This window comes from Procambarus clarkii, chromosome 90, assembly GCF_040958095.1.
Source record: "Procambarus clarkii isolate CNS0578487 chromosome 90, FALCON_Pclarkii_2.0, whole genome shotgun sequence".
NCBI classification, from domain to species: Eukaryota; Metazoa; Arthropoda; class Malacostraca; order Decapoda; family Cambaridae; genus Procambarus; species Procambarus clarkii.
In genome coordinates this window covers 18,881,993-18,954,081 of record NC_091239.1, presented here as the reverse complement: position 1 = coordinate 18,954,081, position 72,089 = coordinate 18,881,993, and the positions used below count along the sequence as shown (strand labels likewise).

At 44.0% G+C, this 72,089-nt stretch overlaps 2 protein-coding genes across 2 annotated transcripts; both read left to right on the top strand.

Annotated features, from left to right (window-relative positions):
* The first annotated feature begins 22,724 nt into the window (after positions 1–22,724).
* Positions 22,725–44,151, top strand: LOC123746462 (protein enabled homolog). The gene is made up of 3 exons (XM_069318568.1): positions 22,725–22,839; positions 42,843–43,225; positions 43,324–44,151. Exons 1-3 carry the CDS (start codon positions 22,725–22,727, stop codon positions 44,149–44,151), a joined length of 1,326 nt encoding a protein of 441 aa, XP_069174669.1.
* Positions 44,152–44,226: 75 nt separating this feature from the next.
* On the top strand, positions 44,227–51,499 carry LOC138359289 (collagen alpha-1(I) chain-like). The gene is made up of 2 exons (XM_069318425.1): positions 44,227–44,256; positions 45,711–51,499. The coding sequence occupies exon 2, from the start codon at positions 46,016–46,018 to the stop codon at positions 50,783–50,785; it is 4,770 nt and encodes a 1,589-aa protein (XP_069174526.1). The 5' UTR covers positions 44,227–44,256; positions 45,711–46,015; the 3' UTR covers positions 50,786–51,499.
* Positions 51,500–72,089: the final 20,590 nt, after the last annotated feature.

Sequence of the window (72,089 nt, the reverse complement as noted above, 5' to 3'; positions counted from 1 at the left end):
GGTTCTTTAATCGGGTTCATCCAGTGGTTGTCAAGATCCAGCATTGGCTGTTTCTTGTTCATGGTAAATTTAAGTCGGTTGAGTTTTATTGGGTTCCCAGCCATATTGGTGTGTCTTTAAATGAGTGTGCGGATGCTGCCGCCAGGGATGCTGCCCGCTCTTGTCCCATCTCTTGTAAAGGTATTCCTTATTCCGACTTTTACCCGGTTATCCATTCCTCCATCCTTACCCGTTGGCAGGCTTGTTGGTTGTCTGTTTTCTGGTAACAAACTACGTTCTCTTAAAAGTTGTGTGTCCTCGTGGCCTGTTGGTTTTCTGGGGCTAGACTCATATATTCAATTATTTGCTTATTGTATTTAATAAATCGAAGGACCACCCACTTTTGAGAAAAGAGGGAAAACGAATAAAAGTGATCATTAGAATGACACTAGAGAACCAGTGTCTATGGATAATAATTAAAAGAAGAATCACTTGAAAATAATGAATAGACTGTATTATTAATTAAAGTCAAAGTCTCAAATATCAACATTGGGGGGGGTATTTCTAGAAGTTCAAATATATCTAGGAACCAGTGTGGTTCGTCACTAGTTCATTGTTGAGTTAGTAACATAGTAAATCTAAACTACAATAGATTCAAAAATATGATAACTCAAATTGTAAATATTAAAGATGATGAATTACTGAGCAACAGTCAGAGCAAAACACATTAATTACCAAATCATCATTTCTGGCAATAATTTATTCAATGTAAAGATCCTATATGAATTATATAGAAATCAGTAATAATATTAGATAAGTTTGTACGAAATAGAGGTCTTAGCTCTAAGACGATTTCTATAACGCCCTTTCGTCATTCGTCCTCGTGGTCACAGGATCCCAATAAAGAATGAACCCGAGGTGAATATCATGAATGATGAGAAACAACTTGTTGACTCATAGCGCGCAGGACTCGTAATTCTGTGGCGCGGGTTCGATTCCCGCACGAGGCAGAAACAAATGGGCAAAGTTTCTTTCACCCTGAATGCCCCTGTTACCTAGCAGTAAATAGGTACCTGGGTGTGAGTCAGCTGTCACGGGCTGCTTCTTGGGGGTGGAGGCCAGCTCGAAGACCGGGCCACGGGGACACTAAAGCCCCGAAATCATCTCAAGATAACCTCCTCGTATATACGCTGAAATCAGAGAAATTTAAGTAGCATTTGATTAGGCTACGATTTATATCAAATATTCATGAAAACGGAGAAATTGTTGAAATTCAACTAACGTTGTGTATTAGGTATCCTTGCTGTATAACGACAGACTACTCACATATATACAATCTAGGATGATGCATCAAACGAGAATGGTATACTTAACATGAGCGTATCAAATACTGAGGTCTGCTGAAACCGCGTCAGCCAGTCCCAGGCGTCCACTGCTGTGTAGGTGTAATTACGGGTCGTGGCTTCAATTGTTGACGCGTTATTAACTGGCTAGGCACTATAGAACACGTGAATAAGTAATAGTTAACTGTTAACCGGGTATCAAGGTAATTCTTGTCGATTAAAACTCCCCAGTTACTACCACATGTCTCGCCACTCTTCACGCCAGGGATGCCTCGTGTCCAATGGCGTCTCCGCCTTCCCTCAACTCGTCTCTCGCATTCACCACAGAAATTATTAATCACAAATAATTCTTTTCCGTGCAATTATGGATGTAATACGTTAATGAGAACTGGGTTGCAATTATAGGGACTTAAATATTATCATATTCTCGTTTAATGGTCTTAAACGAGAAATGGAGATGATTTTTATTCTTCATAGCATTCGCACATAACAGATAAAACTGCTACTTGATAACAATTTCAGTTAATAACTCTCGGCTTTAGATTATCGGGAGTCATATTATCCGTAGGTAATTATTACACGGAATACTGATAATTTTAGAGAACCACATTCAATTCTCTAACACATTGGTAATAAACGTGTCTAACTAGACATTATCTGACGCAATGTTGCTACTCGATTTCATGAGAATTCTAGCACTAATATGCAGATGAAATGGTTTAATTTATGTTTACACTACCATTAGTGAAATTAATAACTACTGTAGTTAGTATATAATGATGATGATTTATTACAATACAATAGTAGTTTATTAGTGCTGGAAATTTCCAACATGGCCGTCCTCCTACCACCGTAACCGGCGATGAGAAACGGCTCTGGCGAGGTTGCGTATTGACCATACTCGCTTAACTCATGATCACTTGATGGAGCGCCGCCCTGCTCCTTATTGTCCTAATTGCATTGTCCCTTTTACGGTCATGCATATCCTTCTTGAGGTTATCTTGAGATGATTTCGGGGCTTTTAGTGTCCCCGCGGCCCGGTCCTCGACCAGGCCTCCACCCCCAGGAAGCAGCCCGTGACAACTGACTAACACCCAGGTACCTATTTTACTGCTAGGTAACAGGGGCATAGCATGAAAGAAACTCTGCCCATTGTTTCTCGCCGGCGCCTGGAATTGAACCCAGGACCACAGGGTCACAAGTCCAGTCCGCTCGGCCGACCGGCTCCCGACCGGATCCTTGTTGAATGTCCTGACTTCCGGGACGAGCGTGTGTGTCATGTTTTCCGACCGTCCCCCCGCGGTCACTTGTCTCTCAATAGTATTCTTGGTGACTAGGATACTGTCGGAAAATCCGACACCATTTACTAATATCAATTCAACAGGCAGATAATATTGCTGCTGCGTTGTATACACAAGTTAACCCCATAGAAAATGTAGCTTGTAGTGGAATTTTCTGTCTACAGAAAACGGGATATCATTGCCACATACTATTATAAATTCGCCAACTATTATGTTGGGAATTATTCTTAAATACATTAGTCTTTGGACTTTTTATATCATAAAAACATCTCATTTGAATTAACTTAATTATCAGTATCAAAGTAAATGTGACCCTTCTATGAGTTACTGACATCTGGACAGTAAGCCAGTAGCGTCAGTGAGGAGGAAGAGGTCAGCCATTGTTTGTTAGACCAGAGTCGTTGGAGCGAGTACAGCTCCTATAAATTCTCTTGGACGAAGTGTTATGGAGACCAAAGTTCTGCCATCATCAACACGCTGTCAACAATCACAAGGGAATTAAGTGTTTTCCAAAACCTGTTTATCTAATCATTTTTGGCCATTAATGTTAGGTAGATATTGGGTGAACCGGTGAGAACACAAATGATCGACTCAATAAAGCTAATTAAGCCTTGGTCATTATTATTTAATATACAGTGTTTTCTCTGATATAGCTGTCATATATTAGGATTCTGACTTTACAGCTAGCGCCCTTTGACAGGAACAAGAAGAGGAAGCAAGACTTGATACATCAGTTACTGGGTGATGGAAGCAAGCCTCAAACGAGGATAATTTGGTGTCTACATCCTAGTTATACCTGGTGGACTAAGCCTGCTGTACAATAAGATAAGGAACCTCCTCAATGTATACTAATATATGTAGTTAATACTGTAGTTTGATTGGCTGTATATATATAAATTTAATATAAACCCCCCCCCCTAATGTGTAAGGATCGATTTGTGAGATTATTGCAGAAATACAGTCCACTTAACATCATACCAATTGCTATCGAAATATATAAATTAGCATAAATATAAATTCTATATAAATTCATATAAATTAAATATATATAAATCTCACAGGTCGGTTCCCACAGATACTTTTGATATTGTTCACCTTATGCGTTTCTGTTCTCGTACTGGCATCCTTGGTGATATTTAGCGCCCTCTGATTATCCTGCACATTTGATGGTGCTACATAGCCTTCCCGGTTTGGTGCCGCCTTCTTGATAATTACTTATTTAGAGGTTTGCCACTAGGCTAGTCCCAGAACTAAGAAGCATGAGTTACGAGGAAAGGTTGAGGGAACTGCACCTCACATTGCTGGAAAACAGAAGAGCTTGGGGAGACATGATCCCCACATACAAGATTCTCAGGGGGAATTGACAGGGGTAAACAAGGATGGATTATTTAACACAGGTGGTACATGCACAAGGGAAAACAGGTGGAAGCCGAGTACCCAAATGAGCCACAGAGACATTAGAAATAACTTCTTCAGTGTCAGAGTAGTTAGTAAATGGAATGCACTAGGAAGTGATGTGGTGGAGGCTGACTTCATACACAGATTCAAATGTAGATATGATGGAGCCTAGTAGGCTCAGGAATCTGTACACCTGTTGATTGACGATTGAAAGGCGGGACCAAAGAGCCAGAGCTCATCCCCCGCAAGCACAACTAGGCGAGTACACAAATAATATACTTAGCACTAAATAACCAATTCCAGTATCTGACTAGACGTACATACCTACCCTCCTTGAGCAGCAGCATCTGCTCAGGTATCTTTGAAGGTGTTTCTCAAGTTCTCTTTTTTGAACACCAAAAAGAGGTCAGCTAGTTATGCCCTTTATGTATGGCGAGTGTTTAATAGTCTTTGGCCATTTATGGTGATAAAATTGTCTCTTACCATAGCATGCACCTCTTCTTTTCAATAGGGTTATTTTGCAATTAATGCCTTTTCTCTTACTCTCATAAGGAGATATTTGCATCACAGATTTGAAAAAAAGTCCCTCAAATATTTTCTAAGTCTAAAATTACACTTAATGGAAATATACACAACATATCATTAACATTCAATTTTTTTTTTTAGAAAACATTGAATGAGCAAATCTCTAATATAGTATTTATGTTGTAGATTTTACTTTTAACCCTTTAACTGTGCAACACATAAATAGCTGTGGTGAGTAACTGTCCCAGAATTGCGCACAATAGCTATTGATGTGTTGGAGTACTGCGCAAGATTTAAAAGTCCCGCGGCTACACGGGGTTCACATCAGCTTCCTCAGAGCTCTTGTAAACAGACGCCTTTTAAAAACAATCATGGGAAACACTTCCGGATGTGAGAGTCTCGGTACTGAGTGAGCAACCAAGGCTGGCACAAGCACCATGAGCTAAAAACACGGCTGTTCAGCTTGTGAGCACAGCATCCATGTGAACTATAATCCCAGTGAATAAAGAACACTGTTTTTCCCAAAAACGGTGAGTTTTCTGAGGGAAGAGAACGTATGTCTGGAAGCTGACTTTAACCGCCCCAAGCTGCGTGCGCAACGAGCCGAGGTTATATAAGCCCGGACGCAGACTGTGTGGCCCCTCTTCCCCGACAAGCCAGCAGCTGCTCCCTTACAAAACGTCTTCGGGCCTCATGCCTCTCCCTTTAAGTTTATCTTGGACTCGTATTATGATTAGTTCCTTCAGCAATTTATTGCTAGTTATGCATTGCTTAAGTGCATGTCATTTTACTTAACGTTTTATCTTTATACTTGTTTTCTTGACTTTGTCATTAAGTTATTAAGTACTGACAGCTAGACAGTACCAGTTTCGTTTACCAGTACCAGTAAACGTTTCCAGTCGTTTTGTCTGCCCGGTGTAGCCTGAAAGAATCTGCAGCCTCCCGGCTGCTGGTTGATCCAGACATGTGTAGCCTCCCAGGCCGCTGGTCTGCTCGGTGTAGCCCGGAAGATACGGCTGCTTCCCAGGCCGCTGGTTTATCCAGACGTTTTTGTTTGCCAAATGTAGCCAGGAAAGTTGTCATAGCCACTGCCGGCTTAGCTGACTGCGTTCAGGGGCTGCTCTCCAGCCAACGTTCTTCGTGTGATGAGTTAAGCCGGCGATGTTATTCAGGTATTATATTTATATTGGTCATATAAATATGCGGCCTTCCAGGCCGCTGGTTTATCCAGACGTGTTGTCTGCCTGGTGTAGCCCGGAAGTCACAGCGGCCCCCAGGCCGCTGGTTTATCCAGACGTGTTGTCTGCCCAATGTAGCCAGGAAGGTTGTCATAGCCGCTGCCGTCTTCGCTGTCTGCGTTCGGGGGTTAATGTCCAGCCGACGTTCTTCCCGTGATGAGTTAAGCTGGCGATGTTATTCAGGTATCTGATTTATATTGGTCATATAAATATGCGGCCTTACAGGCCGCTGGTTTATCCAGACATGTTGTCTGCCCGGTGTAGCCCGGAAGTCACAGTGGCCCCCAGGCCGCTGGTTTATCCAGACATTTTGTCTGCCCGGTGTAGCCCGGAAGGTTTTCACAGCCACCGACGTCTTAGCTGCCTTCGTTCAGGGGTTGATGTCCGGCCGATGTTCTTCCTGTGACGCGTCGCTGTGTTCTAGCGGCCGATGCTCGGTTGGGTCTGTTGCAGCTGGTCCAGCCGTCTGCCCAAGTGTCCGAGCCGCCACTCTTCCTACGTTGTTGTTCAATTTTGGTGTCCAGCTGCTGCAGCTGTTGGTGTTCCGGCTGCTGACATTCCCGGCAGTCGGTGTTCTAGCTGCTGTGGGTACAGCTGTTGCTGTCCCAGCTTGCTGCTGTTCAGGTGGAACATGGTCCAGCTGCTGGCGTTCCAGCGGTTGTTGGACCAGCTCCCATGCTACTGCTGAAGTTGTTCCTGATGTTCCAGTTGAAGCGGTCCCAACTGATAATGCCCATCCTACTGCGTTCCAGCTCCCAAGGGTCCAGCTGCCGACGCGCCAGCCCCCGAAGTTCCAGCAGAAGCGTTCCAGCCGACGTTGTGCCTATTAGCACTCCTTTCAGTTCATTGTATTTGACTGTAATTTATTTCAGCTTCATGCATTAATCCCGTTTTCTCTAAAGAGTTACATTTCAGCATTATTTTGAGCATGATCTGTTTTGCAGTCGCACTTCCCTAGCTTACTGCTGCAGTTTCCCCCTTGGCCCGTTGCCGCTAATTTTGTATCTTCGGCAGCGGCCGAAGATACTCTCCATTCTCTTGTTGGCTCCCAGGTTCTATATGGTCCCTAATTGTCTTGCAGTTGGACTTCTACTTATAACCGAAGTTTCCCTGGTGGCCAGTTGCCACTATTTATTTATCTTTGGCAGATGTTGATGCACCAGTTGCCAATATCCAGCTGCTGATGTTCAGAGGCAGGATTTTACAGTTTACATTTGGCAACTGTTGTTTGTTAAGCCCTTATTTTGCCCTTGTTGACCACTAGTGTTAGTGTTGTACATGCTACGTTATTGTTGGTTTGTTAAGATTAGGGTTTCCCTGCTTACTTCCTCCTCCCCAGTGTGGGACATTTACTTATTTATCTATTTATACAGTTCCTACTGTATCATACTACTACTTATTTAAGTTCTTTATTATTAGGTCCGGGTTTTAGTCGCCTTACTTCTACCCTCCCTCTGCTTTACTTGTTATCGTTTTCTCTGGCATTTTTCGCCATGCCCTCGGTCGGCCCGTACTAAGCCCATTAGCTGGGCCAGTCCGTTACGCCCTTAGCCGGGACCCCTGTGGAGCCCTTAGCTGGGCGGGCCCGCCCTGTTAGCCGGCTAATGGTCCTGCGACCTAGTACTTTGGAAGGAGTATTTTGTGCTTTTCCCTATCCTTCTAGTGCTTATGTCTCTCTTTTACATTTTCTTAGTGAAAACTTCGTTATATTTGTAAGGTACTATTTATTGCTTGTGAATGTATGTGGGTGTGTGTGCATATGTATATGTATGTGTATATATGTATATATATATATATATGTGTATGTGAATATTCATTAGTTGCTATACTAATTTATAGTACCGTCATTCAATTTTTATTTCCATCTCGTCCGTAATAATTTATTATGAGTCTGGGAGTTGGTTTACTATTTTTGTCCTTATTTCTGTTATTTTCCTATATTAATTACATTAATTATTTTACATTTACGGATCCCTAGCCTTCCTGGTGTCCATTTCACTTTGCCTCAGATCCCCAGATCTTGAAGTTCTTGGGGTACTGCTGCTCGCAGAATGCTCATTGACACTCAGACTAAACTCATTTACGCCTCTTAAGGCAGTTTCTTAGGCTAACTATTCAGTCTTAACATGCTTTCGGAGGCCAACATACAATGGAGATCACTGTAACGGACTCGGTTACCATCCTTATAATTCGTGTCACTCTGGACGCAAGCATGTTGCAGTTACGCCTTAAGACCTGTTTCTTATATTTGATTTATGGTTTTATTTATATATTGATTTAATATTATATACATAATGGTCATATAAATATTGATTATGTTGGGCTGTTCTATTGTTTTATATTATTCTATTGGATTATTTTGAAATGAATTATTACTTGCTAGATCCCTCCCCCTGGATTAACTTCTGCCCTTGACCCAGATACGGTAACTGGTTTCCCCAACCTTTTTTACTTGTCTGGGTTTTTTCCCGCTAAAGTTCTGCTCGGTTTGGTAGTTACCTTACTTCGTACAGACTAGTTTCCTGGAAGATCTTTTTCTCTTCCTTTCCTCTCTAGTCATTCCTATCCCCTGTGCCAGTGTTCCTTTTCAGAGTTTTCTGCAGGGTATCACCCTGGCTTTATCCATTAATGACAATTGCCCAGTTCGCTTCCGGAAATGTCCCCCTCCTCTTAGAAACTAATTCCAGCAGTACCTTTAAGGGGTAGGTTCCTTGCCCGTCACGTTCATACTGCATGCCCGTTTCTGCCCACCCTTACTGCTTTAATACTTCCAGATCCGACTACGAAGGCGCACAAGGTACACCATTGATGAACAAGGAAAAGGGATGGAGCCCGAGGGCAGACTACTGCACCCATGAGGTCGACACACATTCCTAGTTACAGCGGCCAGCCGCCGCGTTTGCCCTTCGGGGTTGGGGGTTCCGCGCCGCTGGCCCTCGCGGGATTGGGGGTGCTCCGCCGGAACCCCCAAAGTGATAAGCCTGCAGATAGCTAAGAAATATTCCCATGAATTGTAATTAGTGTAATTAAATTAATGCAACTTTCATTTACTACCTATGGATGTAGTAATTAATTGTAATTGATTTCTACTTCAATGATTTCTATTTCAATGAAATTGGAAACATTGAAATGGAATTATAACATATTTAGTCTAGTGTGAGTTGTTCTTACATGCAACAGATAGCGCTGTTTTTCAAAAATGTATGTTTTTACTGTCATAGTTGTGTAGCATCTATACTTATACTCACGAAATGAACGGTATGGTAAACAACGCAGCTGAATTCCAATGCAATATCACACAAAATAATTAAATCAAAATGAAAATAAATCGAAATATATGAAAATTTAATTTGTCAATGCAATCGGAAAAATTGAGATGGAATCGTTACATATTTATTATAGTGTGTATCGCTCTTTCGTGCAACAGATGGCGCTGTTTCTTAAAAAAATAAGAATGTTTTTACCTTTTACAAGTGTGGCATCTATACTTATGAAATGAACGGTATGGTAAACAACAGCTCAATTCCAACACAATGTCACACAAAATAATTCAATCAAAATTAAAATAAATCTTAATCTATGAAAATTCAATTTATTAATGCTATTGGAAACATTGAAGTGGAAATCATAACATATTTAGTATTACGCGTGTGTGTTGCTGTTACGTTCAACAGATGGCGCTGTTTTTTCTTTAAATTATGTTTTTACCTGTCACAGGTAGGGCATTTATATAGTAGGCATATAAAAACATGCGCACATTCGAATGGAACGTTGTATCTGAATTTCAAAGCAATCAGTGAAGAACTTTGGGAGATAACAGTGTGTGTTGCTCTTATGTCCAACAGATGGCGCTGTTTATCAAAAAAAACATGTTTCTTCTCGTCACAAGTGAGGCATGTATATAGTAAGCATATAAAAACATGTGCCTATTCAAATGCAACGTTGTGTCAAAATTTCAAAGCAATCTGTAAGGAGGTTTCGAATTTTTCTCTCATATGAAAAACACATGAAAAACACAGTTTTTCAATAGAAGCATGTTTTTTTCCGTCACAGATGTGACATAAATATAATATGTATATAAAAACCCGCTCTAGTGCGAATGGAACATTGTGTGAAAATTTTAAAGCAATCGGTGAAGAACTTTCGGAGATTAGCGATTTTGAACAAACGAACATTTCCATTTTTATTTATATAGATGATCTCTCAATCCCCCTTAGTTATAGTTCACTGTCACCCTAGTTATAGCCGCGTCTTTTCTCTCTCCCTCTCTCTCACAGGACTAGAGCAAAAGCCAGCTGACAAATATGACATTTAATATAAAAATACATTATATTTACAAACCAATACTTTCAATACTATAAATCATATACTATCAATACTATCATATATATAAATCAATACTATCACCTCTCAGGCTACTACCAACTGATAACCTCTGATATCACCTTATGTCTCCAACCTATAACTGTACCAGGCTACTGCTTGAACCCTCAGTTCACAGCATTCTGGTTCCTTCACTGCCTTAGGCTGTAATGCATGACACATAAAATATTTATATATTTCTTACTCTACAAAGCATCAATCTCTCATCAAGCACTGCGCCTTTCATGCCAAAAACGCAATCAAGCCCTCCCATAGATATCGAGGTCTTTATAATCCTTTATTCCAGTATTCAAGGTCCCTTATTACAATCATCATCTGGATCCTCAAAATATGTAAGGCACTCCTGCAGCACCTCCAATTAACTGCAATGAATTCCTCCTTAAATGTCAATGAAGCTCTCTCCAAATTCTTTACACAAATGACGTGTAGCTCCCTACAAAACTCAAAGATTCACTAGGTCCACGAAGTTCCACTTCTCACTGAAGTCTTACTTCACCTTACAGAATAGCTTGTACTACTCTGGCACGGGGTTCTCTCACTGACTTCCACCACACAAACGTTGTAGTTCTCCCTTACAAACGTTGTAGTTCTCCCTTACAAACCTGCAATTCCATCAGCATGCCATAATAAACGTTTTCATAACGAAACATAATAACATGTATTCATGGACTCCTGGTTCAACCTTGACGACGAGCGGACGTCTGGACACCACCTCCGCCTGGGAGCCGCCTGAGCACGTTCTGTTTTCGCGTTTTGGCTTTTCTAGTGCCGTTTGGCATCCCTATTCAACGGTCCAGTTGAACGACACCTGGCGCACATATCCCCTTGGGTCACGGGATTTTTGATAGATTATTTTTTGGGCGTGTTCCGGCTGGTTCTCCCAGCGGGGTGACGGTGTTCAGGGGCCGGCTTGGCCGAGGGGGGCCAGGGGTTGGTAAGTCTTGGTGGGTGTGCCCTCAGTTGTGGTGGGCGGCTGGCTTCTGCTCTGGCGGAGGCACTGGATGATTTTTGCATTTTAGTTGGGGGCCAAGATTTTGGTTTTGCTACCCAGTGTTCTCTGTATGGAGCGGGGCCAGTGCTTGTCACCCTGAGGGACTCCTGGGGCTCCCCAATAATCTACCAGTTTGTGTTTCTTTGCCGCATGACGTAATAATTTCATGTGATTGGCGTCACTCGTTTTGCGATTAGGCTTGGCATTTCACCTTTCTGGGCTTCGCGACTAACCCTTAATGGGTATGCCTGGGCGCATCCAATCCCATGATCGTCGTCGCCCCTAAATGAACAACAACAACAACAACAACAACAACATATATTCACAGAAAATAAAACTCCTCAATCTGACATCTCTTTAAAACTATTGCGTTGTCGCACGATGGTCCTTCCCCATCGTGGGTGGGTCCACCTGGGACATGTTGCTGGCCACCGCTGCCGCCGGGGGCTCCTCCCCCTTAGTCACCCACTGACATTCGGCGAGGGCGGATATGTCACTCTGTCCCCCAGAATGTTTTCTTATCTCTTCTCTCTTATTTCAGCTTACTACCTTAACAAAATATATCTGCTATAAACATAAACACTTGCCATGATTGCTGGGCACACGATCAAACACTGGCAACCACTGGAGCAACTGTTATATTAGCTCATCGCAGAATTTGTATCTGGAGGGCGCTCGATCAGCTGGGGCTCTAAGATGTCGTCCCCCTATGACATCCAACCAGGTCTCTTTTAGACTGCCTCGCAGCTCTTCTGCTCCTGACTTGAGTACATTTAGTCTTCCCTCAGGCGTTAAACATAAACTCCTGCCTGGTTCCCCCCTCTGGAAGGAATACATGGTTAGGGGGTCCTCCTCTACCAGGATCTCAACTGAGCGCGACCTTCCCTCTCGACTTCTGTTGCTCAAGTAAGTCAAGATGTCCTGCGAGCCTCACATCATGCCAGCAAAGTATCGACATCTCATGTCATGTCACTTATTTACATGTTCATCTCCAGCTTATGCCTTTAAACTATTCACTGATATTTACCAAGTATTTAATATATATACATATATCTATACTTCCTCTGACCTCTCAATCAGGTTCAGATTACCGAATACCTCACATTGGGGTCAACCCGTTCTCGCAAATTTTATAGGTCAATATTGACTTATTAAATATGTGCATAGGTGACATACTTAACATAATAGATACCCTTAAAAAGATTCATAGAAAACACCGACCTTACCTAACCTTGTTAGTATCTTAAGATAAGCATCTTATTGCTTCGTAATTACAATTATTACCTAACCTATAATAGGTATAGGTTAAGTAATAATTGTAATTACGAAGCAATAAGATGCTTATCTTAAGATACTAACAAGGTTAGGTAAGGTCGGTGTTTTCTATGAGTCTTTTTAGGGGTATCTATTATGTTTAGTATATCACCTATGCACGTAGTTAATAAGTCAATATTGACTTTACGAATTTGCGAGAACGGGTTGATTGGGGTAGACTCGTTCTTCAGACTCTTTGGATTCATAACACTGTTTAGAGATGTCTATGTCATTTTCAGAAACGGTTATACACTTCTCTATAATCTTAATTACAATGATTTTAGTAGTGGAAACACGATATATATATATATATATATATATATATATATATATATATATATATATATATATATATATATATATATATATATATATATATATATATATATATGTCGTACCTAGTAGCCAGAACTCACTTCTCAGCCTACTATTCAAGGCCCGATTTGCCTAATAAGCCAAGTTTTCCTGAATTAATATATTTACTATAATTTTTTTCTTATGAAATGATAAAGCAATCCTTTTCTCTATGTATGAGGTCAATTTTTTTTTATTGGAGTTAAAATTAACGTAGATATATGACCGAACCTAACCAACCCTACCTAACCTAACCTAACCTATATTTATAGGTAAGGTTAGGTTAGGTAGCCAAAAAAAGCTAGGTTAGGTTAGGTTAGGTAGGTTAGGTAGACGAAAAAACATTAATTCATGAAAACTTGGCTTATTAGGCAAATCGGCCCTTGAATAGTAGGCTGAGAAGTGCGTTCTGGCTATTAGGTACGACATATATATATATATATATATATATATATATATATATATATATATATATATATATATATATATATATATATATGTCGTACCTAGTAGCCAGAACGCACTTTTCAGCCTACTATGCATGGCCCGATTTGCCTAGTAAGCCAAGTTTTCCTGAATTAATATATTTTCTCTAATTTTTTTCTTATGAAATGATAAAGCTACCCATTTCATTATATATGAGGTCAATTTTATTTTATTGTAGTTAAAATTAACGTAGATATATGACCGAACCTAACCAACCCTACCTAACCTAACCTAACCTATCTTTATAGGTTAGGTTGGGTAAGGAAACCGAAAAAGGTAGGTTAGGTTAGGTTAGGTAGGTTAGGTCGTCGAAAAAACATTCATTCACGAAAACTTGGCCTATTAGGCAAATTGGGCCTTGCATAGTAGGGTGAAAAGTGCGTTCTGGCTACTAGGTACGACATATATATATATATATATATATATATATATATATATATATATATATATATATATATATATATATATATATATATATATATATATATATATATATATATATATATATATATATGTCGTACCTAGTAGCCAGAACGCACTTCTCTGCCTACTATGCAAGGCACAATTTCCCTAATAAGCCAAGTTTTCATGAATAAATGGTTTTTCGACTACCTAACCTACCTAACCTAACCTAACCTAACCTAACTTTTTCGGCTACCTAACCTAGCCTAACCAATAGAGATAGGTTAGGTAGGGTTGGTTAGGTTCGGTCATATATCTACGTTAATTTTAACTTTAATTAAAAAAAATTGACCTCATACATAATGAAATGGGTAGCTTTATCATTTCATAAGAAAAAAAATAGAGAAAATATATTAATTCAGGAAAACTTGGCTTATTAAGCAAATCGGGCCATGCATAGTAGGCCGAGAAGTGCGTTCTGGCTATTAGGTACGACATATATATATATATATATATATATATATATATATATATATATATATATATATATTTTGTGACGATAATCTCCTTCAAGAGATTGAGCCTGCTCTTCCCTCCATAATACATCGTTATAAACATCTCTATATAAAACCAGTATGGAAGAAATATCCAACAACTACACCACTCCAAGGTTTGCCAGAGCGCAAAACGTATGCAGCCAGGAACACCTGCTCCACCTCGAACCGCCAAACTACCTGTCTGGCGCTTGCTCCTCGCTGATTGGCTGAGTGTCCAGTTGCACCTGCCCTCCACCCCCCCACACTACTTGATGTCTGGGGCCACATGACCTACCGCTCCCAGAATATCCCGTGCTTTCGACAAGTTAACACGTCTCGTTGGTAGACTAAGCCCCAGGCTTACGTGTGCTAAGAGAGGTGATAGCTTGAAGCCAATATTCCTGCACCTATTCACTTTGTTTGCCATACACTTGTCTTAACGTAACTTTTCATTTTGCCATTTGATTATTCTTATTACTTTGATTGATTTTATTATACGAATTTGTATGTCCATTTTATTCATGTTTTGCTTTCTTTAACGTAATTAAAATTTCATTGTTAAAATTTACTTGTGTTTTGTGTGTCTTCTCCTTACCTTACCACAGACGAAGTTCCAGATTTTCTATTTTTTTTTCTATATGTGACGAGGCCATACCCCTAGCTTTTGAACAGCCGAACACCAACGCGTTACCGTCACATATTCTATGGGGGCCTGTCCGGGATCTTCACTCAGGTACTGGTGCCAAGTAGTAATTAATGGTAAGCGTATTTAACTTTGTTAACGTAGCTTTTACTATTTTTCATATTCAATTTCATTTTTATATGGTGCGGTGTATTGTGCATTACGAGAGTAACATATGGTGAAGGTGAGACAACTTTGGATTACGTGGTGACTGTAGGCCGCAGTCATACTCTTAATTGGTCATCTCTCCCTCCGTGTTATTACTCGTGTTTACCATCTTTGTCCCTTGGATATTTCTCATTTTTGACAGATCATCATATTGGTACCCTGGTACTGTGGTCTGCCCCGGGTCAAGTGCACCCAATCTTCTGCAATCTGACTGTAGGAGGACAAAGAGGGCCATAGTTCCTCTAGCTCGAACTTTAGTTGCTGAATTGGGACCTCAGCAGCAGTTCTCGTCACCAGTTGACACCTCGCACCCCTACACGTCAGTCAGAGATGATGATACATACAACGGTAGGGAATTAGCTTACTTTTTCAGAGCACAAAAGTTCGCTAATTCTGTAAGTATCATACTAATTTCAGTAGGAAAAACTTGCTCTATGTCCTATAGAGACATGTAGTCTCATTATCATGATACATTATCTGCTAAGTAGAGACGGACAGGAGGCGGCACACGCCTCAAGAATTCTTCAACTAGCATCAGGTTGACGAGTTCTGTAAAAGTAGAGACATGTGCTGCTTCCAGCCATTTCATGAAATATCTCCGTTTTGTGTTAGCAAACTCGAGGAAGGTAGTGGTACTTGCCTTCAGGTGGTCACGGAATTTCCTTCGATAACATATCATGCCTACATGATATGCCTACATCCTTGGACTACCAATTTTACTTTTGAGGCAATTAACTGTTTCATTTGTTTTCGAAACTCAGTTTCATTTGTTAGTAGGATTTTCTTGCCCTTATCCTCTTACATGAGTACCGGGTACAAGATTTCCTGCGCCCTTGATTTAAATTAATCATTTAACACCTTGTACTTAACTTTAATTATTAAAGATCCCACAGGATAGGTACCAGTTGCCACGTTGTCCTGTTTCTGACATTCACTATAACTGAATATTCGTTGTACATTTATTTGCTAATTTCACCATGTTTCGTCTCCAAGCTTTCCGTGCAGATCCAGCAGGTGCAATAGGGACTTTAAGTCATGCCAAGAAGACTGAATTACAAACTCTTGCACATGAGTATCAACTAACAGTTCCCTACCAAGCCAACAAGAGTGAAATACACAACCTGTTGCTGGATCATTTCTTAGAGCAAGGTAAGATAGACTCTGAAACTCATGAAACTTACTATATTGCAGATAAAACTGATTTTCGACGATGAAACTCAAACTAGAGCTGGCCAAGATTGAACGTGAGCAGCAAAAAGAAGCGGCTGCCATACGAAGGGAAGAACAAGAACGAGAAATCACCCTCAAGGAACGTGAAACTGCCTTGAGGAGGGAAGAACAAGAACGTGAGGCTGCCTTAAGAAGGGAAGAAATCGCCCTCAAAGAACGTGAAGCTGCCTTCAGGAGAGAAGAACAAGAACGTGAAATCGCCTTACTCCGTGAACGTGAACGAGTACAGCTTGAAACAAAACGACGCGAGTTGGAGATGCAACGCGAACATGACAAGCAACAAGCGACTCTGGCTCTAGAGTGTCGTCAACGAGAATACACGTTGGAAACTTCACACCTTGCTCAACGCCAGCAAGCTACTGCCAATCTTCCCGTCAGTTTTAATATATCACATGCAAGTAAGTTAATGCCATCCTTTGTAGAAGCAGAAGTTGATGTGTTTTTCACCACCTTTGAAACCCTTGCTAATCAACTCAGTTGGCCTGTCGACCAATGGGCCACACTTTTCAGAGTCCATCTTACAGGTAGAGCTGCAGTCACACTCAGTACTTTGGCGTCTGAGAATGACTACCAGACTCTGAAACAAGCAGTGTTGGACGCTTACCTCCTCTCTACAGAAAGTTATCGAAGGAAATTCCGTGACCACCTGAAGGCAAGTACCACTACCTTCCTCGAGTTTGCTAACACAAAACGGAGATATTTCATGAAATGGCTGGAAGCAGCACATGTCTCTACTTTTACAGAACTCGTCAACCTGATGCTTGTTGAAGAATTCTTGAGGCGTGTGCCGCCTCCTGTCCGTCTATACTTAGCAGATAAAGAAGAAACCGACTACCTGAAGTGTGCTAAGTCGGCTGACACTTACAGCCTCATCCACCGGCTGACACCCGAACCATCCTCCAGTAAGAAGTCGTGGTACAGTTACGAGAAAGTGAGCACCGATCAAGCTGGCTCGCAATTGTACTGCAAGTATTGTAGACTCTATGGACATACCATAGACAAGTGTGGTAAGTCTCAATACAAGGGAACCACTGACCCACAGAAACCCAAACCAACTCCTCCTAAGTCCGGTAAGCCTGTGATGAATGTTGGTGTTAATGTTAATGATCTTTCTCTTTTCAGTAACCACCTGTATACTGGAACTGTCTCTGCCAACGGTTCAAATCCGGAGGGACGTTTCAAATTGAAGATCTTGAGGGACACAGCGGCTCTTCAATCGATCATCTTGAAGTCGGCTGTGCCCAACATCGTTTACACCGGAGAAACTGTCTTCATCATTGACCTCACTACTACCACTCCATACCCTCTCGCCAGAGTCCACCTGGATTGTCCCTACGTGAACGGAGAAGTCCAAGTCGCCGTCAGGGAAAAGCCTTTTCCCATGCCTGGAGTGCAACTTCTCCTAGGCAACGACTTGGCAGAAGACCTGCAACCGACCAACCAGATCGTCATGGACAAACCCCAGGTGTGTAACTCTGTGCCAATAAACCCTATTCTAGCGTATGTTCCAGCAGAGGTTCAAGAGAGTGATGAAGTTTCTCCTCCGGTTCTCGTGACCACCCGTGCACAAGCCGCCCGTCCACAGCCAGCTGACTCTACTGCTACCGCTGTCCCTCAAGACCCTCAGAAACTACCCCCGAATCTGACCAAGTTGGAGTTCCGTAAGTTGCAGAGGGAAGATCTTACTTTAACACCATTGTTTTTCCAGGCTGAGACTCAACCCGACAGTATTCCTGGGTTCTTCCTAGAGAACGACTTGCTCTACCGCAGATATAGACCCAGTAAACTGAAGGAGGACGATTGGGCCAACATCGAACAACTTGTGATTCCTACCAGCCTGCGGCCCACTATTCTACACCTGGCCCACGGAGCATTCTCCCACTACGGATTCAACAAGACTTACCATGGAATTCGTCAAGACTACTACTGGCCAGGTATGGTAAATAGCGTCAAACAGTACGTAAAACAGTGTCATACATGTCAGATGGCAGGCAAACCGAACATCTCCACTCCCAGAGCACCACTGATTCCCATACAGGTGCCTGCGGAACCTTTCCACAGACTCATAATAGACTGTGTTGGTCCTTTACCTCGGACCAGTTCAGGTAACGCCTATATCTTAACCATCCTGTGTCCTACCACCAGATTTCCCATAGCAGTTCCAGTGAAGAACACCACGGCTGCTACGGTTGTAAAACATCTATTGAAGATCTTCACTCAATACGGATTTCCCAGGGAGATTCAGAGCGACTGTGGTACCAACTTCACCAGTGATCTCTTCAAAAGGACACTGGAGGAGTTCAACATCAAACAGGTATTGTCCAGCCCCTATCATCCTGCTTCACAGGGTTCTCTTGAACGTAGTCATCAGACTATCAAAGCACTCTTGAAAAAGTTTTGTAGTGAAACCTCTAAGGATTGGGATAAGCAAATCGACCTTATAATGTGTATTTACAAAAGTCTCCCCAATGAGTCCCTAGGAGTATCTCCTTATGAGATGCTCTACGGCCGTAAGTGCCGTACTCCCCTTAAGGCTTTCAAAGACTCTCTCCGAGATGCCACCTTCAGTGAGCATCAGAATGTGCCCCAGTTTCTTCAAAACCTTCAACACATTCTTGAGAGAGTCCACCGCTTTGCCCATGATAATCTATTGAAAGCCCAGGAGAGGATGAAGACTCATTACGACCAGACCAGCAAAGTAAGAAAATTTAAGCCAGGAGACTTCATTCTAGCATACTTCCCTATCCCAGGTTCACCTTTACAAAACAGGTTTTCAGGACCCTACCGCGTCAAGGAGTGCAGAAATAACAACAACTACGTTATAGAGACTCCAGATAGGCGGCGGAAGACCCAGCTGTGCCACGTCAACCTCCTGAAGCAATATAATGGTACTCCTCCCACTGTCCTAACCAATTACTCTACCTTCACAGAACCCTACATCCACAGTGAGACCTTCCCAGCTTCTCCTCCCGAAAGCACTGACAAGGAGTCAGCGCTTTCTAATTCCGAAATCCTTAATGATCTTCCCAAATACTTTCAGGATAATAATAGTGCTCCTTTGCCATATTCTAATTCCACTCTCACCTCGTCAGATAAGCCCTTCATCCTCCATGTCGACGCCAGTGGTACCGACGTTGGTGGTGTCGTGATGCAGCAACGAGGCGAGGAGAATACACCTGTCAGCGACTACTGCTACAAGGAACTACGGAACAATTGACAAGGAGCTACTCTTCATCATCCTGAAGCTCCAGCACTTCACTCCACACCTGAAAAGTGCTTGGTCTACCATCAACACGGACCACACCACCCTACACCTCCTGCAGCACGCCCACTTCTCATCTCAACGTCTTCTACTATGGGCTTGATAACTGCAGAAATTCAACCTGGAGACACGCTATACCAAGATTCCGACAACATCTTAGCCGATGATCTCTCCAGAGTTTATGAAGTAGAAGCGACTCCATCTATTACTCCACCACATAACGACGTACTTCTTCCAGAACCGCAGGCTTCGGGGGAGAGTTGTGACGATAATCTCCTTCAAGAGATTGAGCCTGCTCTTCCCTCCAAAATACATCGTTATAAACATCTCTATATAAAACCAGTATGGAAGAAATATCCAACAACTACACCAATCCAAGGTTTGCCAGAGCGCAAAACGTATGCAGCCAGGAACACCTGCTCCACCTCGAACCGCCAAACTACCTGTCTGGCGCTTGCTCCTCGCTGATTGGCTGAGTGTCCAGTTGCACCTGCCCTCCACCCCCCCCCACACTACCTGATGTCTGGGGCCACACGACCTACAGCTCCCAGAATATCCCGTGCTTTCGACAAGTTAACACGTCTCGTTGGTAGACTAAGCCCCAGGCTTACGTGTGCTAAGAGAGGTGATAGCTTGAAGCCAATATTCCTGCACCTATTCACTTTGTTTGCCATACTCTTGTTATTTGCTCACTTGTCTTAACGTAACTTTTCATTTTGCCATTTGATTATTCTTATTACTTTGATTTTATTATACGAATTTGTATGTCCATTTTATTCATGTTTTGCTTTCTTTAACGTAATTAAAATTTCATTGTTAAAATTTACTTGTGTTTTGTGTGTCTTCTCCTTACCTTACCACAGACGAAGTTCCAGATTTTCTATTTTTTTTTCTATATGTGACGAGGCCATACCCCTAGCTTTTGAACAGCCGAACACCAACGCGTTACCGTCACAATATATATATATATATATATATATATATATATATATATATATATATATATATATATATATACATGTATTGGAGGGGATCTAAACATTCCCTCTAATGCGTTATGCGTGGTTTCCTCCAAGGCTATGAGTCCCCCTTCTTCCAGCTAGAGGTGGTACTCCCTTCCTATATATATATATATATATATATATATATATATATATATATATATATATATATATATATATATATATATAATGTCGTACCTAATAGCCAGAACGCACTTCTCAGCCTACTATGCAAGGCCCGATTTGCCTAATAAGCCAAGTTTTCATGAATTAATGTTTTTTAGACTACCTAACCTACCTAACCTAACCTAACCTACCTTTTTTGGCAACCTAACCCAACCTAACCTATGAAGATAGGTTAGGTTAGGTTAGGTAGGGTTGGTTAGGTTCGGTCATATATCTACATTAATTTTAACTACAATAAAAAAAAATTGACCTCATACATAATGAAATGGGTAGCTTTATCATTTCATAAGAAAAAAAATAGAAAAAATATATTAATTCAGGAAAACTTGGCTTATTAGGCAAATCGGGCCTTGAATAGTAGGCCAAAAAGTGAGTTCTGGCTACTAGGTACGACATATATATATATATATATATATATATATATATATATATATATATATATATATATATATATATATATATATTTATATATATATATATATAAACTGTGCAGATGAGATGATGATCTCATCTGAACTAAAGATGTGTATAACCAACTAAACTACATCATCAACTAAAGATGTATATAACGTAAATTAATTTGCTTTAAGAGCTCTAGCGACTGCTTAACCCTTTCACAGATTCGTTAGGAGTGACTCTGTAAAACACAGAGAGTATGTTATATATATATATAATTTGAATGTCATTCCTTTAATACATTTCATTAATTGTTATGGCAACACTCTACCTTCGACTACTTGAACAACAAAATTGTCAGGCTTAAGGTTAACGGGCCCCATCCCCTAAAGCAGAATCTCTCCGACCTGTGAAAGCACTCTAGATCGTAAAGTGAGATTTAACTTTGTTTTTCCCCTAGCCTAAAAATTTTAATTTATTGGCAACTTTTTTGGACCTGAGCTATTGTACTGCTTGTACTACCAATCACTGTCTTACTACTAGTAGGTGTCGTGAACAGCAGCACTTTTCTCCGGACACTAGGCGTTGGTCATACTACCAGCCACTGTCACACTAGTTGAAGCTGTAAACAAGAGCCCTTCGTCCAGGGGTCATTAGTGAGTATTTAATAATTTATGTCTTTTTGTTCAGCTATATTATGTTTGTTATTTGTTTGGTTCCAAGGGTTGTAGAGATAAGCTCCCACAGCCTGTAAAGTGCCCCTAATGGCGTGCGTTTCAAATAGTCTTTGACAACCAAGTCCAGCTCCTGGCCTGCACGTGTGGCTTAGCCTCTAGGCCCGGCGGAACTGCTTCTACCAACAGGAGAAGGAGGGCCTCTGGCGCCTTAAAACCAGTTGCTTCGGGCAGATGGGACTCGTTAGCCTGGGAAGACAGCTCATCTAGAGGAAGGAAAACACCAAACTCAAACCCCTGCTCTCTTGTGGCTAAACCCACTCATGGGTAAGGCTGTGGGAGTCAACCTTAAGGAAAATTCCGGAGTCAGAGCCCCTACGCTACAGCTACATTCTGGCAATTCCTGCGACGACAGTGGTGCCAAGTGTATCGGCGCCTGCCCTTTCCTTCCCTTGGATCACATCAGTGGCATGGAGAGGGTGGATCTGCTGCATGGGCAACTGCCGGTTCTCCATAATTACTTCCCAGGCCCGTGCCCTGGAGAGGACACTCCAGCATCGCCTTGGCGATGGCTAAACACGGGAAGCGACAGTTACCGGTGATAAGCTTACCACTCAATTGGCGTAGAGTGAGGCGCCAGGGGTTGCTTCCGTCGGTGGGAGAAATCATTCAATTTCATAGGACAGCTACCGCCCGCCTCAAGCTGGGCAGCCCCCAGCCAGTAAGGTGCTGTTCCGCCATGGTCCGCCTGCTCCTCTGGGTGCGTGGGGCTTAGGCCACAACCCAATAAGAGGATCGTCAACCATGCACCAGGCAAATGAAAACAAACACAGAGCCACCCAGCTCTCAAACTGGGTACGTGGAATGTAAAGACCATGACACCGGGTCTCTCGGAAGATCTACTGGAAGTGAACGACGCCCGCAAGACAGCTGTGATCAACAATGAACTACGCAGGCTCCAGATGGACATAGTCGCCCTGCAGGAGACACGTTTGTCTGCAACCAGCAGCATATGACAGGACTTTACCTTCTTCTGGCAGGGCAAACCACCAGCAAAGGTAAGGGAGCATGGCATTGCATTTGCCATCAGGAACAGGTTGTTAGGGTCCATAGTACCACCCACGGAGGGGTCTGCAAGGATCATACAACAGCAGGAATAGTCAGCCTCATGAACGCCTATGCACCAACACTGACCTCCTCTACCGAAGTGAGGAACGAGTTCTATGATGATTTCGACCTAACTCTCAGATGCATACCTCAACAAGAGCCAGTCTTCCTCCTGGGAGACTTTTTTTATGCAAGAGTTGGTTCTGATCACAGCTCTTGGCCTTCCTGCCTTGGCTAGTTTGGACTTGGGAAGATGAATGAGAGTGGGAAGCGCCTCCTGGAGTTCTGCTGTCATGATCACCAATTTACTATTTTTATTTACTATTTGTGTGTGTGTGTGTGTGTGTGTGTGTGTGTGTGTGTGTGTGTGTGTGTGTGTGTGTGTGTGTGTGTGTGTGTGTATTCTACTAGTTGTATTCACCAAGTTGTACTTGTGGGGGTAAAGCTCTGGCTCTTTGATCCGACCTCTCAATTGTCAATCAACTGGCATACGTATATGATTACTCACCTAGTTGTGCTTGCGGGGGTTGAGCTTTGTCTCTTTGGTCCCACCCCTCAACCGTCAATCAACTGGTGTATAGATACCCGAGCCTTCTGGGCTCTATCACTTCTCCGCACGCGCGCACACACACACACACACACACACACACACACACACACACACACACACACACACACACACACACACACACACACACACACACACACACATTTAAACATGTTTGACTATTGAGAGGTGGGGTCAAAGAGCCGAAGTTCAACCCCCCACACAGACACAAATATAAAACCAATACAAATAGGTGAGTACAACTAAGTGAGCTCACACACACACACTCACACACACACACATTAGAGAAGTACACACAAGAGAGAAGACAGAAGAGGACTGTTTGAGGCTTCAAGAAGACCTACACAAACTGAAGGAATGGTCGAACAAATGGTTGTTAGAGTTTAACCCAAACAAATGTAATGAAATGAAGATAGGTGTAGGGAGCAGGAGGCCAAATACAAGGTATCATCTGGGAGAGGAAATTCTTCAGGAGTCAGAGAAAGAAAAAGACTTGGGAGTTGATATCACGCCAGACCTGTCTCTTGCAGCCCATATCAAGAGGATAACATCAGCGGCATATGCCAGGCTGGCCAACATACGAACGGCATTCAGAAACTTGTGTAAAGAATCATTCAGAACTTTGTATACCACATATGTCAGGCCAATCCAGAAGTATGCTGCCCCAGCATGGAGTCCATATCCAGCCAAGGATAAGACTAAACTGGAAAAGGTTCAAAGGTTTGCCACTAGACTAGTATCCGAGCTGAGAGGTATGAGCTACAAGGAGAGACTATGGGATTTAAACCTCACTTCGCTGGAAGACAGAAGAGTTAGGGGGGACATGATCACCACATTCTAGATTCTCAAGGGAATTGATAGGGTAGATAAAGACAGGCTATTTAACACAAGGGGCACACGCACAAGGGGACACAGGTGGAAACTGAGTGCCCAAATGAGCCACAGAGATATTAGAAAGAACTTTTTTAGTGTCAGAGTGGTTGACAAATGGAATGCATTAGGAAGTGATGTGGTGGAGGCTGACTCCATACACAGTTTCAAGTGTAGATATGATAGAGCGCAATAGGCTCAGGAATCTGTATACCTGTTAGTTGACGGTTGAGAGGCAGGACCAAAGAGCCAGAGCTCAACCCCCGCAAACACAACTAGGTGAGTACAATTAGGTGAGTACACACATATACACACACACACACACACATTGGGTATTGAAAGAGTGTGCAGGAGCACTTTGCTTGCCACTCTCCATAGTGTATAGTAGGTCACTGGAAACGGGAGACCTACCAGAAATATGGAAGACTGCTAATGTAGTACCAATGTACAAAAAGGGTGACAGACAAGAGGCACTGAACTACAGGCCAGTGTCCTTAACTTGTATACCATGCAAGGTGATGGAGAAGATTGTGAGAAAAAACCTAGTAACACATCTGGAGAGAAGAGACTTCGTGACAACCAGATGATTCAGATTCAGATTCAGATGATTCAGATGTTTATTCAGGTAAGGTATATACATACAAGTGATGTTACATTAATGGATTGATATATAGATAGAGCTAGTACATACAATGCCTAAAGCCACTATTACGCAATGCGTTTCGGGCAAGAAAAAACATTAATATCTAGAACTTAATACTAATTGAGCATAAAGAATAAAAGATGTTGAGAACAAATACAAATAAAGATAAAAAAAAAGGGGGAACATGACTGAAAAAGCAGCACAAATACAATAGGTTGACAAACAGTGTTGATTAAAAAAAAGAAAAAAAAAAGAAAATAACAGACATGGGTTGACAATAGAGGAGTGAGGTAGATTACAGGGAATTTATTAGGTAGTGTTTAGTTTTTATCTTAAACTGGTTGAGAGAGGTACAGTCTTTAACATGGTTGGGAAGGTCATTCCACATTCTGGGCCCCTTGATTTGCAGAGCATTTCTAGTTTGATTAAGACGTACTCTAGGAATATCAAAACTGTATTTATTTCTGGTGTGGTGCTCATGGGTTCTGTTACAACCTTCTATGAAGCTTTTAAGATCAGGATTGGCATTATAGTTTAGCGTTTTATATATGTATAATACACATGAGAGAATGTGCAGTGACTTAATATCTAACATATTAAGAGATTTGAGTAGGGGTACCGAGTGATGTCTGGGGCCAGAGTTGGATATTGTTCTAATAGCGGCTTTGTGTTGGGTAATTAGAGGACGTAAGTGATTTTGGGTAGTAGAACCCCAAGCACAAATACCATAGTTGAGATAAGGATAGATAAGGGAGTAATAGAGAGTCACCAGAGCAGGGCGTGGTACATAATATCTGATCTTAGAAAGAATGCCCACAGTTTTTGAAACTTTTTTTGATATATTTAGAATGTGTCCCTGGAAATTCAGCTTGTGATCAATGAGAATGCCAAGGAATTTGCCATCTAATTTGTTACAAATTTGGGTATTGTTTATTTTGAGATTTATAAGACTAGAGGATTTATTGCCAAACAGAATATAGAAGGTTTTGTCAATGTTAAGGGTGAGTTTGTTGGCAGTTAGCCAAAGATGGACTTTATTTAGCTCAGTATTTACTGTGGCATTTAGAGCAAGAGGGTCAGGACTGGAGTAAATGAAGGTTGTGTCGTCAGCAAATAGAATTGGTTTGAGGTGTTGGGAGGCATTTGGAAGGTCATTAATGTAGATGAGAAAGAGGAGAGGGCCAAGTATGCTGCCCTGAGGAACACCAATGTTGATGGGTAGGGTGGGAGAAATTGTATTATTCACAGAAACATATTGGAGCCTGTCAGTAAGGTAGGACTCGAGGTATTGTAGGGAGTGTCCTCTGACTCCATAATGATGTAGTTTAAGAAGAAGGTTTTGGTGGTTGACAGTATCAAAAGCTTTACGCAGGTCCACAAATAACCCAACAGGGAGCTCCTTTTTATCAAGAGCTGTATGAATCGAGTTAAGCATACTAATAAGTGCATCGTTAGTGCTTTTTTTGGGTCTGAAGCCATATTGGCAAGGGCTAAGTATATTGAGTTTGGCTAGATATGAGTAAAGCTGCTTGTATATAAGTTTTTCAAAATTTTTTGACAAGTTTGGCAGGATTGATATAGGACTGTAGTTGTTAACATCTGTGGGGTCACCACATTTGTGGACAGGCGTTACTCTCGCTTTTTTTAGAATATCTGGAAAGGTTTGGAGTTCAAGTGACTTGTTGAAGAGCAAAGCAATAGCAGGGGCTAAAGATCTGGAGGCTTTTTTGTAAATTAAAGTTGGTATCTCCTCAAGGGCACCAGACTTGGTTTTAAGGGAAAGGATTATCTCATTGACGTCAGTGGAGTTAATAGGCTTTAGGTACAGAGACTGTGGATAGTTACCTGTAAGATAGTCCTTAATGTCAGTACTGGAAGATGGAATATCATTTGCAAGGGATGAACCAATGGAAGAGAAGAACCTATTGAACTCAATAGCAGAATCAGAGGCTGAAAGCTGACCATCGTTATTAGACAGGAGAGTCGGTTTGTTATTTAAAGATTTCTTTGATCCCAATATTTGTGAAATTGTGCTCCAAGTTTGTTTAATGTTGCTCTTTATTTGAGTAAATTTATCTTCGTAGTAATTAGTTTTGGCTCGTCTAATTATCTTAGTTAGCAATAATGAGTAATTCTTTGAGAATTCTTTGGAGACAATTCCTAACCTATACTTCTTCTCAAGGTCGTGTTTTTTGTTAATGGATTTCAGTATTCCCTTTGTAAGCCAAGGATTGTTAAGCCTTTTTCTTGTGACTTGTTTTGTAAGCCTAGGACAGTGGGTGTTATAAAGGCTAAGAGTTGTTTGTAGAAAAGATTGCACTGCTAGGTTGATGTCCCCTATGTTACCTAATTCGGACTCCCAGTTGACATTATCAGCAGCAGTTATAAAATTGTTTATAGCAGTTTCATTGTGCAGCCTAAAGCTTAACTCCCTTGTTTCTAGAGGTGGTTTGCTAATGTTAGTTAAGAGAAATGTGGGGTAGTGGTCTGTAGTGCTATCGGTGATTATACCTGAAGTAAGCGGAGAGGTTATGTTGGTCCAGATGTGATCTAGAGTCGTGGCAGTGCTATCAGTGATTCTAGTAGGTCTAGTGATTAAGGGTATGAGGAGGCAGGAATTCATACAGTTGAGGAAGCTAACAGCAGTAGGGTGTTCTGGCTCGCAGAGGTCAATATTAAAGTCCCCTGCGATAATTAGGTGGTTTTTGTTCAGTCTGTTATCAAGTATTAGATTTCTAAGGTTTGAGTTGAATACAGACACATCAGTGTTGGGAATTCTATAGACTGCACCCACAGACAGGACAGACTCGGCACCCTTGACTCTGAAGCTGGAGAAGATATACTCCCCATAGCAGTCTCTAGTTCTAATTTCTTTTAGGCATGTTAGTTCTTGGTGGTAGTAAAGAGCAGTGCCACCACCTCTCTGAAGTTGACGACAGTTGTGAATTGCTGAGTAGTTAGGCATGTTAAAGAGTTGAGTAGTATCCTCTTTCAACCATGTTTCAGTAAGTATAATAAAAGAGAATTTGTTGCCAATAGTTTCAATCAAGGCACTAACATCATCGAAGTGTTTACCTAGGGATCTAACGTTCAAATTGATTACAGAGATATTGTGATTATGAGTTAATACATTGTTTACATCATGTGCTGCAAAATATCTGCAATTTAGATCATTAAAGTGATTATTGTCATAGATAGTGGATAAGAGGTTAAGTTCTGGGTCTATACTTGACTGCATAAAAGAAGCTGATTGTAGAATCAGAAATAAGTAGAAAAAAGCTATAAAATAGGGAAAAATATATACACAATACTGTACAAAACAAACACAAAAGGGGCTTACAGGGGTACAATGGAGTAAGGGAGTATGGCTAGGCTAGGCAACCTAGGCAATTAATGAGATTAAAGAAAAAACATGTAAACATGGACTATACAAAACACAAGATATGGAAATACAAAACAAAAAATATAAGCAAGACTAAGCAATACAAAAAAACAAAAAAACAAATTGAGCAAAAATGAGGTAGATTGCTTACGAGTACTCACAGGTACACTGTAAGTAACAATTTGCAATTTGAGATGCAGGCAAAGCCAGGGGTACAATGGAGTAAGGGAGCATGGCAAGGCTAGGCAACCTAGGTAATAAATGAAATCAAAGAAAAGTTGAATAATAAACATAGGCAAATTTAAGCTAATGATTAATAACTATAGATAGTTCAGTAATGACTGTATAATTAAAAAGACCTGAAGAACTACTTAATAACTCAATTAAATAATTTCGGTAAATGACTAGGTAAGAGTAAGTTAAAAATTAAGTCAGAAAATGAACCAAGGAGACTTAGGATACCTAGCCCCACTAGTTGACAGGGGGTTAATTAAGTTAATTCATTGGGAGTGATAAGGTGAGACAAACCACATTGGGAGAGGAAAGTGTTGAGGTTTTCTTCTCTAGTAATAGTAAACATTTTGCCCTCTGCGGTTTTTCTCACCTTTATCAGACCATCTCTAACGAAGCACTGATGAATAGCATCTGGGTTTTGTTGCCGGATTTGACGCAGGCGGTAGAGGATTTGCTGTCTGTTCCTGGTCAAGCACTCGTTGATGTATAATCCCTTCCGTAGGGATGCAGCTGTCCGGACTAGATTGGATTTCGTGAACTGGGAAGACAGCTTCAGGCGAATTTTCCGTTGATTTAGACCTGATGGATTCTTTTTGCCTACTCTGTAGGCAGCAACAACGTCAGTTTTGTTTAGATTGAGCTGCAATTTGTTTTTTAAGAGATCCTGAGCTATTTCGAAACAATTTTCACCTTCATGTTCCACAGGTATATCTTGGGACGACACGATAACAGAGTCTAGCAGCTTTTGCTGGTCTTGTTCCTCCTGGGAGACGGAACGTTGAGCTGAAAATGTACTGATACATGCAGTCATTTTGCTGAGAGCTTCCTCCTGCTTTTTTAAGGCTTCATCAGTTTTCCGAAGGTTGTTTACCTCATGGAGATCATTCAAATCATGCTGTAGTTGGTCTTGGCTAGCCTTGTAGTTTCTAATATCCTCGCGGAGGAGGGTTATTTCTTGTTGTTGTTGTTGGAGATTAGCGCGGTTCGCTAGATTCTCGTTGAGAAGACTCAAGATGATAGAATTTTGTGATTCGAGGACTAGGCACAACTTTTTGAACCACAGATTCTCGGTCCAGTTAGTGAATTCCGGTGAGGGACCGGAAGCTCGCTTGAGTTGATTATACTGGGATGCTAGCATGTTCATAGGAGAGGGTTGAGAGGACTCTGCTCCTTTGCTCAATGGGGTGGAGGGGAGGGCAGCCCCGCCACCCCGGACCCCAGAGCTTCCAGACGGAGAAACACGGATATTGTTATTGTTGGCCGGGATGGATGTCTTGTTAAGGGGTTTGCTGCCCTTATTTCCCTGCACAGTCACATTTTTAGGAGACATGATTGGTTAGAATGGACTGAGGGGTATATGTTGAGAAGAAACTTGCGTCAGGCAGCGCGGTGGCGGCAGCATGTACTGGTACTCACACCGTAGAGGATTGTTTTGAAACGTATTTGAGATGGAATGAGTTGATTTAGGTCGGTTACTTTGGTTTTGCTATAACATGCTTGGACTCCATGTACTTAGCTGCCTGTGGGTGGTGGTCTACATCATCTGGCGTAAGTTTAAGGGCTGATATACAGCTTATAGTGAGGAGCGTAGCGTGCGTAGCGTCCTCCCTCGATCAGACACGATGGGTTCAGGGAGGGTAAATCTTGCCTTACAGGCTTGATAGAATTCTACGATCAGGTGACAAAGATTAAGCAAGAAAGAGAAGGATGGGCGGACTGCATTTTTTTGGACTGTCGGAAAGCCTTTGACACAGTACCCAATAAAAGGTTGATGCATAAGCTGGAGAAACAGGCAGGAGTAACTGGTAGGGCGCTCCAGTGGATAATGGAGTACCTAAGCAATAGGAAGCAGAGAGTTACAGTGAGGGGTGAGACATCAGAATGGCGTGAAGTCACCAGTGGAGTCCCACAGGGCTCTGTGCTTGGACCTATCCTGTTTCTGATATACGTAAATGATCTCCCAGAGGGTATAGACTCATTTCTCTGAAAGTTTGCTGACGACGCCAAAATTATGAGAAGGATTAAGACAGAGGAGGACAGCTTGAGGCTTCAAGAAGACCTGGACAAGCTGCAGGAATGGCCGAACAAATGGCTGTTACAGTTTAACCTAGCAAATGTAATGTAATGAAGATAGGGGTAGGAAGCAGGAGACCGGATACAAGGTATCATTTGGGAGATGAGATACTTCAAGAGTCAGAGAGAGAGAAAGACCTGGGGGTTGATATCACGCCAGACCTGTCCCCTGAAGCTCATATCAAGAGGATAACATCAGCAACATATGCCAGGTTGGCTAACATAAAAACGGCCTGTAGAAACTTGTGTAAGGAATCTTTCAGAACATTATATACCACATATGTCAGACCAATCCTGGAGTATTCGGCTCCAGCATGGAGTCCATATCTAGTCAAGCATAAGACTAAACTGGAAAAGGTTCAAAGGTTTGCCACCAGACTAGTACCCGAGCTGAGAGGTATGAGCTACGAGGAAAGACTACAGGAATTAAACCTCACTTTGTTGGAAGACAGAAGAGTTAGGGGGGACATGATCACCACATTCAAGATTCTCAAGGGAATCGACAGGGTTCATAAAAACAGGCTATTTAACACTGTCAACCACCAAAACCTTCTTCTTAAATTACATCATTATGGAGTCAGAGGACACTCCCTACAATAACTCAAATCCTACCTTACTGACAGGCTCCAATGTGTTTCTGTGAATAATACAATTTCTCCCACCCTACCCATCAACATTGGTGTTCCCCAGGGCAGCATACTTGGCCCTCTCCTCTTTCTCATCTACATTAATGACCTTCCAAATGCCTCCCAACACCTCAAACCAATTCTATTTGCTGACGACACAACCTTCATTTACTCCAGTCCTGATCCCCTTGCTCTAAATGCCACAGTAAATACTGAGCTAAATAAAGTCCATCTGTGGCTAACTGCCAACAAACTCACCCTTAACATTGACAAAACCTTCTATATTCTGTTTGGCAATAAATCCTCTAATCATATAAATCTCAAAATAAACAATACCCAAATTTGTAACAAATTAGATGGCAAATTCCTTGGCATTCTCATTGACCACAAGCTGAATTTCCAGGGACACATACTAAACATATCAAAAAAAGTTTCAAAAACTGTGGGCATTCTTTCTAAGGTCAGATATTATGTACCACGCCCTGCCCTGGTGACTCTCTATTACTCCCTTATCTATCCATATCTCAACTATGGTATTTGTGCTTGGGGCTCTACTACCCAAAATCACTTACGTCCTCTAATTACTCAACACAAAGCTGCTATTAGGACAATATCCAATTCTGGCCCCAGACATCACTCGGTACCCCTACTCAAATCTCTGATTATGTTAGACATTAAGTCACTGCACATTCTCTCATGTGTATTATACATATATAAAACGCTAAACTATAATGCCAATCCTGATCTCAAAAGCGTCATAGAAGGTTGTAACAGAACCCATGAGCATCACACCAGAAATAAATACAGTTTTGATATTCCTAGAGTACGACTTAATCAAACTAGAAATGCTCTACAAATCAAGGGGCCCAGAATGTGGAATGACCTTCCCAACCATGTTAAAGACTGTACCTCTCTCAACCAGTTTAAGTTAAAAGCGAAGCTATACCTAATAAATTCCCTGTAACCTACCTTACCCTTCTATTGTCAACCAATGTCTGTTTTTTTCTTTAAAGAGCGCTGTTTGTCGACATAATTGTATTTGTGCTGCTTTTTCATCTATGTTTTCATTTCTTGTTTTCATTCTACTCATTATGCTCAATTAGTATTAAGCTTGTCATTTAAGTTTATCATGCCCGAAACGCTTTGCGTAATAGTGGCTTTAGGCATTGTATGTACTAGCTCTACCTATAAGTCAACCAATCCTTGTAAAAATTTATTGTATGTATGTACCTTATCTAAATAAAATTGTATTGTATTGTATTGTATTGTACAAGGGGCACACGCACTAGGGGACACAGGTGGAAACTGAGTGCCCAAATGAGCCACAGAGATATTAGAAAGAACTTTTTTAGTGTCAGAGTGGTTGACAAATGGAATGCATTAGGAAGTAATATGGTGGAGGCTGACTCCATACACAGTTTCAAGTGTAGATATGATATAACCCAATAGGCTCAGGAACCTGTACACCTGTTGATTGACGGTTGAGAGGCGGGACCAAAGAGCCAGAGCTCAACCCCCACAAGCACAACTAGGTGAGTACACACACACACACACACACACACACACACACATACATACACATACCTGGGGGCCTCGTAGCCTGGTGAATAGCGCGCAGGACTCGTAATTCTGTGGCGCGGAATATTCCCGCACGAGGCAGAAACAAATGGGCAAAGTTTCTTTCACCCTGAATGCCTCTGTTACCTAGCAGTAAATAGGTACCTGGGAGTTAGTCAGCTGTCATGGGCTGCGTCCTGGGTGTGTGTGTGTGTGTGTGGTGTGGAAAAAAAAGTAGTTTGTAAACAGTTGAGTGACAGTTGAGAGGTGGGCCGAAAGAGCAAAGCTCAACCCCCGCAAACACAACTAGGTGAATACATATACACACACATATACAGCATTGTACAGCGTGTCGAGCCAGCCATAGTGGGAGGGTCGATGGGTCGCGCTCTACGATAAACGCCAATATTATTGGGTTAATTAAGGCTACAGTGACGGATCACAGATCTTGGGGTACACACAAAAGTGTATAACCGCCGCGAATAGGAAAGAAAAATACAGTGCTATCACTAGAGCTTTGTGTTAAACAGTGAATTCACCAGACATGCCACATGGGAGGGCCCACGAGGCTTTGTTTACATTTGGATTTACATTTGGGCTCCAGTGATCAGTGAGACAGTAAATAAGTGAACTGTAACACAACGATACAGTGACTGACTCCAGAGCTTTGTGTAGATAAAGAACCGCCATCATCAATCTACTAGAACTTAGTGAATCACCACGTGGGAGGCGATGACGGATCACCATCATTATCCATACATCGTCATTACTCATCTAGTTGTGTGAGCGGGAGGCTGACTGGTAGGTACCCCTCTCTGGTCAATTAATCAGGTGTACAGAGTGAGGAAAAATATTATCAAATTCTTGTTCAGGATATCATATATATTTAAAATCTCAAAGTGGCTCATTTTTGGTAGAGGTTAACACTTACGGGAACTCGTGACACACGCACGCATGCATGCCCACATACGTATGCACGCACACACGCACGCACACGCAAAAACACACACACACACAAACGTTCAGTCAGGGGAGAAAGGATTAACACCTTTTGTGGAAAGGAGATAAGGCCTCACTATACTCCACCCCCTCTCTTACCCCCATCTGACCTGATCTGACCTGGTCGCCATCTCCACCCCCTCCCACCCCCCAGTCCCCCGCATCGCCCATACACACACTCTCCCTCTCTCTCTCTCTCACCCCTCCCTCTCCCACTCTCCCTCTCCCTCTCTCTCTTTCTCTTTCTCTTTCTCTCTCTCTCTCTCTCTCTCTCTCTCTCTCTCTCTCTCTCTCTCTCCTCCCCCCCCCCCCACCCCGCTCTGCCCTTCTGACAAATTCTATCACAGCACAACTAGGAACAGGGTCAAGCATGACAGCCAGAGGTAACAGGGGGAACAGGGAAAAGTCCAGGTGACGAAATGAAGAAAATGTTCACCCAGTTTCTGGAGGACATCAAAAGTGAGATGCAGGAAATGATGCAGGAAATGAAGAATGAAATAAGCAACCAAAAAAGAGAGCTGACAGCAGCAAAGGAGGAGATTAGAGCCCTCAAAGAGAACAGTATCGATGCTGAGACTCAGATAACCACCCAGGGAGAAGGTGGTAATAATATTTTGGAAGTGAATGCCACAATAAAAGCAACATTTGCAGAAATGCTAAAAAACAACAACTCTGAAGTAATGTCTGCAGTGATGGAGGTAGCCATGAAAGCAGCCACCTCACAGGAAGCGGCACGCTCCACTAGCCAGCTGCTGGAAAGGAAAAGATCAGTGGTAGCTGTGGGTATTAAAGAGCAGGAAGGCTCTAATAGGAAAGAGTGGAATGATTTGGACAAAGTGGCAGTGAATGAAATACTGAAGGGACTAGACATGGAAGGGGCTAAGCATAGCATTGAGAAGGTTTTCAGGCTAGGCTGGTACAAAAAAGACCGAGACCGTGTGTTAAAGATAGTGTTTGCAAACGAGAACACAAAGGAGATGATTCTAACAACGAAAAGCCACCTGTAACATGTGGGAGAATTAAAAAAAAGTATTCCTCCAGAGAGACATGACGAGGGAAGAGAGGGCCATGGCGGCAAAAGCAAGGAAGAAGTGTAGGGCGAGAAGGGAAAACCAGGAAATCACAGCTCCCAACATATCATCCCTAGAGCGAGGGGGGAATCCACAACCAGCTACCCAGTTACACCAGCAGGGAGGGCAACCCCACCACCCTCCTCTGCATAGAAAACCCCCCTGCCCCCACTCAAATACTCAGCCAAATCCCCACCCTTCTACCCCTCCCCTCCTTCTGCCGAGTCCCGCCTCCCCTCCTTCTGCCGAGTCCCGCCTCCCCTCCTTCGCCGAGTCCCCCCTCCCCCCCTTTCCTTCCTGTCCTCCACCCTTTTCACCCCCATACCCTCCCTGTCCCTCCCCCTTCACTTGACCCCCCACCCCTCATCCCAGTATCCTCTGCGACCCTGTTATCCACCTCACAAATCCTCACAACCATGGAACAGCTTCCCTCACCAGCAAAACACTCACCAAGGAGGCGATTTGAGAAGGGACAGAAGAAAGTGAGCCTCAAGGCAATGTACACTAACACTGATGGAATTACAAATAAAGCAAATGAACTTGGAGAATGGGTACTAGAGGAAAACCCAGACATAATAGCTCTCACAGAAACAAAGCTAACGAAAACCATAACAAATGCAGTGTTCCCACAGGACTATTATGTCATGAGGAAAGAGAGAGAAGGAAGAGGTGGTGGTGGTGCAGCCCTGCTGGTAAGAAACGGCTGGGGTTTTGAGGAGATGGTTGTTCAGGGATGTGAAGGTTTCAGTGACTACATAACAGGTACAATAACAACTGGAGGGCAAAAAATTATAGTCATAGTCATATATAATCCATCACCAAATGACAGAAGACCCAGACAGGAATATGATAGAAACAACATGGCCACCATTAACATAATAGAGAGAGCAGCTTCTGTTGCTAGCAGGAATGGATCTGGACTACTAATCATGGGAGACTTCAACCATGGGAAGATAGATTGGGAGAACAGAGACCCGCATGGAGGACCAGAAATATGGAGAGCTAAGCTGCTGGACGTGGCAACAAGAAACTATCTAACAGCACATCAAGGAACCAACAAGAATGAGAAAAGATGAACAAGCAATGCTTGATTTAATATTTAGCCTAAATGAGTGGGATATAAGGGAAATCAAGGTGGAAGCATCCTTGGGAATGAGTGATCACAGTGTATTGAACTTTAAGTTCCTGGTTGCAAAATTGTATGAGGATAACATGACTCCTCTTATAGCTCATTACAGGATGGAGAGATTTATATCTCATAAAAACACGAATAAAATTGTGAGTTTTAAGTTGTGTGTTGTGCGTTGTGTCTGCTGTGAGTTGTATTTGTGTTATGAGTTGTGTGTTGTGATTGTGTTGTGAGTTGCGAGTTGTGTTGTGACTTGTGCGTTGTGTCTGTTGTGAGTTGTGATTGTATTGTGAGTTTTGTTTGTGTGTGTTGTGAGACGCGAGTTGTGAGTTGTGTTTGCGTGTAGTGATACATTGTCTATGTTTGTGTTTTGTGTTTGTGTTGTGAGATGTGTGTTGTGAGTTCATGTGATGCGGTGTTGTGAGAGGTGAAGAATTTCTAAATAACCAGTGTGTACCTGAATAGTGTGTTGTGTGATGTGAGAACTCGCTCACTCTCTCTCTGTATATAAATTTCAACAATGTGTTAGTGTGGATCAGTGTCTGACAAGATGTGTTCACGCTATATGCAGCACAATTACCGAGAAAGTTGAAGAAATAAAGGTAGATAAATGTGAGTGAGCTGGCTAGAGAGAGAGGCGGGTAACTTGAGGAAGAAACACAAAAGTTTAATGGGGGCACTGGAATGTTCGGGTGGATCCAGGTGGCTGATATCTTAGCCTAAGAGGTTGGGTAGTGTAATTAAAATGACAGTACGTACAGATGATGAGAGAGAGAGATAACATCGGGCCTCCAATGCAGTTTAGAGCGAAGGTGTTCATGAGGCTAGTGGGGCTTTGAACGTTTAGCTTTGAGGACTTGTCACAAAAAACACTATTCAAATCCGTTGTTGCGTATTTTTAACGAAACTGGTTCCTTATGGCTGCACCTGAGTTGAGTATACTTCCCTATAGAATGAGAAGTGATTAAGATTTCTCACCCAGTAGACTATTAATCGATAATGGAAGGGAATGAGTGAGCGATCCCAGGTAGACGATAACTAGAGGTATGGCGCTTAGGAAGGGGGGGTCCAGTGCATACTTTCCCTAATCACTATATGTGTTTGGAGACTTGTGTGATGGGCGGAGATGGTAACTCGTGCGGCGATTCCGAATGTCGTGTAACAACCTTCCTGTCCGGTGATATTCGCTTGATTATCCAGTTGATAAGACTCGTCTAAGCTCCTCTCATTTAGTTGGGACCCGACACCGATGTGAGAGGAAGCTTGTGTGTATGATGCTCATCACCTTGTTATCCACTGAAAGAGGTGAAGAGAGAGGAGGAGAAAACCGTTAACCCAAGCGTCCGAGCTCTATGACAGATGTCAATTAGCGACCCGACTCTCCCAATATTTTATGTCATGCGCCAGAATTTCAATTCAGTTGGTTGCTCTCTTCGACTGGGGTAGAGACGTGTCCCCAGATGCTCCGGTGATTGTGTGTTTTTAAATAGTTATATATTTTTGTTTATACGGATAAGAATTAACGCTAAGAGAGAGAGATCTGTGAAGGATATATGAGTGGAAGGCAGGAGAGTGATCGAGGGTGCAGGAATATCTGGTTTGATCTGCCCTAACGCTAACCTGTGGTAAAAAAAAGTCAGTACCGTACTGATGATGAGGCCCGGCTCCACTCTACTGTGCTAGAGAAGTAACAGGAAAGATAAACTGCTGTTTGATGTGACATTGAGAGAGAAAGCTAACGGTTCAATTAATTTGTAGGAAGAACTGTACTCAGTGTGTGTGTTTATCTGTTAAAATAAAGAATAAAATTATATATGTGTATACTTTCCCTAATCCCTATGTAATTGAAGTGTAGAGTGAAAGGAGGAAGGATGAGCAGGAGGGGCCTACAGCGGCAGAGGATACACACATTCCTTCATTCCCAACGAGGTGAATTGACATGTAAATAAGAGCTGTTAAACAATTATCTCCACACAGGGGAGGAGAAGCCTATTAAGTGCCCGCATAAATAACTGAGAATCTGACGGTTCTCATACCACAGGAATGGCGTCTGGGTCCAACTCTCTCTTAGTGCGCCATAGTAACAGCCTATCAGTTAATAGTGCAAACGCCGCCTGCAAAGGGAGCGGATTGACTAGCTGGTTCCTCGTCTTTTTAACTTATAAGATTGTTTTGACTGCAGAGACAGATCTGTTTAGCATCACTGAAGTTTCATACCGTTTATGTGAGATGAAAATAACTCACAGTTCTCTATCTCTCTCATCTCTCTCTCTCTCTCTCTCTCTCTCTCATCTCTCTCTCTCTCTCTCTCTCTCTCTCTCTCTCTCTCTCTCTCTCTCTCTCTCTCTCTCTCTCTCTCTCTCTCTCTCTCTCTCTCTCTCTCATCTCTCTCTCTCTCTCTCTCTCTCTCTCTCTCTCTCTCTCTCTCTCTCTCTCTCTCTCTCTCTCTCATCTCTCTCTCTCTCTCTCTCTCTCTCTCTCTCTCTCTCTCTCTCTCTCTCTCTCTCTCTCTCTCTCTCTCTCTCTCTCTCTCTCTCTCTGCCTGGTGCTAAGGATCTCTTCATGGAGAGTGAAAGTCTCTAACAAGGGCGTGATGGGTGTGAGCACTAACTACCTACCTACCGCGGGAGCTGAGGAGCCCATTAGAATGCAGTCAGCAGTCGTGAGGAGTGAACGTGTGTCTGTCTCACTACCAGCACTTATCACCTTGTTATGTCATAAATGAGGTGATGACATCGCAGACAGCCTTGCTTAGCAAAGCCTGGACGAATTTTTTTACTTCTATGCGCTGCGAGTCATGTTCTGGGTATATCCCTCTATGTCTCACGCTATCTCTCTCGCTCTCTGTCTGTCTGTCTGTCTCTCCTCTATTAACTATGCATGTGTAAGGTATACAACCTCAGTACCTTGCTGGCAATGCTACAGCTCACACCTCTCTGCCCATCCCTCCATTATTACACACACTCTCTCTACAAACGCTAAATACATTCTGACCAAATAATACAGGGTGGGGGTTTAATTCTTCTAAGAGACAGGGGAGGAGGAGCTTGATGCTGATTGGTGCTCACCTAGGAGACCATACTCTCCAGGGGGAGGAACTTATCCCATACACCCCCTACACCGATACACGTCCCCTAATTAATCACCAAGGCATCACTGCCTCTGGTGACGGGTATTGGTGTCTCATCCATGAATGACTAACACTGACTGTTCCTATCGAAACAGCAATTACTAAACATAGAGTTTTATCATTATTTTCAGTTCCACTTTCTTACACTTAACTGCTCTTCAATCTCATACTCCTACTAACCTTTTCCTGCATCATCCTACACAACTCCTCCCACAACTCTCCAACCATTGGCTGACTCACCCTCCAGGGGGCGGAGCTAATACCATACACCCCCATACACCAATACACGTCTCCTAATTAATCACCTGGGCATCTGATGCATACCTTTGCATCACCTGCCCAGGAGCACGGGGATGGGTATTGGTGTAAAACTCCATACTAATATCACTCACCGTTAACAATATTCCACAGTACCAGTCATAATACTACTCAACGGTAACAATATTACCCAATACCTGCCACAATACCACTCAGTGTCAACAATATCCCGAAAATCCCATCTAGAATACCACTCAATGTTAACAATATCCCGTCAATAGCAGCCATAATACCACTCAGTGTTAACAATATCCCGTCAATACCGTCTATAATACCAATCAATGTTAACAATATTCACCAATACCAGTCATAATGCCACTCAACGTTAACAATATTCCACAATATCAGCCATAATGCCACTCATCGTTAACAATATTCACCAATACCAGCCATAATATCACTGAGCATTTGCAGTATTCCCCCAATAGCAGCGATAATACCACTCATCATTAACTATATTCCCCAATACCAGCTTAATACCGTTAACCATCCTTCCCCAATACCAGCCATAATATCACATAGCGTTAACAATATTCCCCAATACCAGCCATAATACCAGTCAATGTTCACAATATTCCCCAATACCAGCCATAATACTGTAATGTATAGGAAAATGAATAAAGGAAAGAAGACAGAGTGGTGGGTAAGGGTTGAGGGAGGTAAAGAGGTGGAAGGGAGGTGTGAGGAGTATGGTCAGGGGGGAAAAGGAACGTTTAGAATGAGAAAGAGAAAATGAGTTCAAGGAGGAAAGTAGAAAAGTAGAAAGAGTAGAAGTATTGTAGGATGATAGAAGGTTAATTAGTAGAAAGAAGAAAATGTTGCTGCCACCATCCATTCATGTTAGTTATATCCCGTCAATCCCGTCAATAAGCAGTCTCCGTGGTGTAGTGGTAAGACACTCGCCTGGCGTTCCGCGAGCGCTATGTCATGGGTTCGTATCCTGGCCGGGGAGGATTTACTGGGCGCAATTCCTTAACTGTAGCCTCTGTTTAACGCAACAGTAAAATGTGTACTTGGATGAAAAAACGATTCTTCGCGGCAGGGGATCGTATTCCAGGGACCATAGGATTAAGGACTTGCCCGAAACGCTACGCGTACTAGTGGCTGTACAAGAATGTAACAACTCTTGTATATATCACTAAAAATATATAAAACAATGAATGGAACTTGTCTGCACAACAATATTATTTGATGTTATCATGTATATCTTGTAACTGTAATCAGGTACTTGAATAACCAAGAATATTTAAGTCAAAATCTTAAGCCACTAAACTTCAGAGGGCTCTCAACTCTAGCTTTCAAAATGCAAACTCTAGGGATCAAAATTAAAAACAATTTACAAAAGTTAATCAATTATATATATTTACTATTATGGGTAATATAATTCACTCATTTTGCTTGATGTTCAATATGACAACATAAATACACAAACTTGAGTCATCACACAAGAATTTGAGAGCACTACGGCTGACTGCCCCTGAAAATCACACAACACCTAAGTGGAAATCACAATATACGTCACCTTACAAGTTCACTCACCTAGGCCTTTGAGACTAAGTTTGTAGAAAGGGGAAGGTAGGGTTAGAATGGCTGACAGAATCCCCCACCCGGCCTGGGAGAGGCAGGGTCTGGCCATGGGCCTCTCGATAAGCGACCTATTTATCGTTGTCCTGCTCAATATCTCAAATGTACAGTGCCAAAGGTAGTTATGGGGGAACCAGGAGCTAAGCTCTGCCTACCAAGGAGATAGCCTCTGGCTATTTACCTACCTACCCCACTTAGACAACGTCTTGTTTGATGAAAAGACAGCCACTGGTTGCAATTATCAGCTTAGCAGAAAGCAAGGTCAATTCACACAATCTGACCCCCTACTCAACCTCTGACCATTAAATCTCTTAAGGTGTGACTTCTTAATTGCTAATGGCAGGCTGTCTGACGACACCATTATCCTGTATGACTGAACTCTTGTTGTATGTGAAATATTAAATAAAACACATTTATAGTGATACATTTTGCCATTTCCCCTTAATAAAGTTTTGTAACACAGCAAAAGCAAGTAGGCAGGGTGAGAAAACTTTATAGAAAAAATACATCCTAGCTAAACAATTACACATCCTAATCTAAAAAAAAAGAGACAAGAAATCTGGAATCTCTGGCTAGAAGGCGTCACTATTTAGTATTGTAGATAGTCTAGAGACGCGTTTCTTCAACACAATTGCATTAGTCGCTGCTCCTTTGGGGACGTGCAACAATGCCGCAGACAACCAAAGAGGCTGTACTTCTTGCACTGCACACAGTACCGTGGATGTCGGTTGACCCAGCTGATCTTTAATTGGCCCTATATCCGTCATCATGAGGGACGTATATTGAGGTTCTTCACAGCTATAGGGACTACAAGTTTAGAAACTTTCATATAGTTGGCACTGTAGAACCCATTCTAATTTTGGCCCCCTGTTGCCCCAGCACAGCTCCTTCAGAGAATTACTTCTGCCTGCCACATCAAGTCCACACGACACAGGAGGAATCACCCAACAGAGTGACATGCTTGCCTGGGCGGCGGCCAATTAAGGCAAACTATCCTGTCTTGTAATATGCTCCTTGCAATATCTGTGTTCAAAAAATGTTGTGTGACCCTACAAGTAATATAGAGTTCACACAGACCAGTCATACTGCTCTCCTGCTTGCAACGGCTCAAAACTTCAATCACTGTTAATAATATCCGGCCAATACCAGCCTTAATACAACACAATGTTAACAATATCCGGCCAATACCAGCCATAAAACCACTCTATATTAACAATATCCGGCCAATACCAGACATAAAACCACTCTATATTAACAATATCCGGCCAATACCAGACATAATACCACTCTATATTAACAATATCCGGCCAATACCAGACATAATACCACTCTATATTAACAATATCCGGCCAATACCAGACATAATACCACACAATGTTAACAATATCCATTAAAACCAGCCATAATACCACTCAATGTTAACGAAACCCCTAATACCACACATGTTAACTATAGCCCGCCAATACCAGCCATAATACCCAATACCAGCCATAATACCACACAATGTTAACTATAGCCCGCCAATACCAGCCCTGAATAACAAACCAGTAAACTGTTGTGGAACCCATTTTTTTGGTCCATTTTTATCAATATTTTACAACGCCTGTTTTCGTAATTTTAGCACAAAGAATCCTGTCTAAAAATATCACCTGTGAATTTACTACAGTCAACATTCCCTAACTTTTTTATCTGCACTCGTTTAGTCGTCTTACCTTACCGTCGGACCGCTGCTTCCTCTTCAGGACTCAGAACCTTCAGAGAAGTGAATGAACGGGATGTGAATGAACTGGAGATGAATGAACGGGAGATGAATGAACTGGAGGTGAATGAACTGGAGGTGAATGAACGGGAGGTGAATGAACTGGAGGTGAATGAACGGGAGGTGAATGAACAGGAGATGAATGAACTAGAGGTGAATGAACTGGAGGTGAATGAACTGGAGGTGAATGAACGGGAGGTGAATGAACGGGAGGTGAATGAACGGGAGGTGAATGAACGGGAGGTGAATGAAAGGGAGATGAATGAACGGGAGATGAATGAACGGGAAAGAATTCTCGAAAGTGGCAGTAGTTTTTGTCACAACTTTGTAAAGTGCCTTGTCCTTAGTGACTCTATGACGAGGAAACACGAGTTGCTTCGTCTACTTAGTCCATCTCGGTCCTCAGAGCCCACCTCGGTCCTCAGAGCCCACCTCGGTCCTCAGAGTCCACCTCGGTCCTCAGAGTCCACCTCGGTCCTCAGAGTCCACCTCGGTCCTCAGAGCCCACCTCGGTCCTCAGAGCCCACCTCCGTCCTCAGAGCCCACCTCCGTCCTCAGAGTCCACCTCCGTCCTCAGAGCCCACCTCCGTCCTCAGAGCCCACCTCGGTCCTCAGAGTCCACCTCGGTCCTCAGAGCCCACCTCGGTCCTCAGAGCCCACCTCGGTCCTCAGAGCCCACCTCGGTCCTCAGAGCCCACCTCGGTCCTCAGAGCCCACCTCGGTCCTCAGAGCCCACCTCGGTCCTAAGAGCCCACCTCGGTCCTCAGAGCCCACCTCGGTCCTCAGAGCCCACCTCGGTCCTCAGAGCCCACCTCGGTCCTCAGAGCCCACCTCGGTCCTCAGAGCCCACCTCGGTCCTCAGAGCCCACCTCGGTCCTCAGAGCCCACCTCGGTCCTCAGAGCCCACCTCGGTCCTCAGAGCCCACCTCGGTCCTCAGAGCCCACCTCTGTCCTCAGAGCCCACCTCGGTCCTCAGAGCCCACCTCGGTCCTCAGAGCCCACCTCGGTCCTCAGAGCACCTCACGGTTCCACCAAATTCCTCACGACACTCTCCAACCAAGTTAGCAAAGAGAGCGCAAGTAACACAAGACCAAGAGCACTGGGCAGCTTCGTCCTCACATGACGGCTGCTCCCACCAGTGTAAGATATGGGCATTATTAGTCAAGCGTCATAAGTGGTATTCTTGGACAAATACCATAAATGATGACAATGTGCGGATAACGAGTGCAAGGTGTGGTCAGGCGGTTCAGTAACTGTTAAAACATGTACCAGGTGCCGTTTTCTTCAGAGAGGCGAGGAGGGAAGGTAGCCTGAGCTTCAGGCAGTCACCAACCTCACTCCATGGGTGTCAAACAGTGGTGGGTTACCTGCTTCAACAATTTCTTTGCCAGATTAACTGGGCTTAACTTTTTATTGTGTTGCGCTGCCTTTAAACAGTGTCCGGAGTAATAGAGCCAGTCACTTATTACATGTTTTGTCAAGTGTATTAAGTGTGATTAATGTTATTGCTGAGGATTTTGTCCTTAAGTGAACCGAGATTGTTAATGAATGTGTATCATATTAATTATTTTTATGGGTTAACGTTTTTTGCTTATGTGTATTTACATCTTGCATATAATATGTCTGCTGGATGAAGCTCTTAGGTCTTAGACTGCCGTTCTAACTATAGGTTGTCTAGTTTACTGACTCCCAACCTGTTTTCCTCTCTCATATCTACTAAATATATTTCTAGAGTACGTGCGCGCGCGCGCACGTACACACACACACACAAACATTAATGCATTACCAATGTAATGCATTACAAAGTGATGTGGTGGACTTCATACACAGTTTCAATTGTAGATATGATAGCGCGTAATACGCTCAGGAATCTGTACACCGGTTGATTGGCAGTCGAGAGGCGGGATAAAAGAGCCAAAGCTCAACCTCCGTAAAAACAACTAAGTACAACTAAGTGAGTATGCGCGCGCGCGCGCGCGCACACACACACACACACACACACACACACACACACACACACACACACGTCGTCACGATGTTGTCTAGCTCACAGTTATCTAATTTTCTGTTAGGTGAGCAAAGGCATTAGGTGAAAGAAACCATGCTCATCTCATTGGTTTAGGGTGGAGATGTTAACATAACCTGCCTTAGAGGCAAGTGGTTTAGGGTGGAGATGTTAACATAACCTGCCTTAGAGGCAAGTGGTTTAGGGTGGAAACGAGAACATAACTTGCCTTAAAGGCTTGTTTATGCTAAAGAAACTTGGTGATATTTAGTGCCCTCTGATTATTCCGCACATTTGATGGTGCTACATAGCCTTCCCGGTTTGGTGCCTTCTTTTGATAGTTACTTATGCTAAAGAAAACATTTTAAACTATGGAGTAAAGTCAGGGGAGACCGTGAAGGAATTAAGACCGCCTAATTTATATATTGTCGAAAAGCAAAGAGAGGGTAACATGCTTTAAGTATACAATTGGATGATATAACGAATTATCTCAATATCCAAGAATGTACAAGAATGTACTCAATGTACAAGAATGTAACAACTCTTGTATATATCTCAAAAAAAAAAAAAAAAAAACTAGATGCAAACTGGAACTCGACACAATGGATATATTGAAGTTTAGTTTAGGATAAACCTGGGTATATACTGGTTTGGAAACAGGGTTGTAGATTTGTGGACCAAATTGCCTTGTAATTGTGGACATTTGATTGTTTCATGAAGTGATATGTAAGAATGAGTTCAGGTGAGCTTAGTATGGATGAATAGGTCTTCTGCAGTTGAATTATCCTTATTTTCTTGTTATTACAGCAATCACTGAACGACACCATCCATTTACCTGCCTATGACTGCGCTGACCGTATGTAACTACTCGTCTTGATCTTGTGAGGCGGGCAGCTACTGGATGGCTTCCTGGTGTGAGACATGCTAAGCGCTCTGGGGCGCTGTTTAACCTGTCCTGGACCAGTTCTCCACACAAAATCAGCCCCTTCCCCACCACCACGACCCCGCCTACAACGCACTGCTCTACAGCACGTATACGTCATTTACGGACGTCTTCATAACCAGTTATATGTACCTGTGGGCTGTATTTTAGCTTGGGCTAATTTATAAAAATGAATCGTATCAAGTTTGAATCGTCAGTTAAAATCATAGATGATATTTATAATTATTCTTGTAACCCTCGGAAAACTCAAAAGTGTAATATCCAAACTCCTGCAGCACATTTGCGGCGTGAGAACAGCACCGTCTCCACCAACATTCATCCAGAAATAGAAAAGTTTATAACTAGAGGCACTCATGAGGTGTGTATCGATAATGACGATGAGGACTTTTATACAACTTACAAATATCTTTTCGGTGAGGCCTTTGAAGAACCACAACAACTGCCACGCGTGTTTAACAACCCCAGAAAACACATAATCGGTTTGAGATCCAGTGCCAGAAACGCACCGCTCGTTAGCTGTGACGTCCATTGTATTCACCGACGAATTTACGGGCCGGACGACTTTTTCCAGCAACCTTCACCTAACCGACACGTACAATGTTTAGTCACCAAGGAAGAGCCACTCGACCAGCCGCACCTTCACTTCTCAGTTAGTGATAGTGCGCAACCTCACATCCAGAAGCAGGAACCAAACAGCCAGTCTTCTACCAGTTTACCTACAGTCCTCACTGACATTCCCGGGAACGTCACTGTTGCCTCCGTCACCCAGGATGACAAAGCTCCTGCTGAGGTAGTTCCTGGTGAGGTAGCTCCTGCTGAGGTAGGACCTGGTGAGGTAGCTCCTGCTGAGCTAGGACCTGGTGAGGTAGCTCCTGCTGAGGTAGGACCTGGTGAGGTAGCTCCTGCTGAGGTAGGACCTGGTGAGGTAGCTCCTGCTGAGGTAGGACCTGGTGAGGTAGCTCCTGCTGAGGTAGGACCTGGTGAGGTAGCTCCTGCTGAGGTAGGACCTGGTGAGGTAGCTCCTGCTGAGGTAGGACCTGGTGAGGTAGCTCCTGCTGAGGTAGGACCTGGTGAGGTAGCTCCTGCTGAGGTAGAACCTGGTGAGGTAGCTCCTGCTGAGGTAGGGCCTCGTGAGGTAGCTCCTGCTGAGGTAGGGCCTCGTGAGGTAGCTCCTGCTGAGGTAGGGCCTCGTGAGCTAGCTCCTGCTGAGGTAGGACCTGGTGAGGTAGCTCCTGCTGAGGTAGGACCTGGTGAGGTAGCTCCTGCTGAGGTAGGACCTGGTGAGGTAGCTCCTGCTGAGGTAGAACCTGGTGAGGTAGCTCCTGCTGAGGTAGGGCCTCGTGAGGTAGCTCCTGCTGAGGTAGGGCCTGGTAAGGTATCTCCTGCTGAGGTAGGGCCTCGTGAGCTAGTTCCTGCTGAGGTAGGGCCTGCTGAGGTAGCTCTTGCTGAGGTAGCTCCTGCTGAGGTAGGGCCTACTAAGGTAGCTCCCGCTGAGGTAGGGCCTGTCAAGGTAGGACCTGCTGAGGTAGCTCCAGCTGAGGTAGGGCCTGGTGACTTAGCTCCTGCTGAGGTAGCTCCTGCTGAGGTAAGGCCTGCCAAGGTAGGACTTGCTGAGTTAGGGCCTGCTGAGGTAGCTCCAGCTGAGGTAGGGCCTGGTGAGGTAGCTCCTGCTGAGGTAGGGCCTGGTGAGGTAGCTCCAGCTGAGGTAGGGCCTGCTGAGGTAGCTGCTGCTGAGGTAGGGCCTGCTGAGGTAGCTGCTGCTGAGGTAGGGCCTGGTGAGGTAGCTCCTGCTGAGGTAGGGCCTGGTGAGGTAGCTCCTGCTGAGGTAGGGCCTGCTGAGGTAGGGCCTGCTGAGGTAAGGCCTGGTGAGGTAACTCCTGCTGAGGTAGGGCCTGGTGAGGTAGGGCCTGCTGAAGTAGCTCCTGCTGAGGTAGCACCTGCTGAGGTAGCTCCTGGTGAGGTAGCTCCTGGTGAGGTAGCAGCTGGTGAGGTAGCTTCTGGTGAGGTAGGGCCTGCTGAGGTAGGACCTGCTGAGGTAGCTCCTGGTGAGGTAGCTCCTGGTGAGGTAGGGCCTCGTGTGGTAGCTCCTGCTGAGGTAGGGCCTGGTAAGGTAGCTCCTGCTGAGGTAGCTCCTGCTGAGGTAGGGCCTGCTGAGGTAGCTCCTGCTGAGGTAGCACCTGCTGAGGTAGCTCCTGCTGAGGTAGCAGCTGGTGAGGTACCTCCTGGTGAGGTACCTCCTGCTGAGGTAGGGCCTGGTGAGGTAGCTCCTGCTGAGGTAGGGCCTGCTGAGGTAGCTCCTGCTGAGGTAGGGCCTGGTGAGGTAGCTCCTGCTGAGGTAGCTCCTGGTGAGGTAGGGCCTCGTGTGGTAGCTCCTGCTGAGGTAGGGCCTGGTAAGGTAGCTCCTGCTGAGGTAGGGCCTGCTGAGGTAGCTCCTGCTGAGGTAGGGCCTGCTGAGGTAGCTCCTGCTAAGGTAGCTCCCGCTGAGTTAGGGCCTGCCAAGGTAGGACTTGCTGAGGTAGGGCCTGCTGAGGTAGCTCCAGCTGAGGTAGGACCTGCTGAGGTAGCTCCTGGTGAGGTAGCTTTTGCTGAGGTAGTTCCTGGTGAGGTAGCTCCTGCTGAGGTAGGGCCTGGTGAGGTAGTTCCTGGTGAGGTAGCTCCTGCTGAGGTAGTTTCTGGTGAGGTAGCTCCTGCTGAGGTAGTTCCTGCTGAGGTAGTTCCTGGTGAGGTAGCTCCTGCTGAGGTAGTTCCTGGTGAGGTAGCTCCTGCTGAGGTAGTTCCTGGTGAGGTAGCTCCTGCTGAGGTAGTTCCGGCTGAGGTAGTTCCTGGTGAGGTAGTTCCTGGTGAGGTAGCTCCTGCTGAGGTAGCTCCTGGTGAGGTAGCTCTTGCTGAGGTAGCTCTTGCTGAGGTAGCTCTTGCTGAGGTAGCTCCTGGTGAGGTGGCTCTTGCTGAGGTAGCTCCTGGTGAGGTAGCTCTTGCTGAGGTAGCTCCTGGTGAGGAAGCTCTTGCTGAGGTAGCTCCTGGTGAGGTAGCTCTTGCTGAGGTAGCTCCTGCTGAGGTAGCTCTTGCTGAGGTAGCTCCTGCTGAGGTAGCTCTTGCTGAGGTAGCTCCTGGTGAGGTAGGGCCTGCTGAGGTAGGACCTGCTGAGGTAGGGCGTCGTGAGGTAGCTCCTGCTGAGGTAGGGCCTGGTAAGGTAGCTCCTGCTGAGGTAGGGCCTCGTGAGCAAGCTCCTGCTGAGGTAGGGCCTGCTGAGGTAGCTCCTGCTGAGGTAGGGCATGACAAGGTAGGACCTGCTGAGGTAGGGCCTGGTGACTTAGCTCCTGCTGAGGTAGCTCCTGCTGAGGTAAGGTCTACTAAGGTAACTCCCGCTGAGGTAGGGCCTGTCAAGGTAGGACTTGCTGAGTTAGGGCCTGCTGAGGTAGCTCCATCTGAGGTAGGGCCTGGTGAGGTAGCTCCTGGTGAGGTAGGACCTGCTGAGGTAGCTCCTGCTGAGTTAGAGCCTGCTGAGGTAGCTCCTGCTGAGGTAGTTCCTGGTGAGATCGTGCATTGTGAGGTAGGGCCTGTTGAGGTAGGGCCTGCCAAGGAAGGACTTACTGAGGTAGCTCCAGCTGAGGTAGGGCCTGCTGAGGTAGGACTTGCTGAGGTAGCTCCAGTTGAGGTAGGGCCTGGTGACTTAGCTCCTGCTGAGGTAGCTTCTGCTGAGGTAAGGCCTACTAAGGTAGCTCCCGCTGAGGTTGGGCCTGCCAAGGTAGGACTTGCTGAGGTAGGGCCTGCTGAGGTAGCTCCAGCTAAGGTAGGGCCTGGTGAGGTAGCTCCTGCTGAGGTAGCTCCTGCTGAAGTAGGGCCTGGTGAGGTAGAGCCGGGTGATGTAGGGCTTGCTGAGGTAGGGCCTCATGAGGTAGCTCCTGCTGCGGTAGGGCCTGCTGAGGTAGGGCCTGCTGAGGTAGGGCCTCGTGAGGTAGCTCCTGCTGAGGTAGCTCCTGCTGAGGTAAGGCCTAGTAAGGTAGCTCCCGCTGAGGTAGGGCCTGCCAAGGTAGGGCCTGCTGAGATAGGGCCTGCTGAGGTAGGGTCTGGTGAGGTAGCTCCAGCTGAGGTAGGACCTGGTGAGGTAGCTCCTGGTGAGGTAGGACCTGGCGAGGTAGCTCCTGCTGAGGTAGAGCCTGCTGAGGTAAGTCCTGGTGAGGTAGCTCCAGCTGAGGTAGGGCCTGGTGAGGTAGCTGCAGCTGAGATAGGGCCTGGTGAGGTAGCTCCAGCTGAGGTAGGGCCTGGTGAGGTTGCTCCACCTGACGTAGAGCCTGCTGAGGTAGTTCCTGATGAGGTGGGGCCTGCCGAGGTAGCTCCTGCTGAGGTAGAGCCTGCTGAGGTAGCTCCTGCTGACGTAGTTCCTGATGAGGTGGGGCCTGCTGAGGTAGGGCCTGGTGAGGTAGTTCCTGGTGAGGTAGCTCCTGGTGAGGTAGCTCCTGGTGAGGTAGTTCCTGGTGAGGTAGTTCCTGGTGAGGTAGCTCCTGGTGAGGTAGTTCCTGGTGAGGTAGTTCCTGGTGAGGTAGCTCCTGGTGAGGTAGCTCCTGGTGAGGTAGCTCCTGGTGAGGTAGCTCCTGGTGAGGTAGGGCCTGGTGAGGTAGGGCCTGGTGAGGTAGCTCCTGCTGAGGTAGTTCCTGGTGAGGTAGCTCCTGGTGAGGTAGCTCCTGGTGAGGTAGGGCCTGGTGAGGTAGGGCCTGGTGAGGTAGCTCCTGCTGAGGTAGGGCCTGCAGGTGAGGTAGCTCCTGCTGAGGTAGGGCCTGGTGAGGTAGCTCCTGCTGAGGTAGGGCCTGCAATTGAGGTAGCTCCTGCTGAGGTAGGGCCTGGTGAGGTAGCTCCTGGTGAGGTAGGGCCTGCAGGTGAGGTAGCTCATGCTGAGGTAGGGCCTGGTGAGGTAGAGCCTGCTGAGGCGAGGGCCTGCTGAGGTAGGACCTGCTAAGGTAAGAGCTGCTGAGGGGAGGGCCTGCTGAGATAGGACCTGCTGAGGTTGGACCTGCTGAGGGGAGGGCCTGCTGAGCAGGTTGGACCTGCTGAGGGGAGGGCCTGCTGAGCAGGTAGGACCTGCTGAGGTAGGGTCTGCGAGGCGGCGTCCTTCCAGCAGTGGGCAGAAACCTTTCCAATGCCCTTTACTGTTCAAAACATTATAACAAATAACAATGCTTAGTCAACACATTTTACTGCGCCACGAGACTGGCTGCCAGGTGGGTGTCGGGGTGTAAAGAGGCGTCATGCTGCTACTGGTCAATTGTCGGGTTTTGGGCTTCGGTGCTTAAACTTGCTGTGTTGAGCAATGTACAATTTTTTTTAAATTAGATCTTTGTGATTTTTAAATAACGAATTCGCTTCAATTGTGAAAAACTCCTTTTTTAAACATGTATTTTTTTATATTGAAGAAACATTTAGTGGAAGTACCTATGGGAGTACATGATTAAAATTTTCAATATTCCCAGAATTGCTGTAGTGATGGCAATGAAAAATTCCTTGTTGGGCGAGAATCTTATTCTGCCTGAGAAGGTAGTTCTTCCTGAATGTTTCTCCCTTTGTCTCTCTAATTAGCCTAACACTGAAACCTCCTTGTTACTATAATTACTGTTGTTTATCTGTAATTATGTGGTATAAATATATGTATTATCCTCTCTCCATTGTTTATGTTATGGTCATTTGTTACTAAAATATCCCAGCCTGTCTTAACAATGATGAACTCTGAGCTATGAACATCCCTGTTCTCTGTTTATGAACAGTAAGAACTTATATCTTTGATTTAGCAACATTGTTCATTGTTCCTGGAACAATATGTCTCATGGTTTGAATCATGCATACCTAGGGACCTGAGAGCTGAGTGGACAGCGCTTCGGATTCGTAGTTCTGAGGTTCTGGGTATGATCCCGGTGGAGGCGGAAACAAATGGTCAAAGTTTTTCACCCTGGAGCTCTAGTTACCCAACAGTAAATAGGGACCTGGGAGTTAGACAGCTGCTACGGGCTGCTTCCTGGGGGTGTGTAACAAAAAGGAGGCCTGGTCGATGACCGGGCCGCGGGGACGCTAAGCCCCGAAATCTCAAGATAGGTGGAAGCCGTGCACAAACAGGTTGAAGCCGTGCACATATAGATGCCAGAAGTGCACACACACAGGAATAAGCCGTGCACATAGGAACAAGCCGTGCACACAGGAACAAGCCGTGCACACAGGAACAAGCCGTGCACACAAGATCAAGCCGTGCACACAAGATCAAGCCGTGCACACAAGATCAAGCCGTGCACACAGAGGTACCAGTCGTGCACACATGATCAAGCCGTGCACATATACAAGACCATGCCATGCACTCTTAGGAACAAGCCATGCACACGTAGTAATAAGCCGTGCACACAGATGCACGGCTTGTGTGCAAATGTGGGCAAGCTGTGCCCACATATGCACACACAGGTGCAAACCGTGCACACATATGAACAAGCTGTGCACACATAGGAACAAGCCGTGCACACATATGAACAAGCTGTGCACACATAGGAACAAGCTGTGCACACATAGAAACAAGCCGTGCACACATATGAACAAGCTGTGCACACATAGAAACAAGCCGTGCACACATAGGAACAAGCTGTGCACACATATGAACAAGCCGTGCACACATATGAACAAGCTGTGCACACATAGAAACAAGCCGTGCACACATAGGAACAAGCTGTGCACACATATGAACAAGCTGTGCACACATATGAACAAGCTGTGCACACATAGGAACAAGCCGTGCACACATATGAACAAGCTGTGCACACATAGAAACAAGCCGTGCACACATATGAACAAGCTGTGCACACATAGGAACAAGCCGTGCACACATATGAACAAGCTGTGCACACATAGAAACAAGCCGTGCACACATATGAACAAGCTGTGCACACATATGAACAAGCTGTGCACACATATGAACAAGCTGTGCACACATAGGAACAAGCCGTGCACACATATGAACAAGCTGTGTACACATAGAAACAAGCCGTGCACACATATGAACAAGCTGTGCACACATAGGAACAAGCTGTGTACACATAGAAACAAGCCGTGCACACATATGAACAAGCTGTGTACACATAGGAACAAGCTGTGTACACATAGAAACAAGCCGTGCACACATATGAACAAGCTGTGTACACATAGAAACAAGCCGTGCACACATATGAACAAGCCGTGCACACATAGGAACAAGCCGTGCACACATATGAACAAGCTGTGTACACATAGGAACAAGCTGCGCACACACAGGTGCAAGCCGTGCACACACAGGTGCAAGCCGTGCACACACAGGTGCAAGCCGTGCACACACAGGTGCAAGCCGTGCACACACAGGTGCAAGCTGTGCACACACAGGTGCAAGCCGTGCACACATAGGAACTATGAAAATATCCCTTTTTTCCTATGTTCTTTTTTGCCCCAGTTTGGGCATCAGATGTGAAATGACCAATTTTCCCCCACAAGTCTAGCACCACACTTGGCGCCAGAATGTGAGATTATTACTGGTTATTAGGATGAGAATTTATTTGTTTGCCTTCGACAAACAAATAAATTCGTTACCAATATATTGGTAAGCTAATATTTGTAATCCGTAGTAATCAGTATCTCTGAATACTTCCTATAACAGATGTTAAGCAGTCATATATCTCAAATGTGTTATATAATATAGTTCACACACACATGCGTCATCGATCACTCCACTAGTAACTCGACACTTGAAAGGTTAGACTTGTCTCTCCTCAGTGAGCTGACAGTTTAACACTTTCACAATCTTCTTGGACTGTGGATTTAAGCGAGGGAGCCCAGCATTGTATCCTTCAATGTTGGTTAAAGTTCCACCTCAAGCTTATCCATATAACAGATGATAAATCCAGGAGTAAGGTGTTGCACTACGTGAGTTGGTCAATCACTTTGACACGACCATCAATAGCTCTAGCGTAAAATTAACACCCTCACTCAATCAGTCCTCAGAATTACCATCAATCTGTTATCTTAAAAATTACGTCTGAATTTGGCCGTTTGCTCATATGGACGAACAGGGACGTAATTTGAAAAGTAAAAATAATTGATTTTTTTTTTCAAAACTGTAAGTTAGGGGTCCTCTGGTAGGTTAAGTGGGCAAAAAGTACTTCTAACGTTTCAAAACGTCATGGAAACCGATACGTAGAGACTCCTGTTGCCTGGCTCCCCCCAGACTCACACTCCTACACTGGTTTGCTGCCTCACCCCAGCCTCGTCGCTGGATAAACGATCGTTGCATTTCTTCAGACCAGGACTGCTACCGATTCGGCCCCCACACACAGCTTCCGGTGTGCATGGTCTGCAGGATGTCTCAGAATCCTACTAGCGCCGCTCCGAAGTTCAAGGTTACTGTCAGTACCTAGCCCTTGGCGTCGTCCTCACACCAGCAATGCTCTGCCCAAGATAATCCCGCAGGAGATGACAGATCTTCCTCATTGTCGGTGCACGTAAGCTGGCCGAATTGTACCCTCTGGAGGTCTAAACGTCTCCCTGTCAGGTGAGCTCACGAGCGCACCTCCGCTCACCTTGCTGTCCCGGTTGCCAGTCAGCTCTCTCTTTTGCACCTTCAATCAAAGACACCTGATGTCATTTAACATTATGCCTGGGGCTCCACGCTATTGGCCAAATTGACCAAGCCCTCGCTTCTGGCAAATCCTGTCCCTGTTGGTGCTGCTCCCACAATGCATCGGGAGCCCCACTCCTTGGGCAGCAAAGCTCTCTTAGCTCTCTTTTTGGTCTACTCCGCCATATTTATCATGAAGGAGACGCCTGAAGCCTCACCTCAAATTAACAAAAATCACATATGCACCTAAATGCCACATCGGGCTTCCTCCTAAGTGCATAAAATTGTAGTGACTTCAGTATCCCCTACAACACGGCGGAGTTCAGGGAAAACTGCAGAGGAAAGACAATCGACCAGTGATAGAACAACAAGCAGACAAATACGAGACCAGACAGTCTCTCACACCCTCCTTGGGTTTGTAAAGTTTTAGAATATATATATATATGCGGATCAGAGACTTGCGTTTGCTTAGCTCTTGTCTAGTGGATATTAGGTCACTAAAGTGGTAACCCCGAGTAGATTCCACACCAGTGTTTCCCCAGACAGGGTGTAAACAAACCATGGCGCCTGCGTTCAAGCTAACAGCATACCTTCAATCTGACCCTGAGGCATGGTTAGCACAGGTAGAGGCCTTCTTTGACGTTTACAGGGTAACCAACATCGCAGATCAATGTCGTAGGCTTGCTGAGCCTCCTTGAGCTCCTTCCAGATTGGCTCTCAGAGAATGTCCGGGTGTTCTGCTCTGGCCAGGAAGAGAGCTATGCACATGAGTTGGTCGAGGTAGGCCATAGGTGGAGTCTGAGGCCTGGTTGCATGTGCCACCTGGGGTGGCCTCATCTGCAATGGGTCGACACCGTACTTGCTCTGCTCGTAATGCCTCTGATTTGCACCTGCACTTTTGCAGTTTGTCCCACTTCTTTTCTGGCAAAGAATGAGATGGCTGCTTTCCGGAGGGGTCCTTGGGTTTGATGCTTGGTTGGTCAAGCTGTGGGTGCATCATGTGTTGTCTGGTTGCGGCTCTCCACCGTCATTTGCGTGCCACGGCTTCTGTGTCGGGTTGATCCGGTCTCCCTCCTTCCCTTTTCCAGGGTTCGAGTCTCCCAGGTCGTCTGTAGGGTTATTCGGTCTAGCCAGCCTACGGTCTATCCCCGTGGCCACGTCATTTTTGCATGTTTTGACATCCAGCCTCAGAACTGAAGGGTGGATAGCCGGCGTAGGGAGTCTGAGGCTCCCACCAGCTGTGCAGAAAGCGGCACGGCGACGTGTGACGTCATGCTCGTTTCTTTTAGGGGGAGTTCTATCCACTTGTTCGGCCTGTGGTATCAATAATTTCACCAGAATAGGGGTTTGTTTTGGGATGCTTACCTTTCTGGGTGCCTGACCTGGTCGATGGCAGACATAGAATGTTTCCAACCACACGAGGGTTTCTATAGGCCATTGCTCCCCATGCCTGGCCCCCTCAGTTTCTGCCTCGTGGTTCCCGGTAGGCCCACAGAACTCCATACACATGACTGATGGCAAAGACTGACATTAGCATATCAGTCTAATAAGCTCCGGGGAGCCTCCAGGTCTCACCCAGAAAATGGCGTTTCATTACATTCAACTCTGGGTTTTTATTGCATATAACATATAAATTGTGTCCATTTTTTTTTACAGTGTCAGCTGAGAGTAGTCTTCGTCGTTCCCAAGCAAATGAATTGATGGACTGGCTAAAAACTGTGTTGGCTGGACGATGTTGGGGAGTGAAGGCTACTTCTCGTCTGGAGTCGCATCCATGTGTCATCACTGTGGAAGAGATGGGTGCAGCAAGACACTTCGTACGCACTCAATTTACACAGTACCCGAAGACACCAGATACTCACTTTTGCAGCCTCAGTTGGAAATTAATCCAAGGTATGAATTTTTGTTTTGGCCTGTAATAGAGAGGGAACATAGACTTCCTTGACCCTCAGCTCTCTCTCTCTGACTTGGTCCTCTCTCATTCCTGTTAATCCACTCCATATTTCCTGTATTACAAGTGATGTGGAAAGCATGGGGGATTTTTGTTTATATTGCAGAATGGTGACTGATAGGGGCTAGTGCGTGATGCTTTCCTACTAATCCAGACCCACTCAAATGCACCTGCTATATTTAGATCAACAACACTGCTGATCTATGATTCATCCAGCGTCTAATGTCACTTAGTGGAGAGATTTAGCAAGAGGTCAGCAGCAGATCAACTTTTTCTAAATACCATGTTGGCGATCACGGCAAACAATGATGGTCAAAAAAATTTCATTTTCGCAAACTGGCCGCACACTGAATGACAGACTTAAAGAACACAAGAGAAGCGTTAAGTCTGCAGACACTAACAATGCTCTCTTCTGCCATGTGAGGGATTCTAATCATCCCATTGATTGGTCTTCCTACAAAATAATCTTTCCTGCCTCTACACAGACGCTGTCTTGTAGAATTGGCTCTGATACACAATGTACCCAACATGAACTTGAGTCCTGGCTTTGTTGCTGTGGACTCTTCCCTTTCACAGTATATACTCAAATGCTCTAAACTTTCTAACAAACGTGACTTAACATAAGCTTACCCCTTCCATTTATCTTTCTTTCTCTTTCCTTTTTTTTCTCTCTTCTCACCTTTTTCTGTTCATTGTTTTCTCCTACGCTCCTTTGCTATCCTCTTCTTATTCTTACTATCTCCTTCTCTTTCGGTGGTTATAATAGGAGCTGCCTCGTATGGGCCAATAGGCCTGCTGCAGTTCACATTATTACTACTATCCCCTACACCTTACTTTCCTCCTCAGCTCTCTCTTGCCTATTTATTGCCTGTCTCTACCTCCTCTTCACAATCGACTTGAGAATGGTCCAGGACGGACCGAAACGTCGTCGTCCCTTCAACTTCTAGTGTGTGGTCTGGTCAACATACTTCAGCCACGTTATTGTGACTCATCGCCTGCATCTGACACTGTCACTACAGTGTGTTGAATGTATTTAAACGTTGGAACAATGAATAATGAGAGCAATCATTATATGGATGGCGTAATAACAGGGAAGCATTAGCGCCTCTGGTGGTCAGATGCTTAACTGTATTAGAGGTTGACAGTTTAGATATTATGGTGAAGTAAGGGTGAGTGGCGCGTCTGGGAGTCCCGCTTCTTAACGTGTGGCTCATTTGTCGACCAGCCGCCGCCTGGCAAGGGTCACGTTGATTACCAGTGAAAAAAAATAAATGTGTTACAGATATCATTACTCAATCATAATATAGAAAGAATTGTTCGGGTGTGTACTTCATGTTGTTATTCGTTATTATTTTGTATATTTTATGTATTTAGAGAAAATATAGAGGTGATTGTCAGGTGGCAGCCATAGGTGTACCCGCTAGTTAAGTCATTAGGGCGCTTGTGGTGGCCTTAATAGCCATGCCAGTAGTTAGCCAGCAATCTTAAGGTTATCTTGAGATGATTTCGGGGCTTAGCGTCCCCGCGGCCCGGTCCTCGACCAGGCCTTCTTTTTCTTACACATCCCCAGGAAGCAGCCCATAGCAGCTGTCTAACTCCCAGGTACTTATTTACTGATAGGTAAACAGGGTCATCAGGGTCAAAGAATGCCCATTTGTTTCAGCCTCCACCGTAGATCGAACCCGGAACCTCAGGATTACGAATCTGAAGCGCTGTCCACTCGGCTGGCAGGCCCCTTAAAACAACCCAAAGAGAAATCTTCGACATATTTTCATGAAAATCTGAATGAAACGAGAAATTTTGGCCACAGATTGTGTGAAGATGGTGGGGGGGGGGGGGGGGGGAATTGAGGGGGTGCAGGTTAGTACGATGAGCATGATTCAAAATGATGGAAGGAGAAGGGCTCCTATGATGAATTGACCTAAGGGCCACCATCTACAGTGGCCTCGACGGGGACAGGACGGCGGCATCTTGTCAAAGGTCAGCCTTCCTACTCCCTCCACCCTTATTTTATTGAGGATTTGTCTTGTGTATATTGTGAACAAGAGGAATGACTCGGCATTTACGACTTGAGTGGTTGAGCGGGTTCATGGGTTAATAATCCTATGGGGGAAACAACACATCTATTTTCTGTGTTACATTGTGGCTTGTTGAGCTTGAAGCTGTTGTCCAGCCTGTGTCAAATATGACATTTTAGAGAAGTGGTCTGTATTAATGACCTCCAACTTGGTCAGTATTACAAAGTCCTCGGCTGTTATTTATTTATTTATATAACTACAAGTTATATTGGGTTTCTGATCAACCCGTCCTCTTAAAACTAACGTCACTTTTGGCTGGTATGCGCGGCACTATGGCCAAATTTGGACGTAATTGGAAATGAAATCGACTCACAAAAGTGACGCACTGTTCCGTTTTCTGTTTGAGTCGCCCAGCTTACTCGGCCAGCTTAGAAGAGGATTCTTTCCATTAACATTTTTCATAACGTTTTGAAACTTTATGAGAATTTCCTGCCCACCTAACCTATCAGAGGACCCTTAAGTTATTATTGTTGAAAAAGAAATCCCAAATTTATTTTCATTTTCAAATTAGGTCCAAATTCGGCCATACGGGTAAACGGCCAAAAGCGACGCTATTTTTAAGAGGACAGGTGACAAGGAGTACATAGCACTATGTGTTTACATTCTTGTAAAGCCACTAGTACGCATAGCACTTCGGGCAGGTCCTTAATCTAACAGATAATATTAAGTAAGTAATTTCTAGGAAAATTTATAGGCTAATCTATCAAAATCTACAACAATTTAAACATTTATAGTGTTAATCCTTCATTGATTCGTGGTAGTGACAGTTGAACAAGTTCTGGCATGATTGTTGTTGCTGTCTTTAACTTTCTCCAAAGCGGAAAATCATTGATGTGTTTTTGAAGTGAAGTTTCCATATTAGGACACAGTAGGCCAGATGGGACCACAAGAGAGACTCGTACAGTTGAATATTCAATGTTGTTCGTTTAAGTAAAAGATTCGTTTAACTATTCTTAAGGATTGTTTTCATATTAACTGAGTCCCAGATGTTCAATGGCTGGTACATCATAACTCCTAGGTAATATTGACTTAAATTTACCAGAGGGCCACCATTTCTCCATAGTGCCCTCTACGGCAACAGGAAGCCGGCGGCTTGTCAAAGGTTCCCCTACGGTTCCTGAGGAGTTTGTCTATCTGTATTTTGAGCGCGCAAACTGTTGCATTATGACATTAAAGGTAGTTTGATAATATGCACAACGTGTTTTGTAGCTAAGCTAAAGGTGGCATATAATGTTTAGCAACAAGTCACCCTAGATTGTTTAGTGTTAACGACTAGGGCGATGGAGTGGTCATATCAGGATAGCAATTGTGCAGATAAATGGGGAAGATAATTGCAGACGAGGAGTCACAATAACGGGGGCTGAAATATGTTGACCAAACCACACACTAGAAAGTGAAGGGACGACTAGATAATTGTTTATCTAATAGATGGAAGATGTTAATTGTTTGCATCTTGTTTACTCTGCGATATAAAATGGTTTCACCTGTAAATGGTCATTTTTGACAATGTAATCACTAGGCTTCTAACGTTGGTTTAGTGCTCAGAGACCATATACTGTACTTGAGAGGTTTTAAACATGTTATTTATATAATTTAGGCCAATAGACAGCTAAATAAATTAATAATACACAGTACGTTTATCTAAGGTTAGCTAAAGGTTTGTTTTAGTGGAAGACCGTAATAAGGTAATGTGTTTCTATGTAACTTTAAAAGAACATTGATGCTTAACCATAGCCTCATGAGTCCAAGACAAAAATGTACTCCGTTAGGCTATTGCAGTCTTATCTACTCGCTATTGTTGATACAATCTGTAATTAATCTCCATTGCAATTACACCTTTTCCAGTGATTGGTTCCAGTGTTCTTGAAATTCATAATTGTATTTTCCTACTCGATTGTATTTGAAATAAACTTTATACTTACCCTGGTGCTACATAGCCTTCCCGGTTTGGTGCCTTATTTTAATAATTACTTATACTTGCCCTTAATATATGTAAAAAATATTTTTTCAGGAGTGTGGCACGTGTGGACAAGTGTTGGATCAAAGGAGTCAAGGTAAAGTGCTTATTTATGTTACGGCCCTCTCGGGTCGCAACTGGGTTCTTACTCTGATGTTGTTAGAGGAAGGGTATCCAGCCCCAAGCCAGTAGTGGCTTTCAAGGGATGTGATCCGTAACGCAAGTAAACTAAAAGGGGAAGGGAATGAAAGGCAAAAACTTAATATTATTATTAGCACCTTCACCAATAAATATATATAAGATTACTCGGGGGAGGGTATAAACACTACACAGGGGTATTATCTACACTGTCGTCTTCTTCTGAAGACTCTGGATCTTCTCGATGCCAAGTTCTCGGTGCTCTCGTGGCCTCACGACGAATCCTTCGAAAAGCTGAGTCTACCCCGGCCACAGGCCAGCCAAAACACAGTTCCACTGGGGGCACCGCCGTGGAGGCCGTCAACCACAAGTCCAGCAGACAGCTGGCAGGTTCCGGATCAGCAACGCTGGTCAGGCCACTCCACGAGCGAAACTAGGGTAGCGCCCTAGTCAGGAGCCTCGTGTGATACCACAGATCACTCTCCTGTCCACAATACCCCAGTGGTTAATCGTCTCCACCAGTCAGTCCCGGGTATGACAATCCTCAACTGCCGCTTCACAGGCAGGGTAACACCACAGTGTTCATCCGGGAGGCGACTCACAACTGCTGCAGCAAAACACTTGGTGTCGAGACGGCTGCCTTGGGTAGACTGACTCAACTTCCCTTACAGCAGTCCCAGGTCGACTCTGTAAGCAGACACGTCATCAATAACAGGGACACACAAAAGCACCTCACTTACAGGCTCAGACCCAAACGCCCACCTATCCACTCCATAGATGGCGTTGTCGCCTGAGCACCACCTCACCAGAGGTCAGCAGCGGCTGTGTTGTGAGCTGAACAGGACTGGAAACTGGCCCTCGTGGCCAGTACACCTCGTCCTCACCAGGTGTTGTCGTCCATTTGGAGGGGGTTTCGGGAGCTGACCCACAGATGGCGCGGTCGTCAATGCTCCGTGCTCGGACGCTGGATTCGGGTCCGTAACACCTCCCCACCAAAAAGAATTTGGTTTGGGGTTCTATAAAAGAAAAGACAAACCAAATTAGTACGTGGATACAACTCCACACAGACTCACGTATACTATGAACTGGAGTGATGAGGCTGTCTTGTCCACAGAACTGTTCTACTAGGCAACTCTGACACGGATGAAACTTGAAGATGGTAGGCAATGGCTTGCCTGTTGCAACTTCCCACATCTCCACTGCGATGTCAAGCAGGAGCATCATCTCACATCTCTCGAGTAAGGATCGGTATAGACACGATCTGGGGCGACTCGACACTTCCCTGTGTTGGGGCACCGATGATGGCTGGTCACAGACGGCATTTCTGGTACCGTTCCAGCAGTCCTTCAGGGAGACGGGAACCTGGAATACAGGGGTCTGATCATTTAGAGTGATAGCGACAGTGGGTAAGTCAATACTTACTGCATACGCCTCTACTAGGCTCACACCTAGTTCCAACAGGGCTGCTTGCATACCGAAGATGGCATTCGCTCTGTCACCGTCTGGTCGACCAACGTTCCGTATAACGCTGCATTTAGGCTCAGCTATCACGTGGGGGGTGTCAACCTGTCGGAAACAGTCACTCATTTTATCATCTGTCGTACCTCCTGTATCTACCATTACCTTCCAGGTCCCTTCTTTGACTGCAACACTTGCAGTACAAATCTCCAATCCCTGGGATCTCTTCGCGATGTTCAAGGGAGCCATCATCTGTCGGGTCGTACACTGGTCCTTACTGAGAACCCACATGAGAACAAAAAATACCGCTAAGAAACATTTGGCTAACTTAGGGATAAGCTTCCTGAGCCTGTCATGTCCATAGCTGGCAATATCCACTAGCCTGGTTTGGACCAAAGAGGGCACTAGACCTTCCGAACACACCTCACATACCTCTGACGTCTGGGGAATCTCTGGCCGGTTCAATGAACGCTGTACCTTGCCATACCGCAAGTACACATCCGCCTTCGCTCCAGACTCGTTGGTATCCGTGGGTGCTTGCACTCGAGACCTCTCTTCTTGCTCAGTTGCTTCTGCTACCTTAACCGCATGTTGGGTGACGAGGCAAGTTTTGGGATGGTGAAGACTTAGAATATTGTTCAATGTGGGTGACAAAGACTTGCTGTGAAGAGTAGGTAAAGAATAAATTGAGAGATAGGAGAATAATCTTAAGATTAGACTTGGACTGGCTGGCATATGCATTATATATCATTAATGCATATGCCAGGGGGGGGGGAGATCTCCCCAAAGGCATAAACTGCTAGGTCAGGTCATCCACAAACCCATATCCAATGACTCCAAGGTCATGGGAAGCTTGACCTTCCCATGAAGTTGGAGGATTGTTGGTGGGTTTGTGGATTTGGAATGAGGGAAGAGGCGGGCTGGATGAGGCAGTTTATGTCTTGGGAAATATTTGTAATAATTTTATTTAGAGATGAGTGTGAGCAGAAATGACACGCTATCGTAGTCATTTATAGTGAAGATGATAATGTATTTTCCAAATGAGAAAAAATTATGCGTGGCGAAAACTTAAATTGAGATAAAAGTATGTTGTCAACAGCTCTACAATAAAAGATTTCGTTGTGGAGGAGATTCAGGCCCGAAACGTCGGCCATCTTGGCGCGCAGTTTGAACGCTCCTGGCTGGACTTTCTTTCCACACCTCGCCTGGAGCTCATCTTTGAATTCAGCTGGCTTTTTTGGGCCAGTGTGCGCTCACTGCAGCTACCCAGGGGCTCACAGCATCGGGGAGGCTGGAGCCCCCCTAATGGACGCCATATTTTGGAGCCAAATTCTGGCTCTATGCACGTATTCCCAGTTTGAAATTGCGACTTTTTATACCCAACATATGCCAAGTACTGAGAGCGGCGTTTGGTCACATTTGTCCCAAACCTCCCTCCCAGTTTTCAAAATATCCCAAACATCCCAATTTCAAGGCCTGAGCCATATTTTGGAGCCAAATTCTGGCTCTATGCACGTATTCGCAGTTTGATATTACGACTTTTTATACCCAACATATGCCAAGTCCTGAAAGCGGCAGTGAGTCACATTTTGCACAAACTCCCCTGCAGTTTTCGAAATATCCCAAATATTCCAATTTCGAGGCCTGAGCCATATTTTGGAGCCAAATTCTGGCTCTCTGCACGTATTCGCAGTTTGAAATTGCGACTTTTTTATACCCAACATAAGCCAAGTACTGAAAGTGCGTTTGGTCACATTTGTCCCAAACCTCCCTGCAGTTTTCAAAATATCCCAAACTTCCCAATTTCGAGGCCTGAACCATATTTTGGAGCCAAATTCTGGCTCTCTGCACGTATTCGCAGTTTGATATTACAACTTTTTATACCCAACATATTCCAAGTACTGGACGTGGCAGTGAGTCACATTTTGCACAAACTCCCCTGCAGTTTTCAAAATATCCTAAACGTCTCAATTTCGAGGCCTGAGCCATATTTTGGAGCCAAATTCTGGCTCTCTGCACGTATTCGCAGTTTGAAATTACGACTTGTTATACCCAACATATGCCAAGTACTGAAAGCGGCAATGAGTCACATTTTGCACAAACTCCTCTGCAGTTTTCGAAATATCCCAATTTCGAGGCCTGAGCCATATTTTGGAGCCAAATTCTGGCTCTCTGCACGTATTCGCTGTTTGAAATTACGACTTTTTATACCCAACATATAGCAAGTCCTGAAAGCGGCAGTGAGTCACATTTTGCACAAACTCCCCTGCAATTTTCAAAATATCCCAAATATCCCAATTTCGAGGCCTGAGCCATATTTTGCAGCCCAATTCTGGCTCACTGCACGTATTCGCAGTTTGAAATTGCGGTTTTTTATACCCAACATATGTCAAGTACTGAAAGCGACGTTTGGACACATTTGTCCCAATCCCGCCTGCAGTTTTCAAAATATATCAAACATCCCAATTTCGAGGCCTGAGCCATATTTTGGAGCCAAATTCAGGCTCTCTGCACGTATTCACAGTTTAAAATTACGACTTTTTGTACCCAACATATGCCAAGTACTGAAAGCGGCATTTGGTCACATTTGTCCCAAACCTCCCTGCAGTTTTCAAAATATCCCAAATATCCCAATTTTGAGGTCTGAGCCATATTTTGGAGCCAAATTCTGGCTATTTGCACGTATTCGCAGATTGAAATTACGACTTTTTATTCCCACATATGCCAAGTCCTGAAAGCGGCTGTGAGTCACACTTTGAACAAACTCCCCTACAGTTTTCGAAATATAGCAAATATTCCAATTTCGAGGCCTGAGCCATATTTTAGAGCCAAATTCTGCCTCTTTGCACGTATTCGCAGTTTGAAATTGCGATTTTTTATACCCACCATATGCCTAGTACTGAAAGCAACGTTTGGTCACATTTGTCCCAAACCTCCCTGCAGTTTTCAAAATATCCCAAACATCCCAATTTTGAGCCCTGAGCCATATTTTGGAGCCAAATTCTGGCTCTCTGCACGTATTTGCAGTTTGAAATTATGACTTTTAATACCCAACATATGCCAAGTACTGAAAGCGGCGTTTGGTCACATTTGTCCCAAACCTCTTTGCAGTTTTCAAAATATCCCAAATATCCCAATTTCGAGGCCTGAGCCATATTTTGGAGCCAAATTCTGGCTCTCTGCACGTATTCGCAGTTTGAAATTACGACTTTTTATACCAACATATGCCAAGTACTGAGAGCGGCGTTTGGTCACATTTGTCCCAAACCTCTTTGCAGTTTTCAAAATATCCCAAATATCCCAATTTCGAGGCCTGAGCCATATTTTGGAGCCAAATTCTGGCTCTATGCACGTATTCGCAGTTCTAAATTACGAATTTTTATACCCAACATATGCCAAATCCTGAAAGCGGCAGTGAGTCACATTTTGCACAAACTCCCCTGCAGTTTTCAAAATATCCGAAATATCCTAATTTCGAGGCCTGAGCCATATTTTGCAGCCAAATTCTGGCTCTCTGCACGTATTCGCAGTTCTAAATTACGAATTTTTATACCCAACATATGCCAAATCCTGAAAGCGGCAGTGAGTCACATTTTGCACAAACTCCCCTGCAGTTTTCAAAATATTCCAAATATCCCAATTTCGAGACCTGAACCAAATTTTGGAGCCAAATTCTGGCTCACTGCACGTATTCGCAGTTTGAAATTAGGACTTTTTATACCCAACATATGCCAAGTACTAAAAGCGGCGTTTGGTCACATTTGTCCCAAAATTCCTTGCAGTTTTCAAAATATCCCAAACATTCCAATTTCGAGGCCTGAGCCATAATTTGGAGCCAAATTCTGGCTCTATGCACGTATTCGCAGATTGAAATTACGACTTTTTATTCCCAACATATGCCAAGTCCTGAGAGCGGCAGTGAGTCACACTTTGAACAAACTCCCCTGCAGTTTTCGAAATATCCAAAACATCCCAATTTCGAGGCCTGAGCCATATTTTGGAGCCAAATTCAGGCTCTCTGCACGTATTCGCAGTTTGAAATTACGACTTTTTATACCGAACATATCCCAATTAATGAAAGCGGCGTTTGGTCACATTTGTCCCAAACCTCCCTGCAGTTTTCAAAATATCCCAAACATCCCAATTTCGAGGCTTGAGCCATATTTTGGAGCCAAATTCTGGCTCTATGCACGAATTCGCAGTTTGAAATTAGGACTTTTTATACCCAACATATGCCAAGTACTGAAAGAGGCAGTGAGTCACATTTTGCACAAACTCCCCTGCAATTTTCAAAATATCCCAAACTTCCCAATTTCGAGGCCTTAGCCATATTTTGGAGCCAAACTCAGGCTCTCTGCACGTATTCGCAGTTTGAAATTACAACTTTTTATACCCAACATATGCCAAGTAATGAAAGCGGCGTTTGGTCACATTTGTCCAAAACCTCCCTGCAGTTTTCAAAATATCCCAAACATCCCAATTTCGAGCCCTGAGCCATATTTTGGAGCCAAATTCTGGCTCTCTGCACGTATTCGCAGTTTGAAATTACGACTTTTTATACCCAACATATGCCAAGTCCTGAAAGCGGCAGTGAGTCACATTTTGCACAAACTCCCCTGCAGTTATCAAAATATTCGAAATATCCCAATTTCGAGGCCTGGACCAAATTTCGGAGCCAAATTCTGGCTCTCTGCACGTATTCGCAGTTTGAAATTGTGACTTTTTTATACCCAACATATGCCAAGTACTAAAAGCGGCGTTTGGTCACATTTGTCCCAAAATTCCTTGCAGTTTTCAAAATATCCCAAACATTCCAATTTCGAGGCCTGAGCCATAATTTGGAGCCAAATTCTCGCTCTATGCTCGTATTCGCAGATTGAAATTACGACTTTTTATTCCCAACATATGCCAAGTCCTGAGAGCGGCAGTGAGTCACACTTTGAACAAACTCCCCTGCAGTTTTCGAAATTTCCAAAACATCCCAATTTCGAGGCCTGAGCCATATTTTGGAGCCAAATTCAGGCTCTCTGCACGTATTCGCAGTTTGAAATTACGACTTTTTATACCCAACATATGCCAAGTACTGAAAGCGGCAGTGAGTCACATTTTGCACAAACTCCCCTGCAGTTTTTCGAAATATCCCAAATATCCCAATTTCGAGGCCTGAGCCATATTTTGGAGCCAAATTCTGGCTCTGTGCACGTATTCGCAGTTTGAAATTACGACTTTTTATACCCAACATAATGGTCACTGCTTGAGTCGCAAGCGGGGATGTTTCTGGCGGGGGAGAAAGAAACAATTGTGCAGCGCGTCCCGCGGCGTTGCGCGGGCAGTTTGGGGCCGTATAAATACGGGCGCACAATGGGGCTCTGCCTCACTCCGCCTGCCCTCGCCGCTGCCCTCGCAAAACCCCACCCTCCCCCCCTTTGCAAGCGGCTGCTTTTGTACCCCCGTCATGCTTTGCACAGTTGTCCCGATTGTCTCCCCACTGCATATGGGAAGGGGGGTGCAGCGCCGGTCCCCAAGTGTCCCGCTGTCCGCAGCTAATACTTTGCCCAGTCTAGGTGCTAGTAAGCCCTACTTGTAGTCACACCCCCTTCTCCTTATCCATTAGGTCTTTTACGGCCTCTTGGCCGGGTACATTACGTGTTATGTGGTCTCTCACTTATTAGTTATTCTTTGTGTCCTGCCTGTTATATCCTAGTGTTATATAATTACTACACATTTGCACTCGGCCTTAATTCTAGTACCAGTTAACCTTTAGGTTTCTGCAGAATTAGTTTCCATGTCACTATAGGCTAAGGTCTCATACTTACTACGGGTGTACCTTTTAAGTTAAATCTAGTCCTCGGACTTGGAATTGTTACTGTTAATTCTTACTTTATATATTTACTTTATATATTTTAATATAAACGTTATATATTTACTTAATTTATATTTGAAAACTTTATATATTTACATGTTCAATATTAAGTTTAATATAATATCAACTTTGTTATAAGTCTATAATATAAACCGTGTTTAATATAAACTTTATATAATTACTTACTTTATATATTTACATGTTCTGCAGAATTTAATCTTCAATAAACTTTAACGCCCCATACTGCCAGTATCTTTCTCCCCCTGGTCAGAAATGCCAAGTACTGAAAACGGCGTTTGGTCACATTTGTCCCAAACCTCTTTGCAGTTTTCAAAATATCCCAAATATCCCAATTTCGAGGCCTGAGCCATATTTTGGAGCCAAATTCTGGCTCTATGCACGTATTCGCAGTTTGAAATTAGGACCTTTTATACCCAACATATGCCAAGTATTGAAAGCGGCAGTGAGTCACATTTTGCACAAACTCCCCTGCAGTTTTCAAAATATCCGAAATATCCTAATTTCGAGGCCTGAGCCATATTTTGCAGCCAAATTCTGGCTCTCTGCACGTATTCGCAGTTCTAAATTACGACTTTTTATACCCAACATATGCCAAATCCTGAAAGCGGCAGTGAGTCACATTTTGCACAAACTCCCCTGCAGTTTTCAAAATTTTCCAAATATCCCAATTTCGAGACCTGAACCAAATTTTGGAGCCAAATTCTGGCTCACTGCACGTTTTCGCAGTTTGAAATTGTGACTTTTTTATACCCAACATATGCCAAGTACTAAAAGCGGAGTTTGGTCACATTTGTCCCAAAATTCCTTGCAGTTTTCGAAATATCCAAAACAACCCAATTTCGAGGCCTGAGCCATATTTTGGAGCCAAATTCAAGCTCTCGGCACGTATTCGCAGTTTGAAATTACGACTTTTTATACCCAACATATGCCAAGTACTGAAAGCTGCGTTTGGTCACATTTGTCCCAAACCTCCCAGCAGTTTTCAAAATATCCCAAACATTCCAATTTCGAGGCCTGAGTCATATTTTGGAGCCAAATTCTGGCTCTATGCATGTATTCGCAGTTTGAAATTACGACTTTTTATTCCCAACATATGCCATGTCCTGAAAGCGGCAGTGAGTCACACTTTGAACAAACTCCCCTGAAGTTTTCGAAATATCCCAAATATCCCAATTTCGAGGCCTAAGCCATATTTTGGAGCCAAATTCAAGCTCTCTGCACGTATTCGCAGTTTGAAATTACGACTTTTTATACCCAACATATCCCAAGTAATGAAAGCGGCGTTTGGTCATATTTGTCCCACACCTCCCTGCAGTTTTCAAAATATCCCAAACATCCCAATTTCGAGGCCTGAGCCATATTATGGAGCTAAATTCTGGCTCTCTGCACGTATTCGCAGTTTGATATTACAAATTTTTATACCCAATATATGCCAAGTACTGAAAGTGACAGTGAGTCACATTTTGCACAAACTCCCCTGCAATTTTCAAAATATCCCAAACTTCCCAATTTCGAGGCCTTAGCCATATTATGGAGCTAAATTCTGGCTCTCTACACGTATTCGCAGTTTGAAATTACAACTTTTTATACCCAACATATGCCAAGTAATGAAAGCGGCGTTTGGTCACATTTGTCCCAAACCTCCCTGCAGTTTTCAAAATATCCCAAACATCCCAATTTCGAGGCTTGAGCCATATTTTGGAGCCAAATTCTGGCTCTATGCACGAATTCGCAGTTTGAAATTAGGACTTTTTATACCCAACATATGCCAAGTACTGAAAGAGGCAGTGAGTCACATCTTGCACAAACTCCTCTGCAGTTTTCAAAATATCCCAAATAAACTAATTTCGAGGCCTGATCCATATTTTGGATCCAAATTCTGGCTCTCTGCACGTATTCACAGTTTGAAATTACGACTTTTTATACCCAACATATGCCAAGTAATGAAAGCGGCGTTTGGTCATATTTGTCCCACACCTGCCTGCAGTTTTCAAAATATCCCAAACATCCCAATTTCGAGGCCTGAGCCATATTTTGGAGCCAAATTCTGGCTCTCTGCACGTATTCGCAGTTTGATATTAGGATTTTTTATATCCAATATATGCAAAGTACTGAAAGCGACAGTGAGTCACATTTTGCACAAACTCCCCTGCAATTTTCAAAATATCCCGAACTTCCCAATTTCGAGGCCTTAGCCATATTTTGGAGCCAAACTCAGGCTCTCTGCACGTATTCACAGTTTGAAATTACAACTTTTTATACCCAACATATGCCAAGTAATGAAAGCGGCGTTTGGTCACATTTGTCCAAAACCTCCCTGCAGTTTTCAAAATATCCCAAACATCCCAATTTCGAGCCCTGAGCCATATTTTGGAGCCAAATTCTGGCTCTATGCACGTATTCGCAGTTTGAAATTAGGACTTTTTATACCCAACATATGCCAAGTAATGAAAGCGGCGTTTGGTCACATTTGTCCAAAACCTCCCTGCAGTTTTCAAAATATCCCAAATATCCTAATTTCGAGGCCTGAGCCATATTTTGGAGCCAAATTCTGGCTCTCTGCACGTATTCGCAGTTTGAAATTACGACTTTTTATACCCAACATATGCCAAGTCCTGAAAGCGGCAGTGAGTCACATTTTGCACAAACTCCCCTGCAGTTTTCAAAATATTCGAAATATCCCAATTTCGAGGCCTGGACCAAATTTTGGAGCCAAATTGTGGCTCTCTGCACGTATTCGCAGTTTGATATTACAACTTTTTTATACCCAACATATACCAAGTACTGAAAGCGGCATTTGGTCACATTTGTCCCAATCCCCTTTGCAGTTTCCAAAATATCCCAAACATCCCAATATCGAGGCCTGAGCCATATTTTGGAACCAAATTCTGACTCTCTGCACGTATTCGCAGTTTGATATTACGACTTTTTATACCCAACATATGCAAAGTACTGAAAGCGGCAATAAGTCACATTTTACACAAACTCCCCTGTAGTTATCAAAATATCCAAAACATCCGAATTTCGAGGCCTGAGCCATATTTCGGAGCCAAATTCAGGCTCTCTGCACGTATTCGCAGTTTGAAATTTCGACTTTTTATACCCAACATATGCCAAGTACTGAAAGCGGCATTTGGTCACATTTGTCCCAAAATTCCCTGCATTTTTCAAAATATCCCAAACATCCCAATATCGAGGCCTGAGCCATATTTTGGAGTAAAATTCTGGCTCTCTGCACGTATTCGCAGTTTGATATTACGACTTTTTATACCCAACATATGCCAAGTACTGGACGCGGCAGAGAGTCACATTTTACACAAACTTCCCTGCAGTTTTCAAAATATCCCAAACATCCCAATTTCGAGGCCTGAGCCATATTTTGGAGCCAAATTCTGGCTCTCTGCACGTATTCGCAGTTTGAAATTACGACTTTTTTATACCCAACATATGCGAAGTACTGAGAGCGGCATTTGGTCACATTTGTCCCAATCCCCCCAGCAGTTTTCAAAATATCCAAAATATCCCAATATCGAGGCCTGAGCCATATTTTGGAGCCAAATTCTGGCTCTCTGCACGTATTCGCAGTTTGAAATTACAACTTATTATAACCAACATATGCCAAGTATTGAAAGTGGCAATGAGTCACATTTTGCACAAACTCCCCTGCAGTTTTCAAAATATCCCAAACATCCCAATTTCGAGGCCTGAGCCATATTTTGGAGCCAAATTTAGGCTCTCTGCACGTATTCGCAGTTTGATATTACGACTTTTTATACCCAACATATGTGAAGCACTGAAAGCGGCGTTTGGTCACATTTGTCCCAAACCTCCCTCCAGTTTTCAAAATATCCCAAACATCCCAATTTCGAGGCCTGAGCCATATTTTGGAGCCAAATTCAGGCTCTCTGCACGTATTCGCAGTTTGAAATTACGACTTTTTATACCCAACATATGTGAAGTACTGAAAGCGGCGTTTGGTCACATTTGTCCCAAACCTCCCTGCAGTTTTCAAAATAACCAAAACATCCCAATTTCGAGGCCTGAGCCATATTTTGGAGCGAAATTCAGGCTCTCTGCACGTTTTCGCAGTTTGAAATTACGACTTTTTATACCCAACATATGCCAAGTACTGAAAGCGGCGTTTGGTCACATTTGTCCCAAACCTC

What these genes read in the sequence shown, in the direction of transcription:
- LOC123746462 (XM_069318568.1), top strand. Translation starts at nt 22,725, where the DNA reads ATGACACCGGGTCTCTCGGAAGATCTACTGGAAGTGAACGACGCCCGC. An exon ending in AGTCGCCCTGCAGGAGACAC is followed by an intron (nt 22,840 to 42,842) that starts GTTTGTCTGCAA and finishes GCACTCGTTTAG; the next exon opens with TCGTCTTACCTTACCGTCGG. An exon ending in GTAGTTTTTGTCACAACTTT is followed by an intron (nt 43,226 to 43,323) that starts GTAAAGTGCCTT and finishes CTCGGTCCTCAG; the next exon opens with AGCCCACCTCGGTCCTCAGA.
- LOC138359289 (XM_069318425.1), top strand. Translation starts at nt 46,016, where the DNA reads ATGAATCGTATCAAGTTTGAATCGTCAGTTAAAATCATAGATGATATT.